General features: G+C 33.2%; 4 protein-coding genes across 5 annotated transcripts in view; 3 read left to right on the forward strand and 1 right to left on the reverse strand.

The window, feature by feature from the left end:
* Positions 1-18,978: 18,978 nt before the first annotated feature.
* LOC114745197 (uncharacterized) lies at positions 18,979-37,546 on the forward strand. Its single transcript, XM_028933347.1, has 17 exons — positions 18,979-21,807; positions 23,705-23,956; positions 24,088-24,144; positions 24,232-24,822; positions 25,216-26,049; positions 26,217-26,627; positions 28,142-28,543; positions 28,940-29,773; positions 29,967-30,377; positions 32,168-32,569; positions 32,805-33,638; positions 33,814-34,096; positions 35,091-35,189; positions 36,175-36,258; positions 36,442-36,519; positions 36,602-36,895; positions 37,023-37,546. The coding sequence occupies exons 1-17, from the start codon at positions 18,979-18,981 to the stop codon at positions 37,544-37,546; spliced, it is 9,219 nt and encodes a 3,072-aa protein (XP_028789180.1).
* A 10,804-nt stretch (positions 37,547-48,350) lies between these two features.
* LOC114745198 (disease resistance protein At4g27190-like) lies at positions 48,351-51,053 on the forward strand. Its single transcript, XM_028933349.1, has one exon. The coding sequence runs from the start codon at positions 48,351-48,353 to the stop codon at positions 51,051-51,053; it is 2,703 nt and encodes a 900-aa protein (XP_028789182.1).
* A 1,907-nt stretch (positions 51,054-52,960) lies between these two features.
* LOC114745199 (uncharacterized) lies at positions 52,961-56,430 on the forward strand. Its single transcript, XM_028933350.1, has 4 exons — positions 52,961-53,617; positions 53,816-54,649; positions 55,153-55,887; positions 56,083-56,430. Exons 1-4 carry the CDS (start codon positions 52,961-52,963, stop codon positions 56,428-56,430), a joined length of 2,574 nt encoding a protein of 857 aa, XP_028789183.1.
* A 5,614-nt stretch (positions 56,431-62,044) lies between these two features.
* LOC114745190 (sterol 3-beta-glucosyltransferase UGT80A2-like) overlaps positions 62,045-72,089 on the reverse strand; it is a 10,914-nt gene continuing 869 nt past the window's right edge. Inside the window, exons 2-14 of one of the 2 annotated variants that reach the window (XM_028933342.1) lie at positions 71,076-71,257; positions 69,507-69,743; positions 68,562-68,673; positions 67,599-67,769; positions 66,539-66,602; positions 66,338-66,395; positions 66,066-66,243; positions 65,368-65,498; positions 64,550-64,652; positions 64,401-64,477; positions 63,194-63,241; positions 62,647-62,796; positions 62,045-62,283 (exon numbers count right to left, since the gene is read on the reverse strand). In XM_028933342.1, coding sequence (XP_028789175.1) covers positions 62,110-62,283; positions 62,647-62,796; positions 63,194-63,241; positions 64,401-64,477; positions 64,550-64,652; positions 65,368-65,498; positions 66,066-66,243; positions 66,338-66,395; positions 66,539-66,602; positions 67,599-67,769; positions 68,562-68,673; positions 69,507-69,743; positions 71,076-71,257 — 1,685 coding nt within the window. In that variant the 3' untranslated portion in view covers positions 62,045-62,109. Of the gene's footprint in view, positions 62,284-62,646; positions 62,797-63,193; positions 63,242-64,400; positions 64,478-64,549; positions 64,653-65,367; positions 65,499-66,065; positions 66,244-66,337; positions 66,396-66,538; positions 66,603-67,598; positions 67,770-68,561; positions 68,674-69,506; positions 69,744-71,075; positions 71,258-72,089 lie in introns of those variants that run through there. The other variant, XM_028933343.1, reaches the window with a different exon arrangement.

The following is a 72,089-nucleotide window of genomic DNA, read 5'->3' on the forward strand; positions in this document are numbered from 1 at the left end:
ACCCAAATTAAAATGTTGTGGCTATTTCAATTGGAGAAGCTTGAGCATATATGGAACGATGATGAGTCAACATCGCATCCCTTGGTTCAAAACCTTGAAACTATGCATGTAGTGCAATGTTCTAGGTTAAGAAGATTCGCACCACCTTCGGCATCTTTCACAAATTTAACCACCTTGAAAGTAGAGGATTGCAATGGCTTGACGTACTTCATCACACCTTTCATAGCTAAAAGTCTCATCCACCTCAGAAGCTTAACAATTAGCAATTGTGGAATGCTAGAGGATGTTGTGATGACTAATGAAGGAGGATCAGAAGAAGAAATCATATTTAAAAGCTTGGAGTATTTGGAACTAACTTGTCTATCAAGATTCAAAAGCTTTTGCTCTGAGAAACACACCTTCATATTCCCCTCTTTGGTGATATTGAAAGTGACAGGATGCCCCAAAATGCAAAATTTCTCGTCTGGAATCAATATTGCCCCATTTCTAAAATCAGTGACAGTGGAAAATGGGAAAAGACGCTGGAAAGAAGACCTCAACACCACTATCCACCATTTGTTCACAGAGGTATGTATGCTAAAAAATAAATTCTGAGATGATTGACACTCCTGTAATACCATGTATGTGTCTCAACCTCTATTTGTAAAATCTAAAGAACTAAATTTAGACAATATTGTGCTGCAACAAAATATGATTGACTGGAAAAATATGTAAAACTTAAACACAGTCAAATGAAAACTTAAATATGGGTAAAAATGTTGAATGTAAATGTGCATTGCCGTCAAGATATAATATCTTGTGTGCGTACCTTAATCAGGCAACTCGAGAAGAAGATGAAGGCAACTATAAGGAATCTTCAAGTGATATTACCAAAAGTAGTCAAACTCATCAAATGAGTGCCAGTACTACCAGAGCATCAAGCTCTGGGGAGCAAGTAGGACAATCAAAGCCTAATCAAATTGCAGACATTGGGAAGCAAGAAACACACAAACTCCCAAGTCAATCTTATGACAAAGAGCTGAATGAGCAAGCCTCTTCAGGTGCTGAGAGGCCTTTGGCTCCGGTTACTCAAATTGCCTCCAGCCCTTCTACAAATCAAGAAAAAGGTATTAAGATTGCCTTGCATTCTGCTATTTGCCATAAATAATTAGATGTTTCTTTGACTTTGGCCTTAATTTCTTTTACAGATTTGAGTGTCTTAGGTATTTATCACTATCACTATCCTTTGATATATTTAATGACTGATACCTTTTGTTCAATAGAGTGCTTTACACTTTGTTATCATATTCATTGGCTTGATTAATGGTTTTTTTTTTTTAATGACTGATACTTCGCATTCTGATTTTTATAATCCGAAATCATCTAAAAATAATTGACGCTACTAGAAAACTTCTGTGAGTGCCAAATCGTTTAATTAAATGACCACGTGTAAGAAGGAAGGAATTTATTAATTATTTTATCTACAACCTCATGCCATTCTACATTAAGTTTCTCACTAATATGAGAGGAGCTTTGTTTAGTTTCCTTGAAACAAAGCTCTAATTAATGATTGATTCTAATATGCTATGATGGGAATTGAAAACTAATAGAAGAATCACAAGACTCAAATACTTGATCTAGCAAGAATCTATTCGAGCATGCCACAGCTGTCAACAATAAAGAAAGTAATGTTTTTCTTTCTTCCTCTTCTTTTGGTTTTATTTTTCTTCGCAGTTTTTAGATGTAAGATATTTTTCATTTTGTTAAAATGTTATATCATTCTATTTACTCTCAGCATTTTTAAAACTAACAGGTTTAACTAAGGGGACTGAAGAGATGGGTGAGAACATTGAAAGGCCATTGGTTGAAGCTGCTAAAAGTGCTCTTAGCCCCACAGGAGTTCGTGATGCAGGTACTGATATTATTTTAAGATATGACAGATTATCTAAATTGCTTCTTATAGGGTAATGCGTGTCCATTATAGCACTTGGCTTATTAATTTTTTTCTAAATTTCTTTTATGCGAATTGAAACATATTAGAGGAATTACAAGACTTAAAAATTCGTCCACGTTAAAGTTTGATCATCCGGACCACAATACCGATACTGTAATTGAAATATCATCACTCTGCTTTGGTACATTCCATGACCTTCTTTCTTCCACAGAAAGTTCAACCACACAGTTTTATTGCACCGATCATAGGCATAGTTTGTTTATTTGGAGAAAGTATTCTTACCTACTATCATGGGAAATAAAATCAACAACAGAAGAATCACTGACTTAAAAGTTCTCATTTTCTGCGAATTTTCTTAATCAGATCTTCACCACCATTGTTATCACTTACAACAGAGGAAGTTACCCTTTCTTCACATGTTCGAGGGGAAGGAAATTATTTTTATTTTGTTAAAACCTCATGTCAAATAATTTGTATTATAGTTTTAGTATTTTTTTATTTATTCACTTAGTATTAAGACTCAACAGATATATATGGAAGGTCACCAGAAGACCATTGGTTATAAGTTATAACTATTAAAGGCACACATTTCTACTGCATTTCAGGATCCATGGGTTAACCTTGTTATAGTACTCATTTGCATAATTAATGTTTCTAACTTCTTATCGTGTGAGAAATCTTTTGAAAGAATCATGTGACTTGGAAATTTGGCATCTTATAAGTTCTTTCACCCAGGCCTCATGTATGTCCTTGCATATTTTTTAATTCAGTATTCTTTTGCTTAATTCACTACCACAACCTTATATTGTGCCAACTCAAATATACCGGAGAAAAGGGCCTCAAATGACCTCTCGTCTTTTAAATTTTAGAAGCATTCTTTTTTTTTATTTTACAATACCTTGCGTTGTTTTGTTTACTAAGTATTTTCTAAACTTATTTGTTTGGCTTTTTGACTCCAGAGGTGAACGAGACTACCGAAAAACCCTTAATTCAAAACTCCATAGGTTCTAATCTCGTTTTGATGGATCTTTGATCTAATGCTCTTGCTTGATTAATCTATGATTTTAACTTTCTATCATGTTAATCAAATTTTGCTAGAAGGATTATATAAGTCAAAAACTTGTCCCAAAGAGAATTCATTCAACCAGCCCAAAACCTTTGGAACCAGTGACAAGAAAGAAAGTAGTGGATTAATTTCTCTTGAGGATGAAGTAATTTATTTTTATTTTGAAGAAACTCTTGTCTCATAATTTTTTAATTGCTTTTTTAGCTATTGGAACTCAAGAGATCCATGACCCCATGGACAAACCCTTCATTCAAACTGACCAACATTCAGAGAAACTTGCAACAGCCCAAAGCACAGGTTCTTATCCTGTTCAGTATCTTTTTTCTTTGTAGTATTTTTCGGATGAACTAATAAGTCTATTATGATGATCATAAAAATCTACTAGAAGAATCACGTGATTCCTATATTGAGACTCGAAAGATGTGTGACGCCATCCAAAAGCCTTCGATTCCAGCTGCTCAAAATGCACCAAACTCAACCATGATTCACGAAGCAGGTATTGATTTCATTTTGCAAGCTCAGATCAATTTTACATGAATTGATAGGGAAAGAAAAGCCTTTTTTTTTTTTTTCATTTCTTCGAAATTTGCCTCACCCTATTTTTTTATGTTTGTTTTTTGATTCAGCTTTTGATCCGCCACCTTCACAAGCTTCAGAACCTATGATTTCATCAACACAGAAATCAAACATTTTTAGAAACTACAAGGGAATGATTGACATTCCTGAACAGAACATACCGTATCTGGAGGCCGGGGTCAAGCGGCATCCTCAAGTGCTTGATTGGCTCAACACAAAGCGACGAAGAGTGCTTGCTTCATCCTCCTTTTCCTTATTTGCTGAAGTAACTCGCATTTTGAGGACCACTCAAAGAGGCCACTTGATAGAAGATGATCGAAACTACATCAAAGAGTGTTGTAGCGTCTTAGAAGTGGTTGGTTTTGATGCTTCATGGCTCAATTATGTGTATAAATGCATTGAGGAATGTGGTGATGGAGAAGGCATCAAGAGAAAGGTTGAGGAGACTAAAGGTCAAGCTTCCACTCTCAGAGCTCAGCTTGAGTCCATGAAGAAGGAGTTAGCTTCTGTGGAGGAGTCCTTAGTGTTGTTGCTTAACGAGGCTAGTAGGCTAGACGACTTTATTGAATCCTGAAGTTTTTATGTACTCTCTTAGAGCTACTTGCTTTGACATTTTCTTTGTCAACACTTATATATTTACTTTGTTATGTTGGTTTCGTGATCTGTTTGCTGCACAATATTGCAGACAACGCACATTGAAAGTGCTATATCCTTTTAAGGGTACTATTTTAATTATGTGGTTTTGGACTGCAACGTGGGAGATTAATGTTAAGTCATTCTAAAGTGAATAAAAACATGTCAGGGGTTCATTACCTTTATTGTTCATTAGCTGCAAAGAATTTGGTTTAGTGCCTCATAAAATTAGGGTTCAATCCTCATTTATTAAGACAGAGTCGGCCTCATAAAATGAACCTGGATGTTTTCCTGCCTAGATTGATCGTCTTGTTTGAAATTGGAATGTACTTTTCAAAAACAACTACTTAATTATTCTGAGGACTACTCAGAGTGGACTTGATTCATAAAGACTTGATTCATCGTAGCATGCATCAATGTCGTTATTCTCTCGTGTGGTTGTTTTTGAGTTCCCCTGTTCAGTGTAAACAAAATAGGATTCGTTTGTCTTCTGCTAGAGTCTTTCAGAGCAAAATGGATTTGTTTTATCGATCATTACGTTGATGAATGGGTCTTATTCTTTGTCATTATACTGCCTCTTCTGGGCTTAAACATAAAAGCTAGTTGAAAATTGTGTTTGATAATAAATATAAGATCTTAATCTATTTTGTCTTTCAAATTTATATTATTTTCTCTAAAATATCTTATTGATTTTAAGGGATTCTCACCAAGAAATATTTTCAATGTATATGATTAAAAAAGTAATTTGGGGAAGTCACTACACATTCATTACAATCAACAAATTTAATTAATTTTTTTAATCTTTCCAAATTAATTATATAGCTTTTATATTAAGAATAAGATATAGTATATGTTTATCAGTAGAAGAATTGATATTTGAAGAAGGAGTAGTGTTGTTCAAAATTCGGTGGAAAAAGAAAAACAAAACAGAGCAGAGAAGTAGACAAGTCAGCTGCGTTTACCACGCCAACGCTCTCATTCGGTTGGCTTGGGTTGTAAATGTAGACAGCTAATTAGTACAAATACTTCGGAGATCCAAATTTTTCAGTTTTGCTTTTTATAATTCAAGCGAAAAGTTCCAACCTTTTTGGTTCTTCTTTAGGGGGGTAAAAAAACTAAGCCGAAAGAAATTTTTAGTTGTATATGACATTTGAGTCCAAAAACTTGCACTAAACATTAATCCTTCGCTATTTGTGAAAGAAGCTATTAAAGTTTAAATCCAGTGCTTATTTGAATTCATCTTAAAGTCAATTATAAAACCCAAAATCACAGCTTTCTTGGAAAATATCCAAACACCTTCTGTGCATATCAAAATATATTGTAAATCCAAATACGTAATTATTTCATAAGCTAGCTATCTACACGCTAAAACTATTTACGAATCCAAAAGTATGACTATCTCATAAGCTGCTATTACATGCTTTTCAATTATACACAAAAATCTATCTTATAAATGAATTTTATAAATTCATTACAACCAACTTCTATTTCTTAACTCAAATCCAAATACACCTTTAAATTTTCCCAATGACGAATGAATAATAAAGACCTGAATAAAATTTGTCATCTCTAAAAAATTTAAAATCTATTATTAGTTCTGATTTTCGAATAATGATAATAATTTTTAAAAAATCCAAACACGCCCTTAAATTCTCCCAACTGAATAAAATCAGCATCTCTAAAAAAAATTAAAATTTATTATTAGTACCGATTTTCGAATGATAATAACTTTTAAAAGGTCAAGTCAGATTATAAGTAATAGCATTAAAAACTACGGAGTATATGTAATAAATTATATCTGTTATTCAAAGAATGTTTCAATTTTTAAATCTTAATCTGATACAAACGATATTCCTTGTCCCCTTTCTAAATTCTCTATAACATCTGTCAAAGCTCTTTCATTTTCCCCTCGTTAATCCGGCTGATCTGCACAGACATTTATAATTACATCAAATGGAACAGTTGTGTACGTCACTTGAATTGTGAAGTGAATTCTATGGATTAAAAGCAGAAGAATGCACAAAGCAATTTCACAAACTCAGAAACGATAAACTGCAATTCAAGTTATAGATTACGAGGTGGGAGCTGCACAACTTGCTTGATCAAAATCAGGAGCAACCAAAACATCTACGCGTAGCGAACAAACTTGATGGCGTGGGTTCTGGGCTTTCACCGCTCCTTCCATCCCATCCTCAATTTCCATGGCCTTTGCTAGTTCAAGTGCACAATCCTTTACCTGGAATCACATCATATTGCACATATAAACATGATGGTGGTAGAATTTCTGCTAGAGTGGTAATCATAAACTTCCTTAAAGTTTCAAATAACTGATATGCTTTGCACGACACCTCAACCATGGGTGATAGGCAAGTCCTATCATCGTAGCTGAAAACTAGTTCTTCTCAGCTAGCAAGCAAAAGCAGAGAGAAGTCATAGGTGGTGGTCCTGTATACCAAGACTTTTGCAGGTTTCTGGCTGCATATTGGGAGGATTTCTTGTCCTTCATTGATGTACCACTTTATCTTCTCATAAATGAACTATCTTTCTCTCTGTGTGTGTGTATCAAAATTAAATGGAAATCTTGGGTTTGTAGAAAGGTTTACACGATAGGTACTAATAAAGCAGGTCACATGGAAGGGTTCATCATAAGTGAGTCTCCAGCAATGCCCCAAACTAGGATGGATCACGTTAAGCTTGACTAAGACTTGGCTGCATTTTAATTCTTACAGTATATGGTTCCATATGTGGGTAACAAGTTCAAGTGTCACAGTTAATCTTGTTTCAAAAATATTTCAACAGCATGTCTGAGAGGTGCAACTTGATGAAGTTCTTTCCGTGCACCTCATGTAAATCCACCAGGAAGGTCAGTTACCATATCTTGGTAATGTGATAAAACAGGGACAAGTACATGTCTCATAAATTGCTTTTTTGCATCACAATCCGCGTCTTAGTATTATGCTTCTTTCATATTATCAAACTTAGAAGTGACAGAGGGTTATATTACCAACTCCTTTGGCATGTACTCGCTCTCCCCAAAATGGTTGATCACCAAAGAATGGAACTATGGTTGTTGGGCACTACCAGCAAACATAGCTGTCATCAAAATAATAACAATAAATTTCTTTTTGAAAAAAAGACAGAATCAGAATATATGCAACTTGTCTATGTTGAAAAGGATCGCAAATCTAAAGTTGTCAAGTTGTTGGTAGAATAGAAGATCTTATTTTTATGGTGTTGGATGATAATTTTATTAGGCCATTGTTTTAAGTTAGGAATAGGCTTCATTTTAAGTTGCTCCTAGAAGATGTGCATATGATGGGAGATTTTTAAGGCACACTAGGTGGGGGTTTCTGCCCCAATTTCTTAAAGGTTGGCCCTGACAACTCAAGATAGGTAGTAGTATTACATTTCACTTATTCACATCTGATCTATTATGCAGAGAGAGAGGGTCTATAAGTTATTTACTGCAGCCTTTACCCCAGCAGCCGTAGTTCCTGGCTTCCTGCACCTCCATGATGTACCAGGAAGAAATGGGGAAAAGAATAATAATTTGCAAATACAACCAAAAGTAAACCAAATAAAAAAACAGAGAGGTTTTACCAAAAAACAGAGAGAGATCTGTAAGTACATCATTAAGAATGAAAATTCAAAATTTCCTATAGAAAATTTTTCGGGTAGGACTGAGACTTATCATGTAGCTAACAAAAACAAAACCTTATTCCACTCCACAATTTGCTAACTAAACCTGTTCCATAACCATTTTTACTTATTTATTTATTATCTGAGTTCAATAGCAATTTCTTTTCATGCTAGGATGCAATACAGATGTCCCAAAAAAAAAAATACCAGCAGTAAAGTAATTGAAGTGAAATATTTTCGTGGATCCTCAGGTCAGCATCAACACACATAAGACAGAGTAAACTGAGAAGCACCTATTATTATTAGGCCTATGTCATGACTATATGAAGTGAATTTTAATACAGCCAAATAGATTTGGCAGGGCTGCTGTGTCCCACTTTAATCAGACGAACTATACAATTCTGCCCAAAATTTGGACTCATGCTCAGCTTAATTCATGGTTGGACTTTGGTCCAATCATAGTTTAGAGTCTCTATTCGCTTCATTGACCATGGCAATCTTGGGAAAGTTAACATATGTTTGGATTAGAGTCTGTAGAACGTGATTTAAAAAAAAAATGCAAAGCAGACAAAGCAAGACCATGGCTGATTTGTGTCAAACATGGGTTTAGGATTTGCTTTGCCTCAATGAGAGGTTATGGATGCTTTGTTTTTCAGTGGGTTTGGGTCTTGCAAACAGAATACCAAACACAACCTAAACCACCTAAGATAGCTACCATCATGCAGTAACCATCTATGATATAGATTAACAGCATGTTAAGCATTAAGATGGGGGTTTCCAAGAATATTGAAGCCCTTGACTAGCCAAGAACATTATAGTAAACTGCTAAGTTAGAGCAGAAGGCCCAACACACTCAAGCAAGTCTGAACCAGCAATTTAGCTGGCTGATATTGAAACTCTTCTACATCTAACATGGCACAAATTTCAAGCACTTGACACGCCTTTTACATTGAATTAACTGTTCAAATAGGATGAGAAAAAGAAACAATATAGCCAGCAGAAGAAGTTCACTTACTTTAAGGGAGAAAAATAAGAACAAAATGTTTTTTTTTTTGAAGGGGGGTCGGGTGGGAATTTATTCACGGAGTGAAGAAGGGATGGAAGAGGAACCGAAATGCACAGGATTAATTGAGGCTTTTCCGAACAGCAAAGCACACTGTCTTTGCCGAAACATTTTCCTTAATTGAAAGAAATAATTTCATCAAACATTCTTTTCACTTGGCACCAGAGAACAACAACATAAAATAAAGATATATAAAAGACATAATCAAGGGCAACGAACTGCGAGGATATGAAACGGTATTAGATGTGCAGCATATAAATATAACTATAAATATAAAATGTTATGATTGAGATCTAAAACAAACCTTTTGGTTTAGGAACAACATGAGGACTCCATATAGTCCAATTTGAATATAACTATAAATATCTTGTACCTAATTTGAATATAGTCCTATTTTATGTTAGTAACTATATGTTTGATTTCTCATTTTCTTTAATGATATGTCATTTCCATATTAATATTATAATTATGTAAAATTGTGACGATAAAAGAATAAATATATAAAATATATTTATATGTTTATATTTATAAGTTTTGGAGTTAGTTTAACTACATAGCTTCATGGAATTTAATTATATAGCTTCATGGAAAGAACGACTTAAATTTAGTCTATAAAAAGTTACTCCTCCGGTCCTTAATATAGGACTCAATTCTTGAACTGGTTTTGGTCCTAAATATAAAATCCATTTATTATATTTATTAATTTTCTCTAAATTACCCCTATGGATACTCTCTCAACTATAATCAAGTAGAAGAGAGAAAGGGGGTATTAAGAAAGATGATTATGGTGTTTTAGGAAAAATGTGTCACTTTTCTTATAATTAACTAACTTACCTAACTTCCTTAATTTAATCAAATTAGTTAAATGGGTCTTATATTAAAGATCGGAGGAGTATAATTTAATTTTTAAAATTAAAATAAAATATTTTAAAATGTAAACAAAAATGAAAAAAGAGGAGGTTCGTAGGTTTGGGTTGGCAGAGTGTGGGTCTAACCCACACTAGGCATCCCGTGGCCCACGACGAACCTCCCAGCAAACTGTGTGTTGGCCCTTTTTCCCACCTCGACCCTAATATTATTTTGGGTCAATTGTTTAGGCCTTACTGAAGCAGTAAATCATATGTGCTGGTTCGAAATGTTTGACTAATTCAGTATGGGCTAATATTTCGGCTGGAAAGCAGCGTGGGCTGATAGTACAACTCTGGTTCCATTCCTTTCTTGCATGTTCATGTTTTCTACTACCCTGTTCATAGGGGTGATAATAAGGGTTAACATGCAGGTTGCACGTTAGTCCGTGATGAGTTGAACCTATATGAGTCGGGTTAAAAAGTGTTGTTTGAAGACAGGATGGCTAAACAAAGTGGATTGGCCAACCACCTGTCAACAATTATTTTACTTTTTTTTTTTAAATTTTTTTATCTTTTAATATTTTTTTCTTATTCAATATCCCCGAAACAATATAATGATATCTTCATTTTTTCTTAAAATATTTAATTGAAAGCATCAAATAAATTATATAGGTATTTTTTTAATTTTTTAGATAGGATATAATATATAATAATATAATTATAGTAATTTTAAAAAAATTTTAGAATAAAAATTTTTTTGAGGTCAGCCCACAGGTTGGTAGGCTAACCTGAGTAGATTGCAGGCCTCGCAGTACGGGTTAAAATGATTTGTCTAATGGCGTGTGGGTTTTTAGCCGACCATACGGAGGGTCGACAGGTTAGACCCATGTGTTTAACCCATGTTATTAGTCCTACTTGTTTATTGGAGGACGGGGAAAAAAAAAGGAGGAAAGGAACATCCCATGGTGCGTTTCTTTGTTGTTTTTTTTGGGCCGATCATATATAAAATAAAAATTCAAAGCAAGTTGCAAACGATGAGCAAGAGATGGGAGCAGGAACACATACACTGCTGATCGTACTGCGTTTTATTAGTTGAAGTTGAGCAATTGTATACGTACATGTGCGTGGTTTGGGTATGCGTTCCTATTTTATTTAAGGGGGTGGGATACTCGTGACTTCTATTTATTTTAGGACTAAATTTCTTAACATTTTATTCAGGAAGAACAGAATGGAAGTTCTCACTGCTATTGCTGGAAAAATAGCAGAATTAACTGTGATACCCATTGGTAGGCAAGGGGAATGTTTATTGTCTTCCAAAGAAAATTACAAGGAGCTAGAGGATAAAATTGAGGAGTTGAGGTCAACAAAAGTTCGCATAGAGCATCTTGTTGAGGCAGAAAGAAGAAATGGAAAAGAGATTGAAGTTGATGTTGTAAGTTGGCAAGAAAGAGTTGATGAGATCTTGAAAAAAGCCGAGAAACTTCATGAAGATCAAACTCATACCAGTGTACGGTGTTGGAAATGGTCTTTTCCTACTTTGATATTACGACATCAACTTGGTAAAAAAGCAGAGAAAATGAAATTCACCATTGCTGAACTGATGGAAAATGGAAAAAGTTTTTGCCGCTCATTTACGCTGACTAGTTCGGCCTAAATTATCGGTTTTATTTGATTTTTACACTTGGTGTTTGGTTTTTTTCTGCTTCATTTCTTCCCCTTGTCTTCGATCTTTGATGAATTTTCTCTTTGTCAAATCTTGGTCTCTTTTTTGGTTTTTTTTTTTTTAAATGTAAGCACAGCTATATAATTTTTTCCTTTCTTTTTTTTCAAAATCTTGGGCTCTTTTTCTTTTTTTAATGGAAGCACAGCTATATAATCTTTGTACTTCTAATTATTTATTATATTTTTTTCCCAAACTTTATCTTTTTAAATTTGCTCTTATTGTATAGTTGAAATTTGTAATTTATTATCCAATATGACTTTCTCCAGGCTGTTCTCTCTCTTTCTCCTTCCCTAAAAATTGACATGGCATGATATCCATGGTCCCAAGGTATATTGGGAAAATGTTACAACACAGATGGAAATATTGCTCCTTATAATTAAGAGTTCCAAATTCTCATATACCTAATAAAAAAAGAATAAGAAAAGGAAAATAAGAAAAAAGAAACCAGAACTTTTATGATATGATATGGTTGCTCTAACAATGGGATCTGTTCTTGCCTCTTGTCAAGATAATTTTCGAGCACTGCGGTGTAAATTGGCAGTTATAAGTGGTCTTGATGACTAATTTTAAACATTGTGCAATTTATGGATCTACTGCGTAACTCATCTTACTCAACGCCTAAATGTCATCCTGAAGTCTTGCTCTTCAACGAACGCTCAGGATGTGTTATGTTTGTGTTCTTTGCAATGGACACTGGTTGATTGAAAATCTTGTGGGAGCAACTTTATACAGATATGGTTTTATGGGTGTTGGCCTAAACCTTTTGGATCTCTGAAAAAAATTAACTAATTAGTTTAGTTGGCTGGTTTGGGTTAACCTTAGATACAAATATGATGGCCTCGTATCCATTTTTCCTTTCTATAAGCTGACAATACATTGGTTGTCAAAAAAATTAGATAACAGGCCTTTTATCTGTTACATATATAATGATTATGTAATTATACTAATGGAATTATGTGGCATTTGTTTCAACATTATGTCATTCTGACCCTTTGCTAACACAGTTTTGTCTTGGGGCAGCTAAGCTGAAAGACATGGGCAATTCTTTGTTGGGCCGCTTTGGGATGAGCGTTGACAACTTTAAAGCTGTTCAAGATCCGAACACTGGTTCCTATTCCATCTCATTCCAACGCTAAGCTTTTCTGAGCAATTAGCTGTAAAAGGTGCTGGGTTGAATATTACAGTTGGGGGGCTCTATTGGGCATGAGATCATTGGCAAAATGCAAATGTTAGCGAAGTGGGTGAACGTCACTTATATTTGTATCTCCTTCGTTTGGGAATTGGTTGATTGATTTCTAAATTACAATGTCAAAGGATTGTCATAGATTAGTCTTTTACTCTCTTCTCTGACGTGCTATATTTCTCATGGTTTACAAGCACCTGAGTTTATCTTGTGGAATGAATATCATGTTGAGAGTTCGTAATGATATGTTTTTTTTTTCCTTTTTTAAACAAGGCTTAAGTAGCATCTAGAATTCTGAAATATTCTTTCCACAGTTTCCGATATCTTAAACCAGTTCTTGGTGCATCCAGAACTGTATATATGTTCATAGTAGCATCGGGAATTTTTGATGTATTTAATATCTTAAAATATTTTTTGAACTTCTAAATTTTGTGTGCTTCTTGTTATTGAGAAGAAATGCTTTCCGGACGAAATTGCATAAAAATTTTCTTTTGGGATATGAAGTGTTATTTTAAAAATATTTTAAGGTATTGAATGCATAAAATTTAATTTAAATAATTAGGGTGCTGGATACAACTATTTTTTAGACATTGGATATAACTATTTTTTTGGCTTTTAAATATCCTAAACCAATTTTTAGTGCGTCTTGCACTGTATATATGTTTCTGGTAGCGGAGGGTTTTAAAGTAATTTTTTATGCATTTAATATTTTAAAATGTTTTGAACTTCTAAATTTTTGGTGCTTCTTGTTATTGAGAAGAAATGCTTTCTAGACAAAATTGCATAAAAAAATTTTGGGATATGAAGTGTTATTTTAAAAAATATTTGAGGATATTGAATGCATAAAATTTAGTTTAAATAATTAGGGTGATATAAGTATTTTTAGAGTGTTGGATATAACTATTTTTTTGGTTTTTAAATAACCAATTTACTTTCTGATAATTAAAATGATTTAATTTTAATGTTTTTCTCAAAATTTCACGGGAGCGCACGACAGTTAAGGGATAGTTTATATTGGCCTGAAGTTTATGTCTAGTTTTTTTTTTGTCTAGTTTAAATTAAATACTAGTGTTTCATAAAATAAAAAGCTGCAAGTATAATTTGGAGGACCAGTTGAGTCTCCAAAGCAATTCCAATGCTTTGCTTTATATGTAGGCAACCTGAAGTCTTCCTTTACACGTTTTTTTGCCCCTCACAGAATAACTTGTTTTCATCTTGTTGCAAGAGAACTTGATATTCGTTGCTTCTGCAACATAAAATATAAATTATAGTTATTTATTAATTTTCTTATATACGTTCTTCCTCCAAATTTTAAAATTAGTACAATTATGTATAAATGAAAGAAGGGAGAATTACAATGATGTCCCAAAGAAAAATAATTACTAAAGAGTTCTAATAATAACCTAAGCAAGATTTGTTTTGTAATTTTTTTTTTTGGGACCTCATTGTAATTCTCCTATAAAAGAAACTTACAAACTTGCTTTTATTTAAACACCTGAATTTATATATTATTTATTTGTTTTAGAAAATGACCAATACGTACGGAGGCAGTAACCGTATGATACGCTCATGCGTATATGATTCACGAAAAATATTATATCACCTAATGAAACTAACAGCATTGAGACTAAAAGTTTGAAAAGACACTTTATATAATTAAAGAATCAAATTGAAACCTTATAGACCAAATGTGCATTTGTATCTTGATCTTATTAATTTTTTGATAATCAATGTATTTTTCACAGTCATATTCGAATTTTTTTTGTCAAATTTCATGGAGGTAATTAAGGTTCTTGTACTTTTCTTTTTCAAGAATAATTTGTAGGACTGGACAAGAAGCAAGGTATAAAGTTGAGCCCCCAAAATAATTTACAAGGTCCTTTCCTCGATGTGCAGGCAAGCATTAATCTTTCTTTTATGTGTTTCTCTTACAGTTCACCTTCTTCCACATCTTATTATTGCCATTGTTTACAGTGAGATCAGATATTCATTGCCTCCTGCTTCTAAAACTTTCAGCACACTCTGTTCTTCAAATTTCTTCCTCTGTTTTCTTGCAAGTTTCAGAAACAAATCATTCCAAATCATTTACTTGTCTCTGTCATATCTGTTCACTCCTTGTTCCCAACTTTCTTTCTCTGTTTTCTTTTTCCTGCCAGACCTTGTTTCATTTTTCAGGTCAAACTTGTTTCCTTGTCGTCCACATAGAAGTTATTTTTCAAAAACCCAAAAAAAAAGAGTCTGTTTTCTGCATCAAATTTGTTTTCTTGTCAATCATATACCCATAAAAATTTTAAAAAAAATCGTTTGAAGTTTTTTTCCCTTGCTGTTCATCTTCTGCATTATATTATAACAAGTCTGCTGCTTTTCATTGTGTTCGATCCTGTATAAAAATCTCAAAAGAGAACCAAAAAAAAAAAAACAACTTTTGTGTCTTTGGAAGCGTCTTCTTCTTGTCGTGGACCATCTGATATTGATTGCTTCCCATTTCTCAAACCTTTTCTAAGCACTCTGTGTTTTTTGAAGTTGTTCTACTGTTTCCTTCAAGTTTCTGAAGAAATCATTCAAAATCAAACATTCATTTCCTAAGAAGTCCTAACTTGTAATTCTTGTGTTGTATCTTCCATATATCTGTTCACTCCTTCTTCCTAGCTTTCAGATCAAACTTATTTCACTGTTTTCCACATACAAGCTACTTCTCAAAAAAAAAAAAAAAGAGAGAGATTATTTTCCTGCGTCAGCTTTGTTGTTTTCTTGTCAATCATCTGCCTAAAAATATTTGGAAAAAAAATCCCCTTCAAAGTTGTCTTTTTTCTTCCTCTTAAGTTCACATATAAAATTGTTTTTTCTCCCCAAAAAAAAAAAGAAGTCCTCTGGTTTGAACAAAGCCTGTTGTTGTGCATTGTGATCAATCTCATATACAAATCTCAAAAAGAAAAAAAAAAACAGAGAGAGAGAGTCTTTATCTTAAAGATTTTGGAAGTGTCTGCTTCATATTCAAGGGATCTGAAAGTTGTGCTGATCAATAGTGTTGCTGGTAAATTCTGCCTCTTGATAGTTATAAGTTTTTAGATAAAATAACTAAAATAACTAATAATTAATGCTATGAATTGAAACAACTTAATCTGTTTTTTCCCGATTACAGAACTTCCTCAGACCTCAAGCTAGAAAGAACAACCACAGCTCGCCTCTCATTCACTTTGGGTAAGGTATGCGTATGTGATAATTAATTACTCTCAATAAGATCCCTTTGATTTTTGTTTATCAAGTATTCATAGTTTTATTTATATTAATAAGATTTTTGTAGTTTCTTTTTACCATAATCTTATAGTTTTACATGTAGTGTTTTTAATCTACTATGAGGACATGATGAAAAGGAAAATAAAAAACTCTAAGGACATGATTAAAATAAGATGAAATTCTAATAACATGATAAAAAGGAAAAAAAAAAAACGGTTACTTTGTAACTTGTGAAATTATACAAACTTGTAATTAGTTTTTTTTTCCATAAATATATACTTCCTTTTTATTATTTCCCTTAGTATTGCTTTTATTGTTGTTGTTACTATAGATATAGATGTCACTTCTTATCTTTATAGCAAGTCATCTCCTTCGGCTATGGTCTTTGTGGTTATGGAGTTTCTCACTGGGCCGTAAGTTACAATATAATATATTCATTTAGACTAATCTTGTATGAGTTGAAGTATGGTGAAAAGTTCTCTGGTAAAAAAAAAAAAAAAGTATGGTGAAAAGTTTTTAATTAATTGCTCTTACACTTTTATTTTATCTCTTTTCTTTATTAAAATTTTATAATCTTATTTCTCTAATTTTTTAAATCAAACTCGTTAAAATTTTTTCTCCTCTCACATTTCTCTCATACTAGACATGGAGTAAATATGACTATGAGAGATGGAAGGATTAAATTTAGGCCTAACTAAATATGGTAATATGAGTTGGGTCAGCAGGTCTAATCTGCCAACTAAAAATAATACAGGTTTAGGTTTGCAAAACAGGAGCCCGTTTTAACGTATACTTCTTTAATCTACCTCGGCAACCCATGGACTGGCTCCCTTTTTTATTTAAATAAAATTTTATTTTAAATTTTATAAAAAAATTTCCTATCTTGTACTTAATTTGAATATAGTCCAATTTTATGTTAGCAACTATATGTTTGATTTCTCATTTTCTTTACTGATTTATCATGTTTATATTAATATTATAATTATGTAAAATTGTGATGACAAAAGAATAAATATATAAAATAGATTATATGTTTATGCTTATAAGTTTTGGAGTTAGTTTAACTACATAGCTTCATGGACAGAACAACCTAAATTTAGTCTGTAAAAAGTTATAATTTAATTTTTAAAATTAAAATAGAATATTTTAAAATGTAAGAGAATTTTAAAAAAGGGAAGGTTCGTAGGTTTGGGTTGGCAAAAGTGTGGGTCTAATCCACACTTGGCAACCCGTGGCCCACCACGAGCCTCCCAGCAAACTTTGTGTTGGCCTTTTTTCCCACCTCGATCCTGATTTTATTTTGGGTCAATTGTTTAGGCCTTATTGAAGCAGCAAATCATATGTTCTGGGGGGTTTAAGCCCCTTCGCAATGTTTGACTAATTCAGTGTGGGCTAATATGTTGGCCCAAAAGCAGTGTGGGCTGATAGTACAATTCTGGTTCCATTTCTTTCTTGCATGTCCATGTTTTCTGCTACCTAACAAGGGGGTAATACGAGTCAACCCATGGGTCGCGGGTTGATCTGTGACGGGTTGGACCCATATGAATCAGGTTAGAAAGTGTTGTTTGAAGGCGAGTTGGCTGAACAAGGTGGGTTGGCCCGCGAACCCGCCAACAATTATTTTACTTTTTTTTAAATTTTTTTATCCTTTAATATTTTTTTATTCAATATCAAAAAAAAAATAAAGATATCTTTATTTTTTGTTAAAATATTTAATTTAAAGCATCAAATAAATTATATAGGTAATTTTTTAGGGAAAAAGACAATAAAATACCCTCAAAATTACTAAATGACAAATTAGGGTAGGTAAATTTCAAAATCCCAATTCAGACCCTAGGTACCATTTTGAAATTTTCAAATCTTGTAAAATGACAACATTGTCCTTATTGTCGGTGACTACTTCCATATAGCTATTGATTACTCTGTTTTAACTATTGACAACTTTTGTTTTCAAAGTTCCAATGAATATTTTTATATAGCTATTGACTACACAAGAGTAGTAAATCGCATTACTGGAGTAGTCAATAGCTTAGCAAGAGTAGTCATCATAATTTAAAAATAAATCTAGTCAATAGCTAAAAAAGAGTAGTGAATACATAAGCAAGAGTAGTCATCAGAATTTAAAAATAAATGTAGTCAATAGCTAAAAAAGAGTAGTCATCAGAATTTAAAAATAAATGTAGTCAATAACTAAAAAAGAGTAGTCATTAGAGCACCCCTGACCAGTCACCGGAATTCCGGTAACGTGTCATCAAAGTTCAAAAATAAATATAGTCAATAGCTAAAAAAGAGTAGTCAATATATAAGAAAGAGTAGTCACCGGAACTCCGACAACCGGTCATCGGTCGCCGGAGCTCCGGTGGTTGGTTGCCGGCAGGGTCATCGGCGTCGGAGCTCCGGCAACCGAAATTGCTGATGTGGCAGTATTTAAAAAAGTAAAAAAAAGTAAAGGGCATTTGTGTAATTTTACAACATTTAAAAATGCCAAAATGGTACCTGGGGTCTGAATTGGGATTTTGAAATTTACCTATCCTAATTTGTCATTTAGTAATTTTGAGAGTATTTTACTGTCTTTTTTCCATTTTTTTAGATAAGATATAATATATAATAATGTAGTTATAAAAATTTTAAAAATTTTTAAAAATAAAAAAAATTTGGAGGTCAGCCCCCGGGTTGCGGACTTGGCTGTGCGGGTTCAAAAGATTTGTTTAAGGCTGGTTGACGGGTTGGACCGTAGGTTTAACTCATATTACTAGCTCTACTCATTCATTGAAGACCCAAAAAAAAAAAAATACAAGGAGGAAAAGAAAATCCCATGATGCCTTTCTTTGTTGTTTTTCTGGGCCGATCATATATACAATTCAAAGCAAGCTGGAAACGATGAGCAAGAAGAGATGGAAGCAGAGACACAAGTACTACTGATCATACTGCGTTTTATTAGTTAAAGTTGAGCAATTGTATACGTAGATGTGCGTCGTTTAGGTATGCGTCCCTATTTTATTTAAGGGGGTGGGATACTTGTGACTTCTATTTATTTTAGGACTAAATTTCTTAACATTTTATTCAGGAAGAAAAGAATGGAAGTTCTCACTGCTATTGCTGGAAAAATAGCAGAGTTAACTGTGATACCCATTGGTAGGCAAGTGGGATATTTATTATCTTACAAAGAAAATTACAAGGAGCTAGAGGATAAAATTGAGGACTTGAGGTCAACAAAACTTCGCATAGAGCATCTTGTTGAAGCAGAAAGAAGAAATGGAAAAGAGATTGAAGTTGATGTAGTAAGTTGGCAAGAAAGAGTTGATGAGACCTTGAAAGAAGTCGAGAAGCTTGGTGAAGATCAAACTCATACTAGTGCACGGTGCTGGAAATGGTCTTTTCCTAATTTGATATCACGACATCAACTTGGTAGAAAAGCAAAGAAAATGGCATTTACCATTGCTGAACTGAAGGAAAAGGGGACGTTTGATCGGGGGGTTGGGCATGTTCCTGCTTCTGGCATAGCAAGCTTAATTTCTGCTACTCCAGGCAATGAAAAGCTTGACTCAAGACTCTCAGTGCAGGAGCAGGTTATTTTGGCTCTAACCGACCCAAAAGTAAGCAAAGTTGGAATTTATGGGTGGGGTGGAGTGGGGAAGACCACTCTAGCTAAAGAAGTTGCCAAACATGTTAAGGATGACAGGCTGTTTGATGTGGTGGCTATGGCAACTGGATCCCAAACTTTGGATGTTGAAAGAGTTCAAGATGAGATTGCATATCAATTAGGCTTCCACTTGGATGAGAAGACCTCCATTGGAAGAGCTGACCGCCTATGTGCAAGGATAAAATTGGAGAAAAATATCCTTATCATACTAGATGACTTGTGGGAGGAAATTGATTTGGACAAGCTGGGAATTCCTTCTGAGCAAGATCTTAAGGGTGGAAAATTTTCATTGACTTCTAAACGTTTAGTTATGCCACAGAAGAATGAAACTTATCAGGGTTGCAAATTATTGTTCACTTCTAGACGTTTAGATATTTTACAAAAGAATGAGACTCAAAAGAACTTTGTTGTCGAGGCATTGAATAATGCAGAATCGAGGAGTTTGTTTGAAGATATAGTTGGTGATGCTATTAAAGATGCAAATTTGCAAAAGATAGCCACCCAAGTGGTTGAAAGATGTGCAGGTCTGCCTGTTATGATAGTCTCAATTGCAAAGTCATTAAAACATAATAAGAATATTCATTATTGGAAAGCTGCCTTGAACAACTTAAAGAGAGTTGATAATGGGGACATGTATGGGACTGTTTTTTCAGCCTTTGAATTTACTTACAATCGATTGGAAGATGATGAAATGAAGAAAGTATTCTTGCTTTGTGGTGTACATGGACCATCCATGGTCGTCCGTGACTTGTTGAAATATGTAATTGGTTTGGGTATTTTGAAGTACATAGATACCCTTGAAGAGGCAAGAAGCGAACTATATAAAATAATTGATCACTTGAAGGCATCTTGTTTGTTAATTGAGGATGATGCAAGTGAGACCAATGTGATTAAAATGCATGACCTTGTTAGCGAAGTAGCTGTTTCAATTGCTCGTAAGAATGAATATGTTTTTGTGCTGAGAAATGGCAGGATGCAAGATTGGCCAAGCAAGGGATTTCTTGAAGAGTGTACTCAAATAATCTTAGAAAATTATTTTATCCAAGAGCTTCCTCAAAAGTTAGAGTGCCCTAATTTGAAGTTTTTTCAGTTACAATACCCTGATAATTGCACTCTGGAAATTCCAGAATCCTTTTTTGAGGGAATGAGAAGCCTTGAAACATTAGATTTGACAGGCTTGGTGATGTCTTCATTACCTACATCTCTTGTTTCCTTGACCAAACTTAAAACATTATGTTTGGATGATTGCACTCTAAAACATATGGCCGGAATAGGTGATTTAATAAATCTAGAAGTTCTTAGTCTCATTAAATCATTCATAGAGGAGTTGCCGAGCGAAGTACAACATCTGTCTCGTCTGAGAATGTTGGATCTGAGCAATTCTATAATTAAGACTATCCCACCCAATATTTTGTCCAATTTGACTAAAATAGAGGAACTTTATGTGGGCAACGCCTCAATTAAATGGGAGGAGGAAAGTTCAACTAAACAAAAAAGTGCTAGTCTTGCTGAGTTTGGGTGTTTGACAAGTCTGACTGCTTTAGAAATTCAAATTCGTGAGTCTTGGATGTTGCCGAGGGACATGATGTTTAACAAGTTAGAAAGATATAAGGTTGTCATTGGAGATAAATGGGAATGGTCAAGCAACAAAAGGATCTCAAGGTTGATAAAGCTAAAGCTTGACACTAGCATTCATTTAGAACATGGAATTAAATCATTGATTAAACGAGCAGAAGATTTGTACTTAGATGAAGTCAAAGGAATTTCGGATGTGCTTTTTAATTTGAATGGTGAAGGATTTCCGCTACTAAAGCATCTCCATATCCAAAATAATGGCCAACTTCAACATATTATCAACACAACAAAGAGGGATGAAACCCATGTTTTGTTCCCGGAATTGGAGACGCTAATACTTCACAATCTCAATAACTTAGTGAAGATATGTCATGGCCCACTTCCTATTAATTCCTTTGGCAAAATAACAGTCATCAAAGTTCAAAGTTGTGACCAACTAACATATCTCTTCTCTGTTGCAATGGTGAAAGCACTTCCTCAACTTGTTGAGCTCCAAGTTTTGAAATGCAGTTCAATGGAGAGGATTGTGTCAACTGAAAATGAAGATGGTGGAATAACTAGTGATAACAAGATTGAGTTTCATTCACTATGTTCTCTGAGTCTTTGTCATTTACCAGTCATTCATGATTTCTGCTCAAAGGACTTGACATCTTTTGTGACAGCCACATCATTATTTAATGGCATTAAGGTATGTTTACTTTTTATTTGTTTTATAATTCTCTTATTTGCAATTTAAAAATCAAATGACTGGATCATAAGTGAGTACTATCACAATAATCATGTATGGTAATTTTGAAACGAACTTGAGTGTGTGTATATAAATCTAAAAGTAGAATGTCAGATTATTGATATTTTTTTGAATAAATGATATTTTATAAAATGACTAATGAGGTGCAATGTATAAATTTTTAATCATATAAATTACTCATCGTTTCATTGAATTTATCAACATTTGTTGTCATGATCACAAAATTTTTTCGTGTATATTTTTAAAAAGAACCAAAATTTTGTCCCACAAATTTGTTTTATTACATGTTTTTTCTAAAACCATTGGCGGGTGACCAGCTGGTTAGTACTAGAACCAGTAAGGCATTAAAAAATTATTATCAACATTTTAATAATTATTAACTTAACTATGATTATATTTTTATGAAATAAATATGATTATTTTAATAATATTTTCCTGTAACAATTTACAAGTCCATCTCCGTTATTTACAAGTAATAGATTATTTACAACTTATGTCTTAATTTGGCCTCTTCTTTTTCTGCAATTTATATCTTTCAATTTTACAATTCTTCGGTTGTTTACATTTTTTATTTTTATTTTTAAAGAAAGCTTCTTAATATGTTGGGCTATTTAATTTAGATTTATAATGATTTAATTAGTGTCACAGTAATAAACTAATACTCAAGCGTTGTCTTGGCCGACAAGATTTTCAAGCGTGTTTAACAAATCCATTTTACTACTTGTTTAAATGATACTCTCTCCATCCCCTTTTTATTAGAAACAATTTCCTTCATAATATTATTTTTAAATATAAAAAATTATTTTTGTCTAAAATTTTAAATTGGTCATTCCACTTTTATCCCTATTAAATATATGCCACTTATTATTTTTTTGTGAAAAATTTTCACTAATGATCTCTTAGGTAATTTCTTTACAAATAAAGGTATAATTAAAAATATGCATATATCTTACCCATTTATTACTTTAAACGAAATTTAACTAATATTTTAAACTGCGTGATTTTAATAGTTGTTTCCTATAATAAGAGACTTATGGAGTAATTTCATACAAATGCATTTACTTATAAAACATGTTTATATAATAAATTTTTACAAAAACACTGTAATACATTACTTTTTAAAACGGTGAAAAATTTTTCAATTCCAAACAATCAACTTGCAACATTTGAAAAACCTATAAACATGCACATTTTAAAGATTTTGCAAGAAATTTGTGTGGTAGAAATAGCAGAGTCATAAATTTTGAAGCAATAATTTGTAGAATAAGGGATAAAAGTTTTAAATGAATTTGTAAAATTTGAATATGAAAAAAAAATTAGGCTGGGTGATGAATTACAAAGTTTGATCTTTAAATAGCAGATGTAGACTTGAAAATCGTTATAGAGAAATATATGCAAATAAAAGTATTTTAATAAAATATTATTGAAATATTAATTATATGTACTGTGGTACTGGTGATGACAGTCCGACTGGTCTTTCAATCAACGGCTAAAGGTAAGGTTAAGATGGACAAATTAGAAATTTTACAAGTGATAAAACTGATACTCAAATTCTCTGAGACTTATTTATAATTTATTAGATTCACGGTACCAAATTATCAGTATCTTTAGTTTGGATAAATGGTCATCTTTCCATTATTTTTACAGGAAAAAAAAATGAGAATTATTATATTCCAAATCAAATTATCAGTGTTGATAACACTTAGTTTACAAATAACAACAAATTTTTGTTAACATCTGTTATTTGAAATTTAATAATTGTCAGCTTCTTTTTTTGTGTGGTCATTTTCCCTTTTTTTATATTTACCAAGTTGAAAATAATTTTTTTTTTTCACAGGTTACTTTTTCTAGTTTGGAGACCCTGAAGTTGAGTTCAATCAATCTGGAAAAAATTTGGGATGATCATCACCTTTCTGCAGCGAATTGTATTCACAATTTGGCTAACTTGATAGTTGAGGATTGCAGAGGCCTCAAGTATCTATTCTTATCTTCTCTGATTGGAAGTCTTTTAAAACTTAAACACCTTGAAATAAGCAAATGTGAGATGATGGAGGAGATCATTGCTCCAAGTGGCATTGTTTCACAAGAGGTATTACGTTTAGACTTGAAATAAATGTTAAGTCGATAACATCAAACATTTGCCCTTGTGTGGTTCCGTTCAATATCATTCATATGTAATGTTGGTTCTTTTGAATTTGTAAATTGTGCTTTGTATCACAGGTCAGGTTCACAAAATTGGAGACGATGGTAGTTAAAGACATGGAAAGCTTGAAGAAAGTATGGCACTTTCAATTTGATAGGTTAAAGAGTTTGGAGGTAAGCAATTGTGGGAAACTTGCGAATATTTTCCCATTTGATATGCAGGGAACGTTTGGAAGCCTTGAGACTTTGAAGGTCAGCGATTGTGGTTCAGTAGAAGAGATATTCGAATTAACTGCCAAAGAAGTCCGTAATGAAGACGAAACAACCATACAAGTCTCACAATTGACGAAACTCCATCTCTTTGGCTTGCCAAAGCTGAAGCAAATTTGGAGTAGAGATGCTCAAGCAAACTTTAGTTTCCATAATTTGCAACTTGTGGGTGTTGAAGACTGTGAAAACTTGGAATACCTTTTTCCATTCTACATTGCAATGCAAGCTACTCAACTTGAAGATATTACCATAAAATATGCAGGGAGAATGAAACGAATTATTTCAGACAAAGAAGGCCCCATGTATGGTCCAGTCAAATTTGAATTTAATCACTTGACCTCTTTGGTACTTTGGCAGTTATTTGAACTTGAGGGACTTTTTCCTGGAAAATATAGTATACTATGTCCATTATTAAGGGAATTAGATGTCTTCGCTTGTTGGAAGTTGAAGCTCTTCAAGACTCAAAGTACAGGTGGACAAGACAGAGTTTTTGATAGTAAACTACAAATCTCAATGCAGCAACCTCTTTTCACATTTGAAGAGGTATAGGAATGAACATATAAATATCTCAATGCATGCACTGTTTCATAATAATTTTTCATTTTCAAAAAATTAATTAGATTTGATTATGCATACTGTTCATCACTTGTTTACTACCTCACTCTTATATCTGTTTTTGATCATGAACTTCAAATCTCAATGCAGTAGCCTCTCTTCACTCTTGAAGAGGTATAGGAATGATTATAAAAAAATCTTAATTTATTTTAATAAATACCATAATGCATGCATTGTTTCGCAATCATTTTTTAATTCAAAAACATAATCAGGTTTAATTATGCGTGTTATTCCTCACTTGCTTTTGCCTCACTACCGTATCTGTTTATGTTGCTCTGGACAAAATATTTGATCAACGCTTTTTACCTGTATTGTATACAGGTGATTTGCAACTTGGAGATGTTGGCCATACGTAGTGAGGATGCAAGCATGATATTACAGGGGAAACTTTCAGAGAAACACTTCAGCAAACTCAAATATCTTACTTTGACAAGTTTTGAAGATGTCAACACTACTTTTCCCTATTGGTTTCTCCAAAACATCACCACTCTCTATCTGCTACAAGTTGCATATAGTTCCTTCAAGGAGATATTCCAAGAAGAAATAACGACAGATGACAGAGAAAAATTTAAGATCAGAACGCGAGTTAAAGCATTGTCACTCAGTCAATTGCATGATCTCCAGCATATATGTAAAGAAGGATTTCAATTAGACCCAGTTCTTGAGGTACTTAAACTCTTATATGTGGGTCACTGTTCCAAATTGAAACACTTAGTGCCTTCCTCGGTAACTTTTAGTCAGTTGACATATTTGGAGGTGGAAAATTGCAATGGATTGATTCACTTGATTACCTCATCAACCGCAAGAAGTCTGGTCAAATTATCAACAATGAAAATAAAGAACTGCAATTCACTTGAGCAAATTGTGGCGGCAGAAGAGAAGGAGGGGTCTCAAGATGAAATTGCATTCAGCAACTTACAAATTTTGGAGCTGGAGTGTCTGCCAATGATCAAAAGGTTTTGCTCTAGTAATTGTGTGCTGAACCTTCCATTTTTGGTGAAAGTTGTTGTTAAGCAATGCCCAAGAATGAGGATCTTCTCTCTGAACAACACAAGCACCCTGATGCTTCAAGAGATACTATCAAAGGAAGAAGATGAAAAAATGTATTGGGAAGGTGACCTAAATAAGACTATACACAAGATGTTTGATGATATGGTATGTTTGTAAGAGAAAGAATAATACGCTCTACGTAATTACAAACATTTTTTACTTTAGGCAAAATTTAATGGACATACCATTAGAAAAAGCTAAATGTTTATGTCTAGCTTGCTTTACATATGCTCTTCGTTTCATTTACTGACCCTGCATCTCAATTTTTGCAGGTTGCATTTCGTGGTTTTAAGCATTTAGAGCTATATCAATATCCCGAGTTAAGAGAATCGTGGTACAACCAAGTTCAACAGGGAGTGTTTGTTAATTTGAGGAATCTTGTAGTGCAGAAATGTGATTTTTTATCAGATGTGCTTCTGCCTTTAAATTTGGTGCAAGCGCTATCCAACTTAGAGGAGCTTCAAGTGAGTGAATCTGAGTCATTGGAAGCTGTGTTTGATCTAACCAACATGGATCGAAAGGAAGTCTTTGTTAAGGAGACCATTCCGCTGAAGAGAATAACTCTCTCTAGTCTGCCTAAGCTCAAACACATATGGAAACAGAACTTCCAAGAAACTATCAGTTTTAGAGAAACAACAGAAGGTCATATCCAGCGTCACCGTCCAGCATGTTCCATTCAACAGGTATGATATGAGACTTGCTGCTTAACTATAGTTTGCGTTCTGTTTTGAACATATGTAGCATGGGTTTAATATTTAGTTTTATCATATTTACTCAATAATAAAAAAAAGGGCAGATTTAGAAGATCCAATAAAAATATGATAATATAGTGTTAGCCACAAGGATTTTGCGTGTGTGTGTGAAATAATAATTGTATGTTTTTTCAAGTGCTGAATTCATTGCCCCGATTCGTACCCTCGGTGCCTTCTGAGTTCTGCCTAGCCTTTATGCTTCTGTATACAGTATATATGCTTTTGGCTTCTTCTTTTTTCACACTGTATTTATAAATATTTTGTTTTAATTCATGTGAGATGGAAAAAAAAGTAAAAAATATGGTTCAAAGTTTATTTAAGACGCGCATATTAAATAAAAACTTTTATTTGTTTTAATTTGGCTAAACTATACGTTTCTTTTGGTCTTTTAAATTTATAAAGTACATTTTTAGTTCAACAATCTTAACACCATTAGTTTTTTGGTTAAGGTACAAACTTGCCCTAAAAGTTTTCTTTTAGGTGAGGATTTTTTTGGTTCAAATTTGTCCCAAAAATTTAAAATTGTAGCAATGTTACTCCCTGTCATTAAAAATGCTAACGACACATCACTATTTTAACAGTCAATATTAATTTTTTAATGACAAGGGATAATATTTCTACTATTGAAAATTTTTAAGACAAATTTGTACTTAAAAAAAACTCACGGGTGTCTAGCAATATTGAGTAAAAACTTCTCAGCAAATTTAATTTCTACATTAATCCTTAGTTTAATTTAATGAAAAATGTTGATCCATCAAACTTAAGTGATGACAGCAAAATTAAATGTTAACAGAACATACCTGCATTTTAATCTTTTTAATGTGATATTTTTATTTTGAAAACAATTAATATTTTCAAGTTAAAAAAATAAATGAGGAAAAATATAATATTTTTATGTTGAAAAACATAATATTTTTATATTTTCTGGCTGCTTAATTTTAATTTAAATATAAAAATATCACTTTTTGCCAATATATAATAATATTATATTAAAAACATTAAATCCAGGCATTTTCGTTGGTGTTTAATTACATAGTCATTGCTAAGTTTAATGAATTAACATTTTCCATTAAGTGAAGCTAAAGATGTTAAGATTGAGGGATTAAAAATGCACTTTCTAAACTTAAAAGACTAGAATAAAACATGGTCTAACTATGAAACACCAAACATATACTTTAGCCAGTTATTTTTAAAGACTTTTTAGACAATCGGAACCTTTCTTTTTCTTTTTTTTTGGCCAGCATAATTGAAGCTTGCTAAACAAGGAGATTCATAAATCATAATAATCTTGCTGCGCGTTGTTGTACATGTTTTAAGATTTAAAGATTTAATTTCTTGATTCATCATTCGCAGGATCAATTTAGTATTACTGAATTATCATAATTGGTCATGTTTCATGACATATCATGGCTGTGTTTGACTTGCCGCATTCAAATAAATGGCAGGTACGTTTCCCCAGTTTGCAGCTTGTGTGTGTTGAAGACTGTGAGACCATGGAATACCTATTTCCACTCTCCATTGCAATGCAAACTACTCAACTTGAACGTATTACCATAAAGAAAGCATGGAGGATGAAAGTAATTGTTTCGGGCAAAGAAGGCCTCATGGACAGTCCTATTAAATTTGAGTTTAATCACTTGACCTCTTTGGTGCTTTGGCAATTATTTGAACTTGAGGGGCTTTTTGCTGGAAAATATAGTATACTATGTCCATTATTAAGGGAATTAGATGTCCGCCAATGTGGGAAACTGAAGCTCTTCAAGACACAAAGTACAAGTGGTCGAGAAAGAGTTTTTGATCATAAACTCCAAATCTCAATGCAGCAGCCTCTCTTCACTCTTGAAGAGGTATAGGAATGAACATATAAATATCTCAATGCATGCACTGGTTCATAATAATTTTTCATTTTCAAAAAATTAATCAGATTTGATTATGCATACTGTTCATCACTTGTTTACTACCTCACTCTTATATCTGTTTTTGATCATAAACTTCAAATCTCAATGCAGCAGCCTCTCTTCACTCTCGAAGAGGTATAGGAATGATTATAAAAAAATCTTAATTTATTTAGAAATAATAAATACCTTAATGCATGCATTTTCACAATCATTTTTTAATTCAAAAACATAATCAGGTTTAATTATGCGTGTTATTCCTCACTTGCTTTTGCCTCACTACCGTATCTGTTTATGTTGCTCTGGACAAAATATTTGATCAACGCTTTTTACCTGTATTGTATACAGGTGATTTGCAACTTGGAGATGTTGGCCATACATAGTGAGGATGCAAGCATGATATTACAGGGGAAACTTTCAGAGAAACACTTCAGCAAACTCAAATATCTTACTTTGACAAGTTTTGAAGATGTCAACACTACTTTTCCCTATTGGTTTCTCCAAAACATCACCACTCTCGATTTGCTACTAGTTGAATATAGTTCCTTCAAGGAGATATTCCAAGAAGAAATAACTACAGATGACAGAGAAAAATTTAAGATCAGAACGCGAGTTAAAGCATTGTCACTCAGTCAATTGCATGATCTCCAGCGTATATGTAAAGAAGGATTTCAATTAGACCCAATTCTTGAGGTACTTGAAATCTTATATGTGGGTCACTGTTCCAAATTGAAACACTTAGTGCCTTCCTCCGTAACTTTTAATCAACTGACATATTTGGGGGTGGAAAATTGCAATGGATTGATTCACTTGGTTACCTCATCAACCGCAAGAAGTCTGGTCAAATTATCAACAATGAAAATAAAGAACTGCAATTCACTTGAGCAAATTGTGGCGGCAGAAGAGAGGGAGGGATCTGAAGATGAGATTGCATTAAACAGCTTACAAATTTTGGAGCTGGAGTGTCTGCCAATGATCAAAAGGTTTTGCTCTAGTAATTGTGTGCTGAACCTTCCATTGTTGGTGAATGTTGTTGTTAAGCAATGCCCAAGAATGAGGATATTCTCTGAGGGAGACACAAGCACCCCAATGCTTCCTTGGATACTGTCAAAGGAAGAAGATGAAAAGTTGTATTGGGAAGGTGACATAAACAGAACAATAAACAAGATGTTTGTGGATATGGTACGTTTTGAATTTGACTAAAAAATTTCTGATAGACAAGAGGAAGAAGACCATTCTCTACATATAATTACAAACTTTTTCTGACTTACAATGGCAAAATTTTATGGACAAACATTTAAAAAAGCCTTATGTTTAGTTTGCTTTATTTATGCCTTTATTTCTTTCTACTGACCCTGCACCTCAATTTTTGCAGGTGGCATTCCATAGTTTTGAGCAGTTAGAGCTATCTCAGTATCCAGAGTTAAGAGAATCGTGGTACAACCTTGTTCAACAGGGAGTGTTTGTTAATTTGAGGAATCTGGTAGTGCAGAAATGTGATTTTTTATCCGATGTGCTTCTACCTTCAAGTTTGGTGCAAGCGCTATCCAACTTAGAAGAGCTTCAAGTAAGTGAATGTGATTCATTGGAAGCTGTGTTTGATTTAAGCAACATGGATCGAAAGGAAGTCTTCGTTAAGGAGACCATTCCACTGAAGAGAATAACTCTCTCTAGTCTACCTAAGCTCAAACACATATGGAAACAGAACTTCCAAGATACTGTCAGTTTTAGAGAAACAACAGAAGGTTATATCCAGCGTCACCGTCCAGCATGTTCCATTCAACAGGTATGATATGAGACTTGCTGCTTAACTATAGTTTGCGTTATGTTTTGAACATATGTAGCACAGGTTTAATATTTATTTTTATCATATTTACTCAATTAAAAAAAAAAAGGCAGATTCAGACGATCCAATAAAAATATGATAATATAGTGTTAGCCACAAGGATTTTGCGTGTGTGTGTGTGAAATAATAATTGTATGTTTTTTCTAGTGCTGAATTCATTGCCTCATTTCGTACCCTTGGTGCCTTCTGAGTTCTGCCTAGCCTTTATGCTTCTGTATGCAGTATATATGCTTTTGGCTTTTTTTTTTTCCCATACTGTATTTATAAATATTTTGTTTTAATTCATGTGAGATGGAAAAAAAAGTAAAAAAATACTCCTCCGGTCTTTAATATAAGACCCATTTAACTAATTTGATTAAATTAAGGAAATTAGGTAGGTTAGTTAATTATAAGAAAAGTGACACATTTTTTCTAAAACACCATAATCATCTTTCTTAATACCTCCTCTCCCTCTTCTACTTGATTATGGTTGAGGGAGTATCTATAGGGGTAATTTAGAGAAAATTGATAAATATGAGAAATGAGTCTTATATTTAGGACCAAAACCAACTCAAGAATTGGGTTCTATATTAAGGACCGGAGGAGTATTGTTCAAATTTTATTTAAGACGCGCGTATTAAATAAAAAATTTTATTTGTTTTAATTTGGCTAAACTATACGTTTCTTCTTTATGTTAAGTTTCTTTTGGTCTCTTAAATTTATAAAGTACGTGCATTTTTAGTTCAACAATCTTAATACCATTAGTTTTTTGGTTAAAGCACAAACTTGCCCCAAAAGTTTTCTTTCAGGTGAGGTTTTTTTGTTCAAATTTGTTCCAAAAACTTAAAATTGTAGCAATGTTACTTCCTATCGTTAAAAATGCTAACGATATATCATTATTTTAATGGTCAACGTTAATTTTTTAATGGCAAGGAATAATATTTATACTATTTAAAACCTTTAAGGCAAATCTGTACTTAAAAAAACTCGCGGGTGTCTAGCATTCTTGAGTAAAACTTCTTAGCAAATTTGCACATTAATCCTTAGTTTAATTTAACGAAAAATGTTGATCCATCAAACTTAAGTGATGACGGTAAAATTAAATGTTAACAGAACATATCTGGATTTTAATCTTTTTAATACGATATTTTTATCTTGAAAACAATTAATAATTTTAAATTAAAATAAAAATAAATGAGTCAAAATATAATATTTTTATGTTGAAAAACATAATATTTTTATGTTTTTTGGCTGGTTAATTTTAATATAAATATAAAAATATTACTTTTTGCCAATATATAATAATATTATATTAAAAACATTAAATCCAGGCATTTTTGTTGGTGTTTAATTACATAGTCATTGCTAAGTTTAATGAATTAACATTTTCCTTTAAGTGAAACTAAAGATGTTAAGATTGAGGGATTAAAAATGCACTTTGTAAACTTAAAAGGCTATAATAAAATATGGTCTAAATATAAAACACCAAACATATACTTTTTAAAGACTTTTTAGACAATCGGAACCCCCCCCTTTTTTTTTTGCCAGCATAATTGAAGCTTTCTAAACAAGGAGATTCATAAATCATAATAATCTTCCCGAGCGTTGCTGTAAATGTTTTAAGATTTAAAAATTTAATTTCTTGATTCATCATTCGCAGGTCAAGTTAGTATTACTAAATTATCATAATTGGTCATGTTTCATGACATATCATGTTTGTGTTTAACTTGTCTTATTCAAATAAATGGCAGGTACGTTTCCCCAATTTGCAGCTTGTGTGTGTTGAACACTGTAGGACCATGGAATACCTTTTTCCACTCTCCATTGCAATGCAAGCTACTCGACTTGAACGTATTGCCATAAAGAATGCAAGGAGGATGAAACATATTGTTTCAGGCAAAGAAGGCCTCATGGACAGTCCTATTAAATTTGAGTTTAATTACTTGACCTCATTGGTGCTTTGGAATTTATATGAACTGGAGGGATTTTTTGCTAGAAATCATGGTGTACTATGTCCAGTATTAAGGGAATTAGATGTCCGCCTTTGTGTGAAATTGAAGCTCTTCCAGACTCAAAGTACAAGTGGCCAAGAAAGACTTTTTGATAGTAAACTCCACATCTCAATGCAGCAGTCTCTTTTCACACTTGAAGAGGTATAACAATAATTATAGGAAAAAAAACTTAATTTGTTTAGACACCATAAATATATCTCAATGCATGCCTCGTTTCATAATAATTTTTTTATTTTGCCAAAAAAAAAAACAACATAGTCATCTTTGATTTTTTTGCTATGTATCACTTAATTGCTTCCTGCCTCACTATTTTATTTCTTTTATGTTGCTGTGTACAAAATAGTTGATCAACGATTTCTATCTATGCTGTACATAGGTGATTTGCAACTTGGAGAGATTGGCGCTAAATAGTGAGGATGCAAGCATGATACTACGAGGGCAATTTTCAGGGGAACAATTCAGCAAACTCAAATTTCTTTATTTGGTAAATTTTGATGATGACCATGTTAGTTTTCCGTATTGGTTTCTCCAAAACATCACCACTCTCGATGGGCTACTTGTTGAGCGGAGTTCTTTCAAGGAGATATTCCAAGAAGAAATGCCTATAGATCACAGAGGAAAATTTAAAACTGGAACACGACTTGAAGTTTTGACACTCAGTAATTTACATGAACTCCAGCACATATGTAAAGAAGGATTTCAAATAGACCCAGTTCTTGAGGTACTTGAAACCTTACATGTGGATCAATGTTCCAAATTGAAACACTTGGTGCCTTCCTCGGTAACTTTTAGTCGGTTGACATATTTGGAAGTGGAAAATTGCAATGGATTGATTCACTTGATTACCTCATCAACCGCAAGTAGTCTGGTCAGATTATCAACATTGAAAATAACTAACTGCGATTCACTTGAGCAAATTGTGGCGGAAGAAGAGAGGGAGGGGTCTCAAGATGAAATTGCATTCTGCAGCTTACAAATTTTGGAGCTCGAGCGTCTGCCAATGATCAAAAGGTTTTGCTCTAGTAATTGTGTGCTGAACCTTCCATTGTTGGTCAACGTTGTTGTTAAGCAATGCCCAAGAATGAGGATCTTCTCTGAGAGAGACACAAGCACCCCCATGCTTCAAAAGATATTATTAGACGAAGAAGATGGTAAAGTGTATTGGGAAGGTGATCTAAATAGGACCATAAAGAAGGTGTTCGCGGATATGGTATTTTTTGATTTGACTAAATTTTTTCCTATATGCATAAAAGTTTTTTTTTTTAAAAAAAAAAAATCATTGTGAAAATATCTTTGATTTTCGTTATGATTGTGTAATGTCTTTTGTTAAATCTAAATGCGTATGGCTGTCAACATATAATGCGTTTTATGCCTACCTTAATTAGGCAATTAGAGAAGAAGGGAGCTATGCGGACTCTTCAAGTGATATTACAGAAAGTAGTCAAACTCATGAAATGACTGCAAATACTACGGGAACATCAAGCTCCGAGGAGCAAGTAGGACAATCAAAGTCTAATCAGATTACAGAAACTGGGAAGCAAGAAACACACAAACTTCCAAGTCAATCTCATGACAAAGAGCAGAATGAGAAAGCCTCGTCAGGTATTGAGACGCCTCTAGCTCAGGTTGCCCAGAATGCCTCCAGCCCTTCTACAAATCAAGATACAGGTATAGAGAATCAGAGATTGTCTTGCATTCTTCTATTTGCCATAAATAGTCAGATATTTCTCTAACTTTGGCCTTCATTTCTTTTACAGATTTGAGTGTCTTAGTTTTTTTTTTTTTAATATCACCGTCACTATCCTTGGGCAAATATAGTGAATAATTCTTTTTGTTTAATAGAATGCTTAGTGACACTTAGTTATCTTATTTTTTTGGCTTCATGGATGTTCTTTTTTTTTTTTTGGTGAAACACTTTGAATTCTGATTTTATAATCTGAAATCATCTAAAAATAATTGATATGACCAAAAAAGTTCTCATGGTGCTGAATTGTTCAATAAAATCACCACCTTTATCATCAGCCGCAAAGGAACATAAAGCTTTTCTTGCTCTTGTAAGAAGGAAGAAATTTCTTATTATATTTTCTAAAACCTCATATCATTCTATATTAAATTTCTCATTCATAGTTATTGACACTCACAAGATGAGTAAAAATCATCTGGCAACCCTCAGTTCCAACTGCTTAAATCATGTGAAGTCTTACAAAAGCTGATGTAGGTTTAAACCTTGTTACAGTGCTCATATTTTTGTTTATTTGAAAGGAAGGCACGTCATTATATTTTGTGAACAATCGTATTTCATTCTTTACTTATTTATTTAGCTATTTAGATATTTAGATTCAAGGAATGCATGAAGCCACTAAGAGTAGCTTTGTTTAAGTTGCCGGAAACAATGCTCTGCGTTTTTATATTAATTAATGATTCTAATATGCTATTATTGGAATTGAAAACTACTAGAAGAGTCACGCGATGCAGAGACTGAGTCTAGCAAGAATCTGTCAAAGCAATCCACAACTGTCAACAATAAAGAAAGTAATGTTTTTCTTTCTTTCCTTTTTTTTTTTGGTTTGGGTCTGTTTTGCAGTTTTCAGAAGTAATATAATTTTATTTCGTTAAAATGTTGTATCATTTGTGTCTACTCTGGCATTTTTAAAACTGATAGGTTTAGCTGAGGGGACTCGAGAGATTGGTGAGAACATTGAAAGGCCATTGGTTGAAGCTACTAAAATTGCTCTTAGCCCGACAGAAATTTATGATGCAGGTACTGATATTGTTTTTAACATGTGACAGATTATCTACATTGCTTTCTTTTAGGGTAATGCACTAATGCATGTTCATTATGGTACTTGGCTAATTAATTTTTTCTGACTTTCTTATATATGAATTGAGATATATATGAGGAATTACAAGACTTTAAAATTCATATGAGTAAAAATTTGATCATCCGGACCACCCATTTTCTCCTACAAAAAGTTCGAGAACACATTTTTATTACAGTGATGATAGCTTAATTTTATTTATTTTTTTGGAGAAATGATTCTTACTTGCTATAATGGGAAATAACATCAATTACATAGGAATTGTTGACTTAAAATTCTCATTTGGTGAGAATTTGCTTAATCAGATATTTGCCTCCATTATTGCTCAAAACAGAGGAAGTTACATTTCTTTCACATGTAGAGGGAAGGAACTTATTTTTATTTTGGTAAAGTCTCATGAAAAATATTTTAAATTTAATGTTTTGTTTTTTTCCTGAAGATAAGGTGTAAATTTGCCTCGAAAGTTTTGTGAGAAGCAATGTTATCATTTTTTATACTTCTAGGGCAACATTACTCCTCAAAAGACTTATGGATATTCAATGGTTTTAGGTGAAAACTTTCAGGACAAATTTACACCATATCTATTTTATTTATTCACTTAGTATTAGGACTCAACAAATACATATGTGAAGTCATAAAAAGCCGTTGGTTATAACCAGTAAATTCACCAATTTCTAGTGCATTTCAGGATTCATGGGTTGATTTTGTTGTACTCATAACCTTAATTAATATGTCTAAATTCTTATCATGTGAGAAATATTTTGAAAGAACCATGTGACTTGGATATCTAGTCTCTAAAAATTCGTTTACCCTGGCCACAAGCTCTTCAATATTTTAGATTCTTTTTAGAAGGAGGAGCTTTTTTATGTTGTAAATGTATTGGGTCATTGTACGTCCTTGCACTTTTTTTTTAACGTTTTTATTCAGTAACAGGGACACATGAGACAATTGATCAGATGCCCTTAGTTCAGCCTCCTCAAAAACATATTGAGTCCTACCACAATATGGAAGGTAACTATTGATCTTATTTTGTTATCTTAAATTTGTCATAAATGACCTTAGACGAGTTTCATGTGTCAAATGGCATCATTGCAGTACTGTTTTGCTCAATTAACTATCATAACCTTCCATTATGCCAACTTAAATATACCTGAAAAGAGGGCCTAAACTTATTATTTGGCCTTTTGACTCCAGAGATGAATGAAATTGTTGAGAAGCCCTTAATTCAAACTGCTCAAGAAGCACAAAGACCAGCTGTGATACAAGACATAGGTTCTAGCCTTGCTTTGATGGATATATCTTTGATATAGTAATGTTGCTTAGTTAAATAATGAATGAAATTTCCTTTTTTTAGGTGCTGGAACTCAAGAGATTCATGACACCATGGAAAAACCCTTAATTCAAACTGACCGAGATGCAGAGAAACTCACTACAGCACAAAGCACAGGTTCTTATCCTGTTTTGTATTTTTGCTTGTCTTGGTTATATTCTTTGGATGAACTAGCTCATGATAGAGGTGTTTATAAAAATCTACCAGAAGAACCGTGTGATTCGTATATTGGGACTCAAAAGGTATGCGACACCATCAAAAAGCCTTCAGTTCCAACTGCTCAAGATATGTCAAACTCAACCATGATTCCTGAAGCAGGTACTGATTTCATTTTGCAAGATTCGATATAAATTGATGATCGGGCAATAAATAGTGCATTTCACAAGACTTGTTTTTCAAAACTCGACTCAACCTATTTTATTTTATGTTTGTTTTGTTAATTCAGCTATTGATCCGTCACCTTCACAAGCTTCGGAACCTATGATTTCACCAGTACAGAAATCAAACATTTATACAAACTACATGAAAATGATTGACATCCTTGAACAAAACATGCCATATTTGGAGGCTGGGGTGAAGCGCCATCCTCAAGTGCTTGATTGGCTCAACACAGAGCGACAAAGAGTGTTTGCTTCCTCCTCTTTTTCCTTATTTGCTGAAGTGACTCGCATTTTGAGGACCACTCGAAGAGGCCACTTGACAGAAGATGATAGGAACCACATCAAAAAGTGTTGCAGCATCTTAGAAGTGGTTGGTTTTGATGCTTCATGGCTCAGTTACGTGTATAAATGCATTGAGGAATGTGGTGATGGAGAAGACATTAAGAGGAGGGTTGAGGAGACCAAAGGTCAAGCTTTCAGTCTCGAAGCTCAGCTTGAGTCCATCAAGAACGAGTTAGCTTCTGTGAAGGAGTCCTTAGCCTTTTTGCTTGACAAGGCTGGCAAGCTGGACGACTTCATTGAATCCTGAAGTTTTTGTGAAATCCCTTAGAGCTACTTGCTTTCACAGTTTCATGTTTAGCACTATATATTTACTTTCTCCGTATGCTGCTTTGTGAATTGTCTAATGCACATTATAAGTAATAATCTGTCATTTGCATATAATGCACTTCTTCTGTATGTCAGGATGTGAATGCATGAACTGGAAATGCTATGCCCTTCTCTGGGTACTATTTTATTTATTTGGTTGTGCATTGTGATGCTGGAGATTATTATATGTTAATTCAATATTTGAGCCGATATAAGCCATCCAACCATTTTTTCTTTCCAATTCGATTTCAGGTTTTTCTCTTCATGCAAAAACTTCATTTTTCCACAGGTCCGGATATTTTCACATGATCAGTTCAAATATTAAATGGTTCATTTGTCAACATGATAAAACCCTATGCTTTTCACTTGCACAAGTGATGAAGTCCGAAAAATGAGTGTTAGTTGTCCTATGCATTAAAGTTGTTTTCTGCATTATGTTACACTAGTCTCTATTCTCCAAACTTCTTGTTAGAAGAAATCATTCCAAATCAAACATTCATTTTTTAATTATGATTAATTTGAATTAAATGTAATTTGATGAAAATACTGCTAAAAAGAAAAAAAATATCATATTTTTATGATTTATTTTAACTGATTGATTTTTAGAATATTTGATATTATATTATCTTGGATTTCATTGTAGGAAAATTAAATGAGAAGCTGAAAGTGAAAAAGACAATTGAGGGCCTAGAGAATTGCCAAAAAAAAAAGACCAGCATATTTCAAAAAAAAAAATCAAAAGGCAGAACGGCAGCAAGATTCCTCATGAGCATCCCTTATTATATATGACCACTCACGCGCGCGGCAGGGACACAGAGGCGACCACCCTTCAACTTTCCTTTGCACCCAAGTACCATCTATCGTCACCATCCTTCTTCATCGGCACAGCATCACCATCTTCGGCCTGACAGCATCGGATCTCTGGTTCCATCTCATGGCCGCCGTCGAATTCGAAATTTTGTTGGCAGAAATTCAACTCATGTGTGGCTAATTTCATTAAGCTTCTTAAAGATGGAGAATTGGATTTGAGCTTCAAAGTTAATTAGGCCGGTTTTTCTGTTTCAATTTCTTTGATTTAATCACATAATGGATTTTTTGAGTTATGATTGATATTATTTGATTAAATTTTATGAGATTACTGGTTGTAATTCTTAGTTTGGAATTGAATTTTTGTGATTGGAATTAGATTTTGCAATTTGAGATTAATATATATATATATTGTTTGAAGTTCTATGTGCTTATCTTGTTCTTTCATAATTTAGATGAATTTTATAATTGCATGGTACTTGATGAATATCAGTGTTCTTTAATTTACATAAAGACCCCTGTTGCATTAATCTAATCCTAATTATACACTAATTGGTTTTTAATGGTATTTTTAATTAGTGGTTGTGGCTAGAGTTATAGGACATCCATTGATTAAGATTACTTGACTTGATTAGTGGGTAAAATTTTGATTTTAAATTGGTGAACAAAATAACTTCCAAATCATTTTGAGTAAGAATAACATAATTTCCATTTTCCAAGAAGCATTCTCTCTTATTTCCCTAAAATCCAAATTTTTATCATTTGCTATCTTTTTAATTAAATTTCTTTCATTTCCAATTTCAAATTACCTTTTCATTTTTTATATAAAAAATCCAAAAAAAATTTAGAATTTTTTTTAATTTATCTGTAAAGTAGTTTTAAAATTTTTAGATTTTAAAATAAAAAAAATCTTTCTTAATAGCAATTTTATTTTAGTTAATTTAGGACCTAGTTAATTTTTGATCTCAATAAGAGAATAACTTTAGTTTGTATCACTTGCTGTATTCTAAATCAAATTTAATTTGGCCCCAGGATGACACGATGATCAATGTATCCATTCTCTCATTTTTTATGTCAAACTTGTTCTTCTGCTTTGCACAAACAAGCTACTTTTTAAAAACAAAACAAAAAAGTCATTTTCTTGCATCAGTTTTTTTTTTTAAATAAGAAGATCAATTATATAAAATGGAAGAAATTATACAACTAGGATTGGCATTCTAGAGTTTGGAAAATGGATGACCAATAAAACATCAGCTTTATTGTTTTCTTGTCAATAATATGCCCATAAAAATCTTCGGGAAAAAACAAAAAGAAAGAAATCTCCCTTCAGAGGTAATTTTTTCCCCTTCCTCTTAAGTTCACATGACATGTTTTTTCTTAATAAAAAAAGTTGGCATCTCGTTTGGATGAAGTGCTGTTGGTTTTTATTGTGATCAATCTGGCATAAAAATCTATTAAAAAAAAAATCTTTGCCTTAGATATTTTGAAAGTGTCTGCTTCATTGTGATAAATCTCGTATTAAGAGTTTCAACTAAAATTACCAGTGTAACATAGGACCAGTCAAAGCAGATGCAAATTGACCTATTCAACCAGTTCCGGTTTGCACAGTTTGATCTTTTATGAAATGGTCCTGAAGGCAGGAAGCATTTATTTGTTTTTACCATATCTGCGCCGGAAAGAATTTAAAAATTAACATGTAAAATCGACATAATAGAAATGCAATTCACCAAAAAAAAAATAAAGTAGAAATGCGGCTGTACAAAAAATATTTCTCTTGTTATTAATGTAAGACTTATTTAACTAATTTGATTAGTTTATATAAGGTAGATAAATTAGTTAATTATAAGATATACGACATATTTTTTTTAAAATACCATAATCATCGTTCTTAACATTTTCTTTCTTCTCCGACTTGATTATGTTGAGAGAATATCAACAGGAATAATTTAAAAAAATAAGTTTTACATTTAAAATAATACTAACTCAATAATTAAATTTTATATTAAATATCGAAGGAGTAGTTATCAGATTCCAAGGACTGATTTGAAAATCAGCATGTGAGGTCAAAATAGTAGGAATACAATTCACCCTCCAAAAAAAAAAACGCAATGCAACCGTAAAATAGTACTTCTCTTAAAAAAATAAACGACGTAAGTTAGTTAATTATAAAATTATGATACGTTTTTTTTAAAATATCATAATCATCTTCTTTAATATTCTACTTTCCTTTCTTTTCCTACTTGATTATGTTGAGAGTATGAACAGGAGTAATTTAAAAAAAATTGATAAATATAAAAAGTAAATCTTACATTTAGGATAAGACTACTTAATAATTGGCCTTATATTAAAGATTGGGGGAATAGTTATCAGATTCTAAGGACTGATCTGAAAATCAGCAACATATATTTTGGGACCATTCCTCCTGTTTTAGTCTGAAGTTGAAACGGTGGGCAAAAGAATTGTCGGCCGCTAATAAAGGGGCGCATGAAAAACGTTGTAGTAACTTTTTTATGGTTTCGTTATTCACCAAAAGAAACTTTTTATTTTTGTGGCTTTTTTCTTTTAATTCTCTGAAAACTTTCTCATACATTCTGAATTAGTTCACACTAATAAAAGTAAATAAAAATTAAAATTCTTTAAAACTATAATTATATTATTGCATATATAATATAAAAATGATAGAATATTAAAAAATTTAGCATTCCAAATCTATTGATATATGTGAGAATAATATATTTATAAAGAATATAATAAAATCATAAGAGTTTAAAAGGAAAAAGGTAATGAAACACCTAAAATATGTCCCCACAAGTTTGACTTCTCTCCAAGAGTGTGCGTTTCCGAAAGCCCCCCAAAGTGGACAAACATATCACGAACCAGATTAAAAAAGAAGCCATCACATATTTAGAATAGGGAAAAAGACAGAAAAATGCACCTCCAACTCCAAAAGCCCAGAAACGTCCGCCCAATTCCACAAATCCCATTTTGGTACCATGAGACCAAATTGAGATTATTATGTGAAAAGAAAAGACCATTGCCCTTCATTTTAAATATTATTTTTTAAAATATCACAGCCCCTACTGGCCGGCCGGTCACCGGACCTCCGGCAGCGGCGGTCACCGGAGCTCCGGCGGTCGGAATTTTTTTTTTGAAAATTTTTACAACTTCAATATAACGGTTAACAACTTTTGTAATGCTATTCACAACTTTAATATAGCAATTAACAACAACTTTTCTGGAAAATTCAACAAACTCCGGCGACCGGAAACAATTATTTTGAAAATTTTTACAACTCTAATATAACCGTTAACAACTTTTGTAATGTCATTCACAACTTCAATATAGCAATTAACAACAGCTTTTCTGGGAAATTCAACAAACTCCGGCGACCGGAAATAATTTTTTTGAAAATTTTACAACTTCAGTATAGCGGTTAACAACTTTTGTAACCCTATTAACAACTTCAATATAGCGGTTAATAACAACAAACTCAAGCGACCGGAAACAATTTTTTTAAAAATTTTTACAACTTCAATATAACGGTTAACAACTTTTGTAAGCCTATGAACAACTTCAGTATAGTGGTTAACAACAGGTTTTTGAGTTTGTTAAAGGCATTACTGAAATTATAAAAAAGCCACTTTTTGAATTTTTCGAAAAACTTGTTGTTAACTGCTATATCAAAATTGTTAACCGTTATATTGGAGTTGTAAAAATTTTCAAAAAAACATAATTGTTAACGTTATACTGAAGTTGAAAATTTTTACAACTCCAATATAACGGTTAACAACTTTTATAATGCTATTAACAACTTCAATATAGCAATTAACAACAAGTTTTTTAGGAAATTCAACAAACTCCGGCGACCGGAAATAATTTTTTTGAAAATTTTTAAAACTTCAATATAGCGGTTAACAACTTTTGTAACCCTGTTAACAACTTCAGTATAGCGATTAACAACAGGTTTTTGAGTTTGTTAAAGGCATTACTGAAGTTATAAAAATGTCACTTTTTGAATTTAAAAACTTGTTGTTAACTGCTATATCAAAATTGTTAACCGTTATATTAGAGTTGTAAAAATTTTCAAAAAAACGTAATTGTGAACGTTATACTGAAGTTGAAAATTTTTACAACTCCAATATAACCGTTAACAACTTTTGTAATGCCATTCACAACTTCAAATAGCAATTAACAACAGCTTTTCTGGGAAATTCAACAAACTCCGGCGACCGGAAACAATTTTTTTGAAAATTTTTACAACTTCAGTATAGCGGTTAACAACTTTTGTAACCCTATTAACAACTTCAGTATAGCGGTTAACAACAGGTTTTTGAGTTTGTTAAAGGCATTACTGAAGTTATAAAAATGTCACTTTTTGAATTTAAAAACTTGTTGTTAACTGCTATATCAAAGTTGTTAACCGTTATATTGGAGTTGTAAAAATTTCAAAAAAACGTAATTGTGAACGTTATACTGAAGTTGAAAATTTTTACAACTCCAATATAACCGTTAACAACTTTTGTAATGCCATTCACAACTTCAATATAGCAATTAACAACAGCTTTTCTGGGAAATTCAACAAACTCCGACGACCGGAAACAATTTTTTTGAAAATTTTTACAACTTCAGTATAGCGGTTAACAACTTTTGTAACCCTATTAACAACTTCAGTATAGCGGTTAACAACAGGTTTTTTCAACCGCTATACTGAAGTTGTTAATAGGGTTACAAAAGTTGTTAACCGCTATACTGAAGTTATAAAAATTTTCAAAAAAATTGTTTCCGGTCGCCGGAGTTTGTTGAATTTCCCAGAAAAGCTGTTGTTAATTGTTATATTGAAGTTGTGAATAGCATTACAAAAGTTGTTAACGGTTATATTGAAGTTGTAAAAATTTTCAAAATAATTGTTTCCGGTCGCCAGAGTTTGTTGAATTTCCCAGAAAAGCTGTTGTTAATTGCTATATTGAAGTTGTGAATGGCATTACAAAAGTTGTTAACGGTTATATTAGAGTTGTAAAAATTTTCAAAATAATTGTTTCTGGTCGCCGGAGTTTGTTGAATTTTCCAGAAAAGCTGTTGTTAATTGCTATATTGAAGTTGTGAATAGCATTACAAAAGTTGTTAACCGTTATATTGAAGTTGTAAAAATTTTCAAAAAAAAAAATTCCGACCGCCGGAGCTCCGGTGACCAATTGTCGGCTGGTCGCTGGAGCTCCGGTGACCGCCGCTGCCGGAGGTCCGGTGACCGGCCGGCAGTAGGGGCCTGTGATATTTTAAAAATAATATTTAAAATGAAGGGCAATGTGGTCTTTTCCTTTCACATAATAATCCCAATTTGGTCTCATGGTACCAAAATGGGATTTGTGAAATTGGGCGGACGTTTCTGGGCGTTTGGAGTTGGAGGTACATTTTTCTGTCTTTTTTCCTTTAGAATATTCTCTTTTCTCTCTCTTCCTTATCTCTTGTTCGTCTCTCCTTTTTCTCCTTCGGCTTTCTTCTTCTGGTTGGAGATGATATGATATTTATTGCTTCCTATTTCTCCAACCTTTTATCAGCACTTTGTTTTTCAAACTCGTTCTTCTACTGCTTCCCTCTAATTTCAGAAGAAATCATTCAAAACCAAACATTCATTTCCTAAAAAGTCCTGACTTCTAGTTCTTGTGTTGGTGTCCTCCATATATCTGGTATTCACTCCATCTTCTTCCCAGCTTTCAGATCAAACTTGTTTTGCTGTTTTCTACATACTAGCTACTTTTTAAAAACCCAAAACGAAAATTTTTTTTTTTCTTTTTGACGTTTTCCTTTGTTAGATTTGTTGTTTTCTTGTCAATCATATGCCCATAAAAATCTGAAAAAAAAAATTGTGCAAGTGTCTGGTTGAACAAATCTGTTGTTTTTCGTTGTGGTCAATCTTGTATAAAAGTCTCCCAAAAAAAAAAAAAAAATCTTTGCCTTAAAGATTATGGTAGTGTCTGCTTCATCTATAGAGTTCACGAGAGACAAGAAGTTGTGCTGATCAGTAGTGTTGTTGGTAAATTCTGACTCTTATGGTTTTTTAAGTTTCCAGATAAAATAATTAATCGTGAGTGCCATGATTGGAATACCTAATCTGTTTCTTGTCAATCACAGAACTTTCTCAAAGCTGAAGCGAAGACCACAGGCACAGCCACAGCATATCCTCATCTAGTTCAGGTGGCTTTCCTTCCTTATTGTTGTTTCTATCAGTGTTGTTCTTATTGATGATATTCATATAGATGCCGCTTCTTGTTACCTCAATTTCTGTTTTTTTCTTTCTTTTTTACTTTTCCCGGAAATAACTTAATTCCGAAAGCATACAGTATGTGGAAAGAGTTTTAGCAATCCCAGACCAATTTAATATCCGATCAATTTTATGCAAAAATGAACCACCCTCTAGCTATCCCATCCCGCCTATGTGAAGAAGAGAGATCAAGTGAGTTGAATGATACCGCTATATTTAATTCTTCATGTAACCTAATTATAAAGTTAGTTTTAATTCTAAATGTAAAATATTATAAAGTTAGTTTGGATTTTAAATATAAAATTTATTTTTTATATTTATTAATTTTTTAAAATTATTTTTTCAATCATAATTAAAGATGAGAACGGAATAGGATAGAAGAAAGATGACCAAGATGTTTTGAAAAAAAAAATATGACGTATTTATTATAATTAAACCTATTTAATTTTTTAATTTAATTTAATTAATTAAATAAACTTTATTTTTTCGGTTTTTAATATAAAACCAATTTAATTAATGTTATTATATTAAAAAAATTAGATAAGTTAGTTAATTATAAAAGAAATGACACACTTCTCTTAAAACACCATAATTATTTTTTTTGATATTTTATCTCTCTCTTTTATTTGATTATAGTTGAAAAAATATATATAAAAATAATTTTAAAAAAATTAAATTTTATATTAAGAATAAGAAGAATATATTGTATTGTCAGCATCTTGGACATTTGTACGGGTGGGTGTCACGTCGAAATTAGTTACAAAATTACAGCTAAGCATGAGCTGGATGCATTTACTCTTGACAACCTACTCCTTTGGCATCGAACTTGAATAGCCACGCAAGGCCATAAACTTGGGGTTTCGAACTTCATCCGCACCTCTTTAAAATAAAACATAAATTTTATTTATTCATGCCTATTAAAAATTAGTTAAAAACAATAAAAATGTAAAACCTGTATTTTTTCTCTCCCTCAAATACTGTTATTAATAAAGAGAATAAATAAAAAATATAATAAATAAATTAAAAAGAATATATAAAGAGTAAAATTTAAAAAAAAAATTTACAAAAAGGGAATATTATCTTATAAAAAATTAAAATTAAGTTCTTCCCATAAAATTTATCTTATAGTTTAAATAGGAGGGAGTAATACTTGGTGACACAATCTTATCCATACTGGAATAAAAATGATGCAATCTCACTTAAATCAACTTTTCTTTTAACTCTGCAATTAGCACCTGGACCTTTTTTTATTTTTTTTGTTTGAATGAAACTTCTTTTGTTGAATAATGACACCGCGGTCATTTCCATATGCCCCTTGCTCTCCGTCCTCCTTGCAGGCTTGTATCCAATTTTAAATGACTGATGGGAAGGATAAGGAAAACAGGAAAAGTAAGAAACTCAGGGCATTTATTATTAATAAATTATGAAAAAAAAACTTTAAGGATGTATTTAGATTGACAAGAGTAAAACTGATTTTTATTTTAACTTGTTTTTGTAAATCTAAATTAGATTAGAGTTAGATTGACATTTGTAAAAAGTCAGTTGAAAAAACTAAAACTTGTATGGATAATTAATAGAAGAACAAGTTTAGATATAAAATGACTGAAAAGTATATAAACTTTATTAAATAGTAATATTTTATATTACATGATATTGATATGATAATTGTAAAAAAGAATCATTAAAATTATAATTATAAAATAAAAATAGTGGTTAGTAAGAAAATTTTAAAAATACATTGTAGATAATTAAATATATATAATTAATTTGGGAAGACTAACGAAGTTAAATAAATTACTTTAAAATATTTATATTTATTTTTTAAAAAATTAATTTGCATGACTTATAAATTACTATGTAATCTTATGATACACATAAATATTTTAGAGAGATTATATAATATATGATATAATTAAGTAATTTATTTATTTATTTTAATATCTTCACATTAGCGTATTAATATTCTATATTAAAAGGCTAGAAAGCACTCTCTCTTGCAACAAAGTAAAAGTACCCATGTGGACCATATTGACTTGCGGTGTAGAAGGTAGAAGCTACTCTATGGAGCTTTGGGAAAAAAAGTCAGTTTAGAGGATAAGCTCATTTACCCCATCCAAAGTTCCGAACATCTCTGATCTTTAATGTACGTTCACCTTCCAAACGCATACCAAACACGTTCTAGATAGTTCCTCACATCCTAAAATGCTTCAACCTGCCAAAGACGCTAAATAGTTCCTTGCATCCTGAAATGCCTCTGCCTATCACCTCAACCTTCATTTGGGGATGCTCATCAAGTGAAGTATTTCCATTTTATAATGCAAAAAACAATTGCATTTGTGTATTCGGGTTTAGTTTGAATCCGACGAATTTCTTGAAGCTAGCTTAGAAGAACCAATTTTAAGAAAAACACAAGTTTTTAAGGCTTATTTAGGTTGGCTAGCTCGGCCTAAACTACCAACTTTATTTTAACATTGACATCTTGATATAGAACTTATACTTGGCTCTTGGTCTTTTTTTGCTTTATTTCTACCCCCTTTTCTTCTATCTTTGATGAATTTTCTCTTTTTTCTTTTAAATCGTGGGCTTTTTTTTTTTTCTCTAAAAGCACAGATGTCTAATCTTTGTACTTCTAATTATTTGTTACATTTTTTTTTGCAAACTTTATCTTTTTAAAAGTGCCTAATGAGTTGTGATATACACACACGCACACGTATATATATATGAATGTGTGCTCTTGAATCTTAAAAAGGCTTAGAATGATTTTGAAAACCTATGATTAATATCTTCATATAAATTTAATATTGTGAAGTAACATTATACCAAATGTCACCTATAGTGATATAAAATTAAGATACAGTAAATTGATCATAACCAGTCCAACAGTGATACGCTTGCGGTTGCGTCATTGATGTTTGAGCGAGTGTATTGATTGTTGGTTCTACGGCCCGTTTAAAATGTAAAACCTCGTTTAGGCCCAACATTATTTTGGGTCAATTATTTAGGCCTATGTGCTGGGGAGTCTAAGCCCTTTTCAAACTTTTCACTAATTCAGTGTGGGTTAATGCGTAGGTCCAAAACGACTGTTGTCTAATCGTATAATTATGGTTCCATCAGACGAAAACCAATGGAGAAATTGGGGCTAATCATTTATAAAATTCATAATCAATTGGAAAAAAAATTAACCAACAAAATTGAATTTAATAGAAATGGCTAGTTTCCAATAACGTGGTTTCCTAATATTTAAATTCCTATTATGAAAGGCAGTATCTCACATGAGATTGTCTCTAGTAAGAAAATATATGCTTAGTGAAAAAAAGAAGAACAAGAACAAGGAAGGCTTTCATTAAACTGAGCAAAGGAAAGCCACGTATTCCTGGGGAAGACAAGACGAAAGCAGAGACAAATACTCACATGAATAATACGCAGATTCGTTGTTTGGGGGGAAAAAAAAAAAGAAGAAGAATAATAATACCCAGATTCATTGAACCCTTCGAGAGCTATTTCGAATTTACTACTGATCATACTGCCTTTTATTAGTTAAAGCCAAGAAATTGCATGCGTGGGCGTGGTTTATGTATGCTTCCCTTTTTCGTCATTTTCTTTGGGGAGTCGTTATTATAACTGTGACCCCTGTTTAGCGAAGCTTTAAATTTCTTATCGTTTTATCCAGGAAGTAAGAATGGAGGTTCTCGCTGCTATTGTTGGAAAAATAGCAGAGTTAACTGTTATGCCCATTGGAAGGCAAGTGGAATATTTATTATTTCACAAAAGGAACGTTAAGGAGCTAGAGAAGGAAATTGAGGAGTTGAAAGAACGAAAAGTTCGCGTCGTGCATGATGTTGAAGCAGAAAGAAGGAAAGGAGGAGAGATTGAAGATGAAGTACTAAGTTGGCAAAACAGAGTTGACGATACCTTGGAAGAAGTAGAGAAACTTCGTGAAGATCAACTTCGTGCTAGTGTACGGTGTTGGAAATGGTCTTTTCCTAATTTGATATCACTACATCAACTTGGTAGAAAAGCAAAGAAAATGACATTCACCATTTCTGAACTGAAGGACAAGGGGAAGTTTGATGGTGGAGTTGGGTATGTTCTTGCTTCTAGCATGGGTAACTTAATTTTTGCAACTCGAGGTAGTGAAAAGCTTGACTCAAGAAACTCAGTGAAGGAGGAGGTTATGTTGTCTCTAGCTGACCCCAAAATAAGCAAAGTTGGAATTTATGGGTGGGGTGGAGTGGGGAAGACCACTCTAGCCAAAGAAGTTGCCAACCATGTTAAGGATAGAAAGCTGTTTGATATGGTTGCTATGGCAACTATATCCCAAACTTTAGATGTTGAAAGAGTTCAAGATGAGATTGCATATCAATTAGGCTTCCACTTGGATGAGAAGATTTCAATTGGAAGAGCTGATCGCCTTTTTGCAAGGATAAAAATGGAGAAAAATATCCTTATCATACTAGATGACATATGGGAGAAAATAGATTTGGACAAGTTGGGAATTCCATCTGAGCAAGATCTTGAAGATGGAAAATTATCATTCACTTCTAAACATTTAGGTACTTCACAGAAGAATGAAACTTATCAGGGTTGCAAATTATTGTTGACTTCTAGACGGTTAGATATTTTACAAAAGAATGAGACTCAAAGTAACTTTCTTATAAAAGCATTAGATAATGCAGAGTCATGGAGTTTGTTTAAAGATATGGTTGGTGATGCTATTGAAGATGCTGATTTGCAAAACATAGCAACCCAAGTGGTTGAAAGATGTGCAGGTTTGCCTGTTATGATAGTCTCAACTGCAAAGTCACTAAAGTGTAATAAGACTATTCATTATTGGACAGATGCCTTGAACAACTTAAAGAGAGTTGATAATGGGGACATGTATGGGACTGTTTTTTCAGGTTTTGAATTTACTTACAACCGCCTGGGAGATGATGAAATGAAGAAAGTATTCTTGCTATGTGGTGCATATGGACCGTTCATGTGGTTTAGTGACTTGTTAAAATATGTATTTGGTTTGGGTGTTCTGAAACACATAGATACTATTAAAGATGCAAGAAATCGACTGTATAGAATAATTGATGACTTGAAGGCATCTTGTTTGTTACTTGAGAATGATGCGGACAAGGCCGATGGGATTAAAATGCATGACATTGTTGGTGAAATCGCTGTTTCAATTGCTCATAAGAGTGAACATGTTTTTGCATTGAGAAATGATAGTATGCAAGATTGGCCAAGCAAGAGATTTCTTGAAAGGTGTACTCAAATAATCTTAAGAAATTGTTTTATCCAAGAGCTTCCTCAAAAGTTAGATTGTCCTAATTTAAAATTTTTCCTCTTAAGTTTCAGAACGGGTTGCACTTTGAAAATTCCAGACTCTTTTTTCGAGGGAATGGGAAGCCTTGAAGCATTAGATTTGACAGGTTTAATAATACCTACATTGCCTATATCTCTTCTTTCCTTGACCAAACTTAAAACATTGTGTTTGGATCAATGCACTTTGAAAAATATGGACGGAATAGGTGCTTTGACAAATTTAGAAATTCTTAGTTGCTTGAATTCATATATGGTGGAGTTCCCGAGTGAAACAGGAAAACTGACTCACTTAAAAATGTTGGATTTGACGAATTCTAGAATTAAGATCATTCCACCCAACATTTTGTCCAAGTTGACTAAAATAGAGGAACTTTATATGGGCAATGCCTTAGTTAAGTGGGAGGAGGAAAGTTCAACTGAGCAAAACAAAAGTGCTAGTCTTGCTGAGCTTGGGTGCTTGACAAACCTGACTACTTTAGACATTCAAATTCGTGAGGCTTGGATGCTGTCAGGGGACATGATGCTTGACAAGTTAGAGAGATACAAGATTGTCATCGGAGATAAATGGGAACGGTCAAGGAACAAAAGAACCTCAAGGTTGCTAAAGCTAAAGCTTGATACTAGCATTCATTCGGAACATGGGATTAAAGCATTGATTAAACAAGTGGAAGATTTGTACTTAGATGAAGTCAATGGAATTTCGGATGTGCTTTTTGATTTGAATGGAGAAGGATTTCCTCTACTAAAGTATCTCCATATCCAAAATAATGGCCAGGTTCGGCATATCATCAACACAACAGAGTGGAATGAAACTCATGTTTTGTTTCCAAAATTGGAGACACTAATACTTCACAATCTCAATAACTTAGTGAAGATATGTGATGGCCCACTTCCTATTAATTCCTTTGGAAAACTCACAGTCATCAAAGTCAAAAGTTGTGATCAATTGATATATCTCTTTTCTGTTTTAATGGAAAAAGCTCTTTCTCAACTTGTTGAGCTCCAAGTTTTGGAATGCAATTCAATGAAGAGGATTGTGTTAATTGAAAATGAAAAGTGGAATAAGTAGTGATGAGAAGATTGAGTTTCATTCACTACATTCGTTGAGTCTTTGTCATTTGCCAGTCATCCATGATTTTTGCTCAAATGAATTGACATCTTTTATGACAGCCACATCATTATTCAATGGCACTAAGGTATGTTTCTTTTTCATTCGTTTTATAATTTTGTTATTTACAATTTAGATCAAATGACTGAATCATAAGTAACTATCACAATGATCATGTATGGTATTTTTTAATATATATGTATATATATATAGAAGTAGAATGTCAAATTATTAATTTAATGAGGTACTCCCTCCGGATAAATTATGTTTTTAGAGAAAATCTTAATTTTGTCCTAACAAATTTGTTTGATAAATTATAGACAAGTCCTAAGAATCTCTAATATCAATTTTTAACACATGCGAAATTTCTACAATGCTATTCTAAACCTTCGACCTTTGACCACCATTGATGCGTGATGAGCTGGTAAGTACTAGAACCAGCAGGGCATTAAAAAATTATCATTAATATTTTATTAATAATTAATTTAAATATAATTGTCTTTTTTATGAAGTAAATATGATTATTTTAATAATATTTTCTTGTAACAATTTACAAGCCCATCTGCACTATTTACAAGTCGTACATTATTTACAACTTATGTCCTTTCTCACACGTTCTTCAAATTTTATAAATCCATTTATAATTCTTCGGCTGTTATTTTTAACTCATAAATTGCTTCCTAATTCTTTTCATATTACAATTGATCAGTTCTTTCAACTGCAGTTGAAATTTTTGTATTTACAAAACTGAACAACGAACTTTTCTCCGACGTCATCCAAACCTGTACATTTTTTATATATAGAAATACAGTTTTTATTTTTATTTTTAAAGAAAACTTCTTATTATGCTGGGTTATTTAATTTAGGTTTATCATACTATAATTAGTGTCATAGTACTCCTCCGGTCCTTAATATAAGACCCAATTGTTGAGTTAGTTTTAGTCCTAAATATAAGACCCATTTCTCATATTTATCAATTTTTTCTAAATTACCCCTATGGATACTTCTTCAACCATAATCAGATAGAAGAGGGAGATGAGGTATTAAGAAAGACGATTATGGTGTTTTAGGAAAAAAAACGCGTTGCATTTCTTATAATTAACTAACTTACTTAACTTCCTTAATCTAATCAAATTAGTTAAATGGGTCTTATATTAAGGGTCGGAGGAGTACTATATTAATACTCAAGCGTTGTCTTGGCCGATATGATCTTCAAGCTTGTTTAACAAATCCATTTTCCTACTTGTTTAAATGATAGTTTTGTACAAACGCATTTACCTTTTAGAAGATACTTGCATAATAAATTTTTATAAATCCATTGTAATACACCACTTGTTAAAATTGTCATCTTTCCTTTTTTTTTCTTTTTTGGCATTTACCAAGTTGAAGGTAACAAATTTTTTTAATCACAGGTTAGTTTTTCTAGTTTGGAGACCCTGAAGTTGAGTTCAATCAATCTGGAAAAAATTTGGGATGATCATCAACTTTCTGCGGCGAATTGTATTCACAATTTGGCTAACTTGGTAGTTGAGGATTGTAGAGGCCTCAAGCATTTATTCTCATCATCTGTGATTGGAAGTCTTTTAAATCTTAGACACGTTGAAATAAGCAAATGTGAGATGATGGAGGAGATCATTGCTCCAAACAGCATTGCGTCACAAGAGGTATTACGACTAGACTTGAAATAAATGTTGAGTCGATAACATCAAACATTTCCTCGTGTAGTTTTCTTCAATATCATTCATATATGTTGCTTATTATGGATTTGTAAATTGTGCTTTGCATCACAGGTCCGATTCTCAAAATTGGAGACCATGGTAGTTAAAGACATGGAAAGCTTGAAGAAAGTATGGCACTTTCAATTTGGTATGTTAAAGAGTTTGGAGGTGAGCAATTGTGGGAAACTTGCGAATATTTTCCAATCTGATATGCAGGGAACGTTTGGAAGCCTTGAGACATTGAAGGTCAGCCATTGTAGTTCAGTGGAAGAGATATTCGAACTAACTGTCAAAGAAATCCGCAATGAAGAGGAAACAACGACACAACAAGTCTCACAATTGAAGAAACTCCATCTGTTTCACTTGCCAAAGCTGAAACAGATTTGGAGTAAAGATGCTCAAGAAAGCCTTCGTTTCCATAACCTGCAACTTGTGTGGGTTGAAGACTGTGAGAACTTGGAATACCTTTTTCCATTCTCCATTGCAATGCATGCTACTCAACTGGAAAGTATTTCCATAAAGTATGCATGGAATTTGAAATATATTGTTTCAGGCGAAGGACCCATGGATAGTCCAGTCAAATTTGCGCTTAATCAATTGACCTCAGTGGTGTTTTGGAGTTTATTTCAACTGGAGGGATTTTTTGCTGGAAATCATAGTTTACTACATCCATTATTGAGGGAAATAGATATTCGTCAATGTTGGAAACTGAAGCTCTTCAAGACAGAAAGTTCAAGTGGCAAAGAAGAAGTTTTTCATAGTAAACACCAAATCTCATTGCAGCAGCCTCTTTTTGCACTTGAAGAGGTATAAGAATTATTGTATAAAAAACCTTAGTTTATTTAGGCACCATAAATATCTCAATGCATGCATCATAATTTTATATATTCAAAAAAATTAATCAGGTTTGATTATGGGTGCATTCGTTACTCGCTTCTTGCCTCTGTTGTATCTCTTTAGTTATATTGCTTTGATCCAATGCTTTTTGGTTTATGCCATATGCAGGTACTTTGCAACTTGGAGATGTTGGCGCTAAATAATGAGGATGCAAGCATGATATTACAAGGGCAATTTTCACGAAAACACTTCAACAAACTCAAATCTCTTCGTTTGGCAAATTTTGAAGATGATCATGCCAATTTTCCCTATTGGTTTCTCCAAAACATAACCACTGTCGATGATCTACTTGTTGAATTGAGTTCTTTCAGGGAGATATTCAAAGAAGAAATATCTACAGATGACAAAGGAAAATCTAAAAGTGGAGCACGACTCAAAACATTGAGCCTCTGTCACTTGGATGATCTCCAGCATATATGTACAGAAGGATTTCGAATAGATCCTGTCCTAGAGGTTCTTGAATACTTACAAGTCTTTGATTGTTCCAGTTTGAAACACTTAGCGCCTTCATCTGCAACATTTCATCACCTGACATATTTGGAGGTGGAAAATTGCAATGGATTGCTTCACTTAATTACCTCATCAACTGCAAGAAGCCTGGTCAAATTAACAACAATGAAAATAACGAAGTGCAATTCACTTGAGCAAGTTGTGGCAGAAGAGAGGGAGGGGCCTGACGATGAAATTGCATTCAGTAGCTTAGAGTTTTTGGAGCTAGAGAGCTTGCCAATGATTAAGAGGTTTTGCTCCTCCGATTGCTACTTAAACTTTCCGTTGTTAAAAGAAGTTGTCATTAAGCAATGCCCAAGAATGGACACCTTCTCAGCTGGGAGAGACACAAGCACACCGAATCTTCGAAAGATATCATCAAAAGAAGAAGATGGAAACGTGTATTGGGAAAGTGATCTGAATAAGACAATAAACAATATGTTTGCGGACAAGGTGTGCTTTGATTTCACTAGAAAATCATTCTTTATTCCTCTACGATGACAAAATGGTATAAACAAACTGTCAGAAATTGTTTATGTAAAAAAGAAAAATGATTGTGAAAATATCTTTTTGTTGTAAATATTTATTTTCATGATTGTATAGCTTTTATTAGCCTTTATTATTCACTCGTCCTTTTTCTCGGCGTATCTGTTTGGATATATCTTAACTTTTAGATGAATTGAAAAATACAAATTTCTCATGAAGTCCAGAATCATATATTGGTGCCATCGCGGTGAAAGCATGAACGAAATAAAGATGAGGCTGTGTTTAGTTTTGAATTAGATATTTTTATAATTTTTGTTTCTGCCAACATAATTGTCAGTTAATACTTTGATTGAATAGTATTAATTGTATTAACTGAAAGTAACAAAATTTTATTGTTTAATTTGCTTCGGTGCCCTTATTGTGTTTCCCCTTCCCTGTGTTTTCCCTTGCCTTGATAATTATTTGCACAGGTGGCATTTAGGAGCTTCAATCTTTTGGAATTTTCTGTATATCCAGAACTGAAAGAACTATGGTATGGCCAAGACGGGCCAAATATATTCTGCAATTTGAAGCATCTAGTGGTGCGAAAATGTACATTCTTGTCCAACGTGATTTTTTCATCAAATTTACTGCGATTGTTATATGCATTAGAGGAACTGGAAGTATCAGAGTGTGATTCATTAGAAGTGGTATTTGATGTAAATGCATTGGATGAGAAGGCAAAAGAATCAAAGGAAGTTAGTCGGTTGAAGAAATTAACACTCTCGGGGCTTCCAAATTTGAAATGCATATGGAACGGGGAAGCAGGAGAAATAATCAGCTTTGAAAATTTACAGATGGTGAAAGTTGATAAATGCCAACACCTGAAATGTTTGTTTTCGGTCTCACTATGCCAAGATTTGAGGCGACTTGAAGAGCTTCACATTGAGTCTTGTGGTGCTGAGGAAATTGTTTCAATTGCAGAAGGATTAGAGGAACTCAAGTTTGATTTTCCTCAGTTAACAACCTTGAACCTATTGAATCTGACACAGCTCACTAATTTCTATCCAAAAAGATGTATTCTAGAGTGTCCTTTGTTGAAGTGGTTAAATGTTCGTGGATGTGAAGAATTGCAAATATTTGCATTTGACCATTTGAATTCCCAACCGCTTATGGAGGGTGACAATGAGTCGCAAATTGAACAAGCTTTGTTTCATATTGAAAAGGTATGCATCCTTTTTTTTTTTTTTTAAATTTCTTCTATCTGTCTTTAATTACATTTTTTTCTCCAGACAAAAAGATGCATGGTTGAGAAAACTATAATTATGTATGTGGTTTGTAAAAGTATAAAAAAATGTTTTATGTTAACTTATTAGTAGATTATATGATGAAAGAAACAAATTATATTTTCTCTTTTTCAGGTGTCTCAAAATTTGAAGGAGTTGCCATTAAATGAAAAGGACACTATGAGGATATTGAATGGCAACTATGAGAAAAATCTCTTTCAGAGCATCAAAAGGCTTCGTTTGCAATATTTTCAGGGAACTCCAATAAAGTTTCTGAATGATTTAATCCAAATATTTCCAGCTATAACACGCTACAAGTGCGTTGCAGTTCTTTTGAAACACTTTTTCATTCAGAAGAAATTAATCATTGTTGTATTGAAAGCCCCACCCAAATTAAAACGTTGTGGCTATTTCAATTGGAGAAGCTTGAGCATATATGGAATGATGACGACTCAGCATCACATCCCTAGTTCAAAACCTTGAAGACCTCCGTATTGGGAATGTTCTAAGTTAAGAAGACTAGCACCACCTTCGACATCTTTCGCAAGTTTAACCACCTTGAAAGTAGAGGATTGCAATGGCTTGATGTACTTCATGACACCTTTCACGGCTAAAAGTCTTGTCCCTCACAAGCTTAACAGTTAATAATTGTGGAATGCTAGAGGAGGTTGTATGACTAGTGAAGGAGGATCAGAAGAAGAAATCATATTTGAAAGCTTGCAGTATTTGGAACTAACTTGTCTATCACGTTTCAAAAGCTTTTGCTCTGGGAAACACACCTTCATATTCCCCTCTTTGGTGACATTGGAAGTGACAGGATGCCCCAAAATGCAAAATTTCTCGTCTGGAATCATTATTGCCCCATTTCTAAAATCAGTGACAGTGGAAAATGGGAAAAGACGCTGGAAAGAAGACCTTAACACCACTATCCACCATTTGTTCACAGAGGTATGTATGCTACAAAATAAATTCTGAGATGATTGACACTCCTGTAATATCATGTATGTGTCTCAAGCTCCATTTGTAAAATCTAAAGAACTAAATTTAGACAATATTTTGCTGCAGCAACATATGATTGACTGAAAAAATATGTAAAACTTAAACACAGTCAAATGAAAACTTAAATATGGGTAAAAATATCGAATGTAAATGTGCGTTGCCGTCAAGATATAATATCTTGTGTGCCTACCTTAATCAGGCAACTCGAGAAGGAGACGAAGGGAACTATAAGGAATCTTCAAGTGATATTACCAAAAGCAGTCAAACTCATCAAATGAGTGCCAGTACTACCACAGCATCAAGCTCTGGGGAGCAAGTAGGACAATGGAAGCCTAATCAAATTGCAGACATTGGGAAGCAAGAAACACACAAACTTCCAAGTCAATCTTATGACAAAGAGCTGAATGAGCAAGCCTCGTCAGGTACTGAGAGGCCTTTGGCTCCGGTTACTCAAATTGCCTCCAGCCCTTCTACAAATCAAGAAAAAGGTATTGAGATTGCCTTGCATTCTGCTATTTGCCATAAATAATCACATGTTTCTTTGACTTTGGCCTTAATTTCTTTTACAGGTTTGAGTGTCTTAGGTATTTATCACTATCACTATCCTTTGGTATATTTAATGACTGATTCCTTTTGTTCAATAGAGTGCTTAGTGACACTTTGTTATCATATTCATTGGCTTGATTAATGTTTTTTTTTTTTTTGTGAGATACTTCGCATTCTGATTTTTATAATCCGAAATCATCTAAAAATAATTGACACTACTAGAAAACTTCTGAAGATGCCAAATCGTTTAATTAAATGACCACCTTTAGTATTAGCCACAGAGAACATACATAAATAATTTCTTTCACGTGTAAGAAAGAAGGAATTTATTAATTATTTTATCTACAACCTCATGCCATTCTACATTAAATTTCTCCCTAATCTGAGAGGAGCTTTGTTTAGGTTCCTTGAAACAAAGCTCTACGTTTTTTTAATTAATTATTGATTCTAATATGCTATGAGGGAATTGAAAACTAATAGAAGAATCACAAGACTCAAAGACTCAATCTAGCAAGAATCTATTCGAGCAAGCCACAACTGTCAACGATAAAGAAAGTAATGTTTTTCTTTCTTCCTCTTCTTTTGGTTTTATTTTTCTTCAGAGTGTTTAGATGTAAGATATTTTTTATTTTGTTAAAACGTTATATCATTCTATTTACTCTCAGTTTTTTCAAAACTAACAGGTTTAACTAAGGGGACTGAAGAGATGGGTGAGAACATTGAAAGGCCATTGGTTGAAGCTGCTAAAAGTGCTCTTAGCCCCACAGGAGCTTGTGATGCAGGTACTGATATTATTTTAACATGTGACAGATTACCTAAATTGCTTCTTATAGGGTAATGCATGTCCATTATAGTACTTGGCTTGTTAATTTTTTCTGACTTTCTTTTATGCGAATTGAAATATATTAGAGGAATTACAAGACTTAAAAATTCGTCCACGTTAAAATTTGATCATCCGGACCACAATACCTATACTGTAATTGAAATATCATCACTCTGCTTTGGTACATTCCATGACCTTCTTTCTTCTGCAGAAAGTTCAACCACACATTTTTATTGCACTGATCATATAGGCATAGTTCATTTGGAGAAATTATCCTTACTTGCTATCATGGGAAATAAAATCAACTACAGAAGAATCACTAACTTAAAATTTCCCATTTCTGAGAATTTTCTTAATCAGATCTTCACCACCATTGTTATCGCTCTTGTTAGAGGGAAGGAAATTATTTTTATTTTGTTAAAACCCTCATGTCAAATAATTTGTATTATAGTATTAGTATTTTTTATTTATTCACTTAGTATTAAGACTCAACAGATATATATGCAATGTCACCAAAAGACCATTGGTTATAACTATTAAAGGAACCAATTTCTACTGCATTTCAGGATCCATGGGTTGACCTTGTTGTAGTACTCATTTTCATAATTAATGTTTCTAACTTCTTATCATGTGAGAAATCGTTTGAAAATATCATGTGACTTGGAAATTTGGCATCCTATAAGTTCGTCCACCCAGGCCTCATGTATGTCCTTGCTTTTTTTTTTTTTAATTCTGTATTCTTTTGCCTAATTAACTACCATAACCTTATATCGTGCCAACTAAAATATACCAGAGAAAAAGCCTTCAAATGACTTCTCGTCTTTTAAATTTTAGAAGCTTTTTTTTTTCCTTTACAATACCTTGCGTTATTTTGTTTGCTAAGCTTATTTGTTTGGCTTTTTGACTCCAGAGGTGAATGAGACTACCGAGAAACCCTTAATTCAAGCTGCGCAGGAAGCACAGAGACCAGCTGTAGTACAGGACATAGGTCCTAATACTGTTTTGATGGATCTTGATCTAATACTCTTGCTTAATTAATTCTTTATTTTGAATTTCTGTCATGTTAACTGAAATTTGCTAGAAGAATCACAGAGTAAAAAACTAGTTCTAGAAAAAATTTGTTCAACCTACCCAAAACTTTTGTGACTAGTGACAAAAAAGAAAGTAACGGATTTATTTCTCTTCAGAAAGAAGTAATTTATTTTTATTTTGAAAAAAACTCTTTTCTCATAAATTTTTTTTTGTTTTTTAGCTGTTGGAACTCAAGAGATTGATGACACCATGGACAAATCCTTGATTCAAACTGACCAAGATGCAGAGAAACTTGCCACAACACAAAATACAGGTTCTTATCCTGTTTTGTATCTTTTTCTTTTTTGGGTATTATTCTTTGGATGAACTAACAAGTCTGTTATCATGTTAATAAAATGTACCAGAAGAATTACATGATTCATATATTGAGACTCAAAAGATATGCGATACTATTCAGAAGTCTTCAATTCCAGCTGCTCAAAATGTTCCAAGCTCAACCATGATTCATGAAGCAGGTATTGATTTGCAAGCTCCGATCAATTTGAAATGAATTGATGGGAAAGAACTGCAATTTTCGCAGGACTTTTTCATTTTCTCAAAACTTGCCTCAAACTTTTTTTTGCCCCCCTTGCTTGTTGATTCAGCTCTTGATCCATCACCTTCACAAGCTTCAGAACCTATGATTTCATCAATAGAGAAATCGAACATTTATAGAAGCTACAAGGGAATGATTGACATTCCTGAAAAAGCATGCCATATTTGGAGGCTGGGGTGAGGCGGCATCCTCAGGTGCTTGATTGGCTCAACACAAAGCGACGCAGAGTGTTTGCTTCCTCTTTCTTTTCCTTATTTGCCGAGGTGACTCATATCTTGAGGACCACTCGAAGAGTGGACTTGGCCGAAGATGATCGAAACTACATCAGAGAATGCTGCACAGCGTTGCAAGGGGTTGGCTTTGATGATTCCTGGATCAGTTACGTGCATGGCTGCATTGAGGAATGTGAAGATGGAGAAGACCTCAAGAGGAAGGTTAAGGAGGCTGAAGATCATGCTTCAAATTTGAAAGCTCAGCTTGAGTCCATCAACAAGGAGTTATCTTCGGTGGAGGAATCCTTAGTGTTGTTGCGTAACAGGTCCAGTAGGCTGCATGATCTCATTGAGTCCTGAAGTTTGTGGATTCTCTTGGACATTTACTTGCTTTGACTTTTTCAGTATATATTTACTTATGTATGTTCATTCATTTATAGTTTGTCTAATGTACATTATAAGTAATGCGTCATGTTGGATCCAATGAACTTGATCGTTCTGCATGTTACTTGCAATATTGAAGGAACGTGATCATAAAGACGTTGTTCATGGTAGCATCAGTGACGTTGTTCTCTCTTGTGTTTTTGTTTCTGAGTTCCCCTGTTCAATGTAAACAAAACAGGATTTGTTTGTCTTCTGCTAGCGTCTTTTGGAGCAGAATGGATTCGTGTTTCATCAATACATTGATAAATGTGTTATCTACCATCTTAATCTTCATCATATCATATGTTTATCAGAATAAAAACTGATATTTGGAGAAGGCATAGTGTTATCGAAAATTCGATGAAAAACAGAACAAAGCAGAGCAGTAGATAAGTTACAAGATATAAGCCGATCAAATTGTCAATGCCAGCTTTCAAGTCTATTTACCACGCCAACTCTCGTTTTGTGGCTTGCGTTGTAAATATAGACAGCTAATTGGTACAAACATTCAGGAGATTCATATTGAAAAGTTCCAACCTTTTTCTTTCTTCTTCGAAAAATTTAAGCCAAAGGAGATTTTTTAGTTGCATGTCAAACCTGCTCGCTATTTGTGAAAGAGAGTTTAAATTTAGTGCCTATTTAAATTCAGCTTCAAATAAATTATAAGAGTTAGAAGTCAATACTTAGCTCTTTAACCTTATAAAAGGTCTTAAATGGTTTTTTTTTAAAAAAATTAAACTTAATATATTAGTATTTTAGACTTTTTATTAAGATTCAATATCTCAATATCATCATTTTTTGTTAACAGTTTTTAGACTAAAAGATTAAAAATATACTTTTTTAAAGTCAAGGAACCAAATCAAAATTTTATGTAAATTAAAACTTAAAAGACTAAAAATATATTTTAACCTTTAAAAAAATCCAAATCCCTTCTACACACGTCAAAATAAATTAAAAATCCAAAAACATAATTATTTCATAAGCTATCAAACAGTCCCTATACATGCTAAAATTAATTTCAAACATGTATCTCGTAAACTACTATTGCTTTTCAATTATACTCAGAAATCAATCTTATAATCAATTTTATAAATTCATTGCAACCAAATTCTGTTTTTTCAACTCAAACCCAAACACACTCTTAAGTTTTCTCAATGACTAGTACATAATAAAGAACTGAATAAATCAGCATCTCTTAAAAAACAATTAAAATTTATTATCACTCCTGAATGGTGATAACTATTCAAAGAATGTTTCAATTTTTAAATCTTAATCTGATATAAACTATATTTCTTGTCGCCTTTCTAAATTTCTCTATAACATCTGTCATAGGTCATTCATTTCCCCCTTTGTTAACTCCACTGATCTGCACATACATTTATAATTACATCAAATGGAATAATTGCATGCGTTGAATTGTAAATTGAATTCTATGGATTGAAAGCAGAAGAATGCAAAAAGCACAAACTCAGAAACTATATACTGTAATTCAAATTATAGATGACGAGGTGGGAACTGCACAACTTGCTTGATCAAAACCAGGAACAACCAAAACATCTACGTATAGAGAACAAACTTGATGGCTTGGGTTCGGCATCAGACTCTGGTTTCTTCCGAGGAAGATGCTTAAAGAATGCTTTCACCGCTCCTTCCACGCCATCCTCGTTTTCTATGGCCTTTGCTAGTTCAAGTGCACGATCCTTTACCTGGAATCACATCATATTGCACATATAAACATGATGGTGATAGAATTTCTGCTACACTGCTAATCATAAACTTCCTTAGAGTTTCAAATAACTGAAATGCTCTGCACGACATCTCAACCATGGGCGATAGGCAAGTCCTATCATCGTAGCTGAAAACTAGTTCTTCTCAACTAGCAAGCAAAAGCAGAAACAAGTATATCTCTCATAAATTGCTTTTTTGCATCACAATCCACGTTTTAGTATCATGCATCAATAATTAGCAGACAATGCGTAGAGTGGTTAAGGTCCCTCTTCACTTCTGACATATATATATATGCTGGCTTTCATATTATCAAACTTAAAAGTGACAGAAGGTTATATTACCTTGGAATCTAGCATAAAATTTATTGCGTCAACCAACTTAGTCAGAGAAAACTCATCAACTGGGATGGGTTCTGGACCAACTCCTTTGGCATGAACTCGTTCTCCCCAAAATGGTTGATCACCAAAGAATGGAACTACGGTTGTCGGGCACTACAAGGAAACATTAAAAAATAATAATACTAATAATAATAATAAAAAATTCCTTTCAAAAAAAAAAAGACAGAATCAGAATATATGAAACTTGGTTATGTTGAAACGGATCGCAAATCTAAAATCGTCAAGTTGTTGGTAGAATAGAAGATCGTATTTTTATTGTGTTGGATTCGGATAAATTAGGCCATTGCTTTAAGTTAGGAATAGGCTTCATTTTAAGTTGCTCCTGGAAGATACGCATATGATGGGAGATTTTTAAGGAAAAATAGGTCGGGGTTTTTGCCCCAATTTCTTAAACGTTGGCTGTAACAACTCAACATAGGTAGTAGTATTATATTTCAATTATTTGTATTTGATCTATTATGCAGAGAGAGAGGGTCTATAAATTACTTACTGCAGCCTTTAGCCCAGCAGCCGTAGTTCCTGCACCTCCATGATGTACCTGGAAGAAACGGGGAAAAGAATAATAACTTGCAAATACAACCAAAAGTAAACAAAAAAAAGAGAGATTTTACCAAAAAAGAAACAGAGAGAGATTTGTGAGCACATCATTAAGAATGAAAAATCAAAATTTCCTACAGAAAATTTTTCGGAGAGGACTGTGACTTGTCATGAAACTAACAAAAACGCGATCTTATTCCACTCCACAATTTGCTAACTAAACCTGTGCCATAACCATTTTTATTTATTTATTATCTGAGTTCACTAGCCATTTCTTTTCATGCTAGGATGCAATACAGATGTAAAAAAAAAAAAAAAAATTACCAGCAGTAAAGTAATTGAAGTCAAATCTTTTCGAGCATCCTTAGGTCAGCATCAACACACACCAGGCAAAGTAAACTTAGATGCACTTATTATTATTAGGCCTATGTCATGACCATATGAAGTGAATTTTTATTACAGCCAGATAGATTTAGCAGGGCTGTTGTGTCCCACATTCATGAGATGAACTACAGTTCTGCCCAAAATTTGGAATCATGCTCAGCTTAGTTTATGGTTGGGCTTTGGTCCAGGATCCAATCATAGTTTAGAGTCTCCGTTCACTTCATTGACCATGGCTTGAAATCTTGGGCAATTCAGGGTATGAACACACACCAGGCAACGTATTTAAATCAAATGCGAAGTAGACAAAGCAAGATCATGGCTGATTTGGTTCAAACATGGGTTTAGGATTTGCTCTGCCTCAAACATGAGTCTAAGAAAATAAATGAGAGCTTACGGGTGCTTTTTTTTCTAACTGGGTTTGGGTCTTGCAAACAGAATACCAAATATAGTCTAAACCACCTAAGATAACTACCATCATGCAATAACTACCTATGATGGAGATTATTAGCATGTCAAGCATTAAGATGGAGGTTCCCAAGAATATTGAAGCCCTTGACTGGCCAAAAAAATTATAGTAAACTGCTAAGTTAGAGCAGAAAGCCCAACACACTTAGACAAGTTTGAACCAGCAATTTAGCTGGCTGACACTAAAACTCCTCTACATCTACCATGGCACAAATTTCTGAGAATTACAAGATTTATGTTAGTGATTTCCTGATGTCAAAGTATCTTTGAAATTGTGGCGAACCAAGATTGATAGAAACAGAGGATCTCACCACAGCCTTGCAGCGTAAGAATAGCCAGTCATGAGGGCAATTATCCAATAAGTATATAGAGTCTTTTGGTTCTGCCACTGAGAAGAAGCATAAATAGTTTAAAACCAAAGACGATTACTACAGAAAAAGAAAGTAAGATTTTATCTTACAATTTCCAAGACCTCCCCATCCTTTATTGATGATGCCCCTCTGTCCAGTTTTTTCTAATGCTTCTACAATGATTTGAGTCATTTTTTCTGGTTTTTGAACAGGCTGTAATAAGTGTACAAGAAAGAGATGAAGTAAATAAGATCAAAAGAGCAAGATAAAATAAAAATCAGTTCATGAAATCCAAATTCCCTTCTTTATTATTTAGCCGTATACGAAGCCTCAAGTATAGCAGACAGACAATCGTTAAAAAAGGACAAAACTTCAAACAGGGGAAGTACCAAATTGTACTAAGGATGCAATAATACTAACATCCTCATAATTCATATATTATCCTTTATATTACGTAAGTTCGTCATCAAGGAGCGAAAAGACCTAGTAACCAGAAGGCAGTTAATTAATAATGGCTCTTTTAAGCATATGGTAATTAAGTAATAATTCCTGAACCTTAGCTTTAAAATTTTAGGATGTTTTATCTCATTCAGCGTTGAAAAATAGATAAAACCAATTAATAGGACCATCTGATTCTCATTTGAAATGATATTTTCAATAGTCTTTTACGTGTTTGTAAAAAGTGAAAAAAAAAAAAATGAACACCTTGCAGAGTAGACCCTCTGTAAATTATGATACAGTCAAGTTATATAACGATTAACTGATGTTGCAGATTGGCATGTCTTGGAAACCATTTCCTGCCCATTGTATATCAGAACCAAATTGAAATGCCTGAATCTTTTTCGAAGAAGACAACATAAAGTTCAAATGTGCTTTAGCACACAGGAATGATATGGCCAAAATGCGTAATGGAAATAAGAAGACTTACCAGGCTACCAAATCCAATGTAAATAGGCTTGTTACCCTCTTCAAGCCACTTCACGAGTGACTCTGGGGGTTGATAGTTTGATGCAAGATCAAGGAAGCAAAACCCAACAACGTCAATTTTTGGACCCCAGTCTGCAAACCAAGAAATAACGGAGATTAGATGCTCCTGTCATGGGTCTGGCAGCAGAAGATAATACAGGTTATGTTTCAAGCACTTGACACACCTTTTACATTGGGTTAACGGTTCAAATAGGATGAGAAAAAGAAACAATATAACCATTGGAAGAAGTTCACTTACTTAAAGGGAGAAAAATAAAAACCAAAAAAAAGTTTTTTTTCCCCTTTTGTTTTGGGGGTTTTTTTTGGGGGGGGGGGTTGTTTTGTGAAGAATGAAAAAGGATAGAAGAGGAAGCGACATGCCCAAGATTAATTGACGAGGCTTTTCCCAACAGCAAAGCACACTGTCTTTGCCGAAACATTTTCCTTAATTGAAAGAAATAATTTCATCAAAAGTTCTTTTTATTTGGCCCCAAAGAACAACAGCATAAAATAAACATATATCAAAAACAGAATCAAGGGCAACGAACTGTTATGATATGAAATGCTATAATGTGCAGCACATAAATATGACTATAAATATTTGTCCAAGACAAATTTGACTATAAATATAAAATGTTATGATTGAGATCTAAAGCAAACCTTTTGGTTTAGGAACAAGGTGAGGGCTCCATATATATGCATGCGGCACATCATTATCAGAGCCCTGGGCATCACTTAAATATGTGACTGGCCGCAGCTTCAACTTTTTCTTCCTAAGATCATTGATCATGTCTCGTATTCCCAGCCAAATGAATGAGTCAACAATTTGATATGAAAGCTGAAATAGTGATACATGACTAATTTCCAGTTAAAATACGTGGACAAAGAAAGTGAAGGAATCATAAGAACTGATACAAATTTAAGAAACTCACCCTATATCCTGCTGGTTGCTTTACACGAGACAAAGGATGTGGAAATTCACTGGTAGGCCTGAAGGAAGAAGACAGTACACACAATGTAGATTTAAATTTACCGCAAAACAATACTAATAAACACTTTTCAAAAAGCATGAAATAAAATTTTGTACACTAGAAAATGCTAAAGTAAGATTACATCACCAAGATGAAACTTACGTCCATGGCATTGTAAAAAAAATATGTATTGGTATTTTCAGTGCCTCTGCCACATGGGTATGACCTAAAATTGAATGTTCCAATGTTCATCAGCAAAGTATGATAACCAGGTATGAGCGTGCCTGATTAAGAAAAAGATAAGATTTATTTCACATGATAAAATTGGCTGAAGTATAAGATATCGTATGATTACATTACAGAAAGACAAATTTTATTAGTGAAGTACTTTTCTCTAAAACATTTGAAAACAAGTAGAATTGCCTTCATACCATCCCAATATCAAAAGGGGAATAGTGTGTGAAAACTTCGATTGGTATTTGAAGATCATGATGACCATTGCTTTTTTGAAGAAGTCATTTCTAGATCTTTTTTCCAGTTCATAATTACATTCTTCTGTCAGCCATTCAGGATATTTGCACCATGTTTTTGTAATCTGGACGAGGGAGTTACACCAGCTAGTATCCACTTTCAAGTAGAATCACTAGTGTAACCTAGAACGAGCCAAAGCAGAAGCAAACTGGCCAGTTTAACCAGAAATCAGTCAACGAACACTGGTTTGTGGTTGCACAATTTCATCTTTGTATGAAATGGAGTCACCAAGTTTGGAGGTTATAAAAAACGTGAAAGAGTTACCAAATTAAGAGATATGAATGACATAGTAAAGTCTTGTGGATTAAGAGAGTAGCTAAAATAATGCACCCAAAAGGAAAGTGGCATAAGTGTCTTTCTGTGATTATAGTCGAAACAGAGGTTGAGGAGTCAGAGTTATGTCATCAGAGTCCTTCAATGATCTATTTGTTTGTTTCATTCCTTTTCCTCATTACTTTTGCATTCCCAAGGCATTTCCTAAACAAGATTTCATGCTTGAGCTATAATCCCATGTAATTATCATTTTGAAGTTATTTGATTTAATAATTAGAAAAAAAAATAATATTAATTTAGTGAACATTGCAAAAACTAAATTTCTCTAACGAGCAAATTAGAGGGACAACATGAAAGAAAATTAAAATCACAAATTTAACCAATCATATCAAAATGCTACTGACAAGAAAAACCATACCATATGCTGGGGGATTGGCGATAATTGCATCAGCTTTGAAAGGAATGCCAGAATCCATATCAGGTTCTTTACAAGCTGGAAGCAAAGAGTAGATTATATTTTTGATTTGCTTCCGTTGAATACGTATCTCGGAAGGTCCTGAAGGCAGGAAGCCCTTATTTTTTACCATATCTGCTCCAGAAACAATTTAAAAATTAACATGTAAAATTAAAATAGTAGAAATGCAACCATAAAGATAGTAGTTATTAAATTCAAAGATCCGATCTGAAAATCAATGTGTCACATGTATTTTAGGACCATTTCACTGGAACAAGCTCCTTTCAGATTGCAAATTTGAAAACAAAAATGAAAAAAGATATTTTTAAAGGGCTGCCCTGACAAAATAGAAAATGTTTAGGAGGATGACTATATGCTAGGAACATACATGAAGGCAAGCAATTGTATTCATTTAAGTTTTAACTATGCAAAATAAAATTCAAAGTTACAGATTTTTTTTGGGGGGGGGGGGGGGGACATGACAGCCAGATCAATGTATGATTCAGGATGCATACTCCCGAATTCAAACACCACAGACATTCTATTGGATAGGCAAGAGAAATGAATTTTACAATTCTGAATTTACAATAATACAAAATACAGATAGGCACAGTTGTACCAACTGGCCCACAAGCACAAACACTTGGGGGGGAGTTCCAGTAACATTGCGTTGATATCAAGATACACTCAAATCAACTTTACACATCACAAGATTTTCCAGCCCCACATGTACTATAGTAGCATCATTTCAAAGTAGTCTAAGAATAAAGTGTTTGGCAGTAAACATAATCCAACCACATAAAATAACACCCAAGAAGACGACAAAAAGTGTTGTGAGTGTAAGAACTATGAATGGAAGACTCTCGCATTTATAACCATTATTGTAATATGATGCATAAGAGTTGTATGAGTGTGCATGATACATACAGCCGGCAAGGATTTTCGGATCACCGCCTAAAGGATAAAATTCCAGCCCAGCTGTCAAGACAAATTCCTTAAAATTTGAATGAGTTGCTAATCTTACACGATGACCATAGTCCTGCAAGCAAATTCATGCAAAATCCTCAGTTTTGAACTCAATAAATTCTACAGAAAAATTCAATACAAAAGAAGGATATCTCAGTTTACCAATATTTTACCCCAGGATAACCAATTTGATTAATTTATAAATTACCTAATTTTCTAATAGCAATATCTGCAGCAGGCATTCCTAGCCCAATGGCAACGACAGAAAGTAAACTACCCAAAAAAATAAGGGCGACTTCTGACTGTAGAAAACTATAAATGCCATTAAATCATTAACCTCCATATCGAGTAAAAAACCTAGGTCTTGACTTACTATTACAGCCAATGATAAACAGCTAAAATGTGCCAGATTTGTCAGAGAAGAAACAAAAGACAAAAGCTTTAAATTCTGAATATTTGGAAAAGAGATAAAAGCATGCAGCATCAGAGATAGAAATAACAGCATGTACCTAAGCAGAGTACCTTTGGCAAAATAGTCACATATTTGATCTATTTTACAAAGGACACATTGCAAAGTTTATGATTTAATAATCCAGTTGCAGTCAAACCAGACACTTGTTGCCAAAGCCAAACCCTGTTGGATATGTATTTATCCAGAGGCTGTCCTTGACTGAATCAGAAAGAGATCAGAGAGTCTTGTTGCATTCATGCGTTCTATTTCTGTTCTTTTAAATAATATTTGTAATCTTGCTTCGCTTAAATGTTCGAACATATCATGTTTTTGTTTAGAATAAATTTCTTTTACGAAAAGAGATTCAACAAAGGATTACATGGATATGCAGACACATATGTATAGCATTCAAAACATGGCAGCCATAAAATGAGACATCTGTTGTCTCTCTATACCTGCAACCGCTTGCCTATTGCAACAAAAGGTTGTACATCTCCACGTGTCCCAACAATAAGCATTACTATCTGTAATGGGGGTATGTATTGAAGGTCTGATGCTTCAAGTTGATGATCATCAACAACATTATTTACACGTAATTGAGCGCCAAGAGCTTCAGGCTCTGCATCTCCTGGAATTTCAAATTCTACAGTTCCGTCATCTTTTACAGCTGCTATCCTGTTCAACAATTTAAGCTGCATAGTTGTAAAGTTCAGTGCTCGAGGTTTCAGGCTTATAGGTTTAAAAATTAAGATGATAATGATCAGAAGATAAATGAAAAGAAGAAAAATTAGGAGAAGGGGATAATAGAAAACGGTTGGATGAAACACAGTAACCATGATCGTAATCCTAGTTAGTTGAGCTATTGGCATTGCCTCCAGCTTTTACACGATGCACCTTTTTCCTCTTCTCCTAACATCTAAGGAAGAGAGAACTTGAGAGACACTCATCATATTATGACCCACTTGACATGTTTTTTGTGAGAATGTTATGCTTGCAGAATATTTTATATGTTCAATGAAGTCCACTACCATATCAAATGCTTCAAAGTGCTTTGAACGACATAGTAGAAACCACATCGCAAAGGAAAAAAATTTGTCAGAAAAATTGGACAAAAGTCTTGATTCAACAAGAATACAATCATATTATTCATCTTTCTACCCCAGAAGTGACAGTCTTAAAGTACAAGCGAGAGATATGATGAAAACTGCATAACAAATAAGCTCAATTATTCAAGCTTGTTTTAGCAAGTTTTTCTTCCAATTTCTTATTCCACCATATTTTCTTTCCCAATGGATAATTGAGATCATTTCAAATGCCTATGTGTGAAGACAAGCATCCCAGAGATCAAAGAAAACATTGAAAAGAAAGAACAAAGAAAAGCATCTACATTCTTCCAGTCAGAGATGAAAGATATTCCTAGGTCTTTACCAAACAGCTTAAACTTATGCATCACAAATCTTTGATATGGAATAAATTTTTCAAAGAAAAAGTATCCCAGAGACCAAATTTTGCAGCCCCTGTTCTCATAATTATATTTTTTGGCTGTAACACTCCTATATGTTTCCTACATTTCAAGCCCAAAGTCCTTTTATGTGAAAGATTTGTGTTAGATATGAAGGCCGTTCAACTGTCTACCTGACAGTTTAAGCCATTTCTAGCATATAGTGAGTAATAAAACTGTAACCTTTTCCGCCTTTGTAGAAAAGGAATAGAGTTCCATCCAACTAAAAAGTCATTGGCAAAAGTTTTTTCATTTCCATTAAAGTTCTAATTCTGCTTTCCAGCCATAACCTAACTTTACAGCCACCATAATTCTATAACAATTGTTGCGGTTAACATGCAATGAAAGTCAGCCTTATTCCCTTTGCTTGATATGGTAAATAAACAACTACTCTGATAAGAACAGTTAGCACTACCCATTAAAAGGAAAAGACAGAGGAGAAGAAGATGAAGAATTAATTGGAAAATAGCGATCAGGGATTAAATTCAAGGACAAAAATCAATCATAAATCTAGACAAAATACCTTCTCCTTAACAGCAATTTTGTTATCAAAAATCTGAGCTGCATCTTTAGGCCGCAGATGTCTCTGTCTCTCAGTTTTTGATCTTTCCAACTTAATTTGATCTGCACTTGAATCTAACTTGTCTGCATGGGATGTTTCTGCTGGCAAGGTGTTCATCTTAGACAAACCCTTGCTAGAATTGCCTGAATGAGGAGAAAACAAGACTACCATTGGTATATAGCTCAGAAATGTGCAATATGGCTAAGATATCAAGTAAAATACTATTTTTACATTACTAAAATGTTTAGAGGTCCTTATGACAGTTTACAATGGTTTCATCATCAAGATAACCGTGACAACAAAACAATATGCTCATTCCATGTTTTTTAGACAGAAAAGATCATTAATAGTAATTGTTAAAAAATTGTGGTTTGCAGCCAGAGAATGCGGATCGTGAAAGATTGACCATCTCTATATCTTTATATAAAAATTTAATAACTTTAAGAATTAGTGGAAGATCAATTAGGGAGTAATTGTGGAGAAGACATTAAAAAGTTAAGAGGAGCAGAAAGATTGGTTCCAAAATTTGAAGAACAAAGGAAGAGCAAAGAGGTAGGCTGTACAGTGCTGTGCCTCCCGTAGCTAACCTATTCTTTTATGGAAAAAATAACCCGCCAGACTATTTCAGTGGTCCACATTCAGATTGTTCCCTCTCCCCTCTCCTTCTTTGACAAGGTCCTAAACATATTACGATTGATCGAGACAGCTTATTGTAGGTGAAGAGGTCAAATTACCCCTTATCTCATTATATTCCTATTACATGCCTCAATAAATTTTAGATATAAGAAACTTTTACTGAATATTAAGTTTGACAACTTCATTAACTCTTCTGAGCTATATTTATTGGATTGGATAAGTTTAGTCAATCCTCCTCACATCTGCTTGAGTGTTCGCTTGATGAGATGCTTTGGCCAGAGTGTTCAGAGGTTCATTTTACAAAATTTGCATATGATTGCAACTTTTTAATGATATCCC

Source organism: Neltuma alba, unplaced genomic scaffold (genome assembly GCF_004799145.2).
Source record: "Neltuma alba isolate B1F8T4 unplaced genomic scaffold, ASM479914v2 tig00004558_pilon, whole genome shotgun sequence".
NCBI lineage: Eukaryota > Viridiplantae > Streptophyta > Magnoliopsida > Fabales > Fabaceae > Neltuma > Neltuma alba.

Bases quoted from the DNA above. Each gene is read 5' to 3' on its own strand.
- LOC114745197 (XM_028933347.1), top strand. From the start codon at position 18,979: ATGGAAGTTCTCACTGCTATTGCTGGAAAAATAGCAGAGTTAACTGTG. The intron at 36,259-36,441 runs GTAACTATTGAT...TTTTGACTCCAG, and splicing joins GTCCTACCACAATATGGAAG to AGATGAATGAAATTGTTGAG. The intron at 36,896-37,022 runs GTACTGATTTCA...TTGTTAATTCAG, and splicing joins AACCATGATTCCTGAAGCAG to CTATTGATCCGTCACCTTCA.
- LOC114745198 (XM_028933349.1), top strand. From the start codon at position 48,351: ATGGAGGTTCTCGCTGCTATTGTTGGAAAAATAGCAGAGTTAACTGTT.
- LOC114745199 (XM_028933350.1), top strand. From the start codon at position 52,961: ATGTTAAAGAGTTTGGAGGTGAGCAATTGTGGGAAACTTGCGAATATT. The intron at 54,650-55,152 runs GTGTGCTTTGAT...TTATTTGCACAG, and splicing joins ACAATATGTTTGCGGACAAG to GTGGCATTTAGGAGCTTCAA. The intron at 55,888-56,082 runs GTATGCATCCTT...TCTCTTTTTCAG, and splicing joins CTTTGTTTCATATTGAAAAG to GTGTCTCAAAATTTGAAGGA.